Genomic DNA, 72,089 nt, shown 5'->3' with positions numbered 1-72,089 from the left:
ACCTTTGTTTGCCTAACAAAAAGAGGGAGGAGTATGTGGAGATGTTTCAAAGTAGCCACCTTGTGGACAATTTGGGAAGAAGAAATGTTAGAATTTTCCAAGATAAAGAGAGGTCCTTTATAGAAGTGAATGAATGTATCTTAACCAAAACTATCCATTGGCTGAAATCTTTGGCTTCTTTTAGCTCTTTTTCATTTGATGACATCTGGAGGAATTGGGCCATAGTTGCACATACTTCGGTTAGAAAAACCAAAGCCACTACAGTTTGGGTAACTCCCTCAAAAGGTTTTTTTTTAAACTGAATTTTGATGGAAGAAACTAGGGTAACCCATGACCGTTTGGCATTGGAGGAGTATTGAGGAATGAAAATGGCAACATCATATCCTTATTCTTAGGCCCGATAGGGATAGGGGACTCTACAAGATTTGAGATATTGACTACAATATAGGGAATTTAGATTGCTAATCAAATAGGAGTGGAGAACCTATGATTGAAGAGGATTCTAAGGTGATTGTGGGTTGGTTGTCAAATCTAGACTCAGTTGTTTAGAGTTATAGGGGTTTCATAAAAAAAGTTAAATGTTTAACAAGGCACAAAATTTAGATATAGTGGGTGGGTAGGGAGGCAAATGCCTTGGTTAATCATCCTGCTAAATAAGGGTCTATTAGGGACCATTTATTATGGGTAGGATTGTAATTTTATTTTTGATCTTTTGTAACGGTTAGGGGAGGCTGCATCTCGTGGCTCTCCAAAGGATTCTTGTAAAATCTTATTCCTCTTGTTTAATGAAATCATTTTCAATTATCAAAAAAAAATCTCATCTTTTCTTTTCAGTACAAACCTTTTCTTTTCTTTCTTTTTCTCTTATACAAATGTTATATCAAAACATATCTTATGCACTTTTCTACTTGGTATTAAAGCAAGTTTAAGATTTTTGAGCCATTCCATCATATAGCCCTAGACCAGCCAACTACATGATGAGGTAAAGTGTTGATCAAGGATTTCAGGAAAGCATAGTTTTTGGATTTTTTTTTTGTGAATTTCCAATCCCTTTTAGCTGGTCTAGGGTTTTGTACCAAAATCAGGAAGAACTAGAGAAAGGAGAAGAGTCTTGATTTAGTACTCTTCAATTTTGACTTAGGAAGTGGCACTTTGGTTTTTTACAATTTCTTGAGGTTTTTTAAAGAGGACAATTCAAGTTCCATTCTTTTTGAAGGCCTCTGGAGGGAGCGATAGTCTCTTCTCTTTCTTTTTTTGCTTCCATAGAGAAAGGAATCTTTGGAGGAAGGGATTTTTAAGGTACTAAGAAGGTGCTTGAGGTTTCTAAAGTAGATAAAACTCTTTCTTTTCATCTCAAATTGATTTCTTAATATGTTCTGGGAGTTATAGAGGGTTATGGAGTTGAAACAATTTTGTAGGTGAAATGAGATTAGCTAGAGGAGGAGGTGTTGGTGACCTTTTTGGGGTCTAAGACCATCACTATAGTCAAGTTGGATGGTACAAACTACATAGAATGGTCATAATCTACAAAGATGGCCATTGGAGCTCATAGAAAATTGGGGTATGTCATCGATTAAAAAAAGAAATATGAGACTAATTACTCTCAATGGGTACAAGAAAACTACATGGTGATGACTTGGTTATATAATTCTATGTTACTTCATATAAGTAAGAACTTTCTATGGGCTAATACAACTAAGGAAATTTAGGATGTAGTAGAAATTTATTCACAGAATGATAATGTTTCTAGAGCCTACTAGTTGAGGAACCAGGTGATTACTACTAGGCAGGGAGATAAATCTGTAGTAATTTATTTTTTTTGCCCTTAAAACCTTATAGAATGAGGTAGATCATTTGGAAACTGTGGTTTGGGAAAATTACAAAGATGTAGCAACTTATCAGAAGTTGGTAGAGAATAATAGGGTATTTTAGTTTCTAGTAGGACTTAACCCTGAATATGACATTGGATGACAACATATTCTTTTCCAAGACAATGTAACTCTCTCTCAAACATATACCTTTGTGTTTGGAGAGGAGAGTAAGAGGAATGCAATGATAAGGAACCCATGACTTGAGAAGTCAGTTATGGTTAACACAGTGGAACCTAAGATGAGTGGGGATAAGGGTGAAAATGAACAAAGGAAGGGGGACATGAAGGATTTGATTTGTGATTAATGTAAGAAACCTAAACATATTAGAGATACATGTTAGAAGCTTTTTTAGAGTCTATTGTAGTAGTTGTAGTGAGGGCCAAACTAGAGATATATGAGTAGTTTCTGAATCAAAGGGATATAGTTAGTTCAAGCTCATTATTAGGTGGACAACAAGGTGTAGGTAGATCAGGAAGTATCCATTTTACTTCATTTGCACATATAGTTAGTTCACATGCTACTATAAATTATGCATCCACTACAGGTAAGGGGGACCTCTTTGGATTATAGACTCAGGAGCATTAGAACATATGACCAATTTTTATCCCATCTTCTCCTCATACCACTTCTTCTTTGGTAGAGATAGAGTTTCCATAGATGATGGGTCATATATTCCCATTGTTGGGAAGGGTTTGTTAAGATAACCAATACCATTACCCTACCTTTTATTCTTTATCTTCCTAGATTGAGCACTAATCTTTTATCCTTAAGCTTGACAAAGAATTTGAACTGTGCAATGATTTTTTTTCTCCTAGTCATTATATTTTGCAAGATTTGGAATCAATGATGATGATTATGAGTGGTCATGAGGTGAATGAAATCTATCTTCTTAATGAGCTTCTCAGTCATTAGAGTCATCATGTCAGTGAGTCAGAGTCGGTGGGTCAAATTATACTTTGGCGGCATAATTGGTTAGGGCATTTGTCTTTTGCTTCTTTGTGTTTTTTTCTTGTTTCCAATATTATTTGAGTCTACTAGTTTGTCCAGCTTGGGGTGTAAGGCTTTCCAATTTGGAAAGCATTATAGATATTCTTTAAAGGAAGCAATAAAACATGTTCTTTCATTTTTGATATTGTTCATATTGATGTGTAGGGGCCATATCATATTTCTTTTATGGATGGCCATCGGTATTTTTTCTGTTTATGGATGATTATTCTCAATACTCTTGGATATATTTGATGAGATCCCATGATGAGGTACCTTCTTTGGTTCAATAGTTCCATTAGATGGTCTTGACACGGTTAGGGTACGAGTGAAAGTGTTTAGATTAGATAATGTTAGGGAATAATTTGAAAAAAAAAACCTAGAATCATGCCTGTTGGAGCATGGAGTAGTCCAACAGAGTAGTTGTGCATATACTCTACAACAGAATGGTGTAGCAAAAAGGAAGAACAAACATATTGTGGAATTAGCAAGAAACATGATGTTGATTTCCGTAGTTCCAATTCATTTTTGGGGTGATGCAGTTCTTATATCTATCTTTTTGATTAATCGGGTGCCTTATCTTTTTCTTAAGGGGGGATGTTCCATATTCCTTTAAGGGTTTTTGGATGTGTATGCTTTGTCCACGTTTTTTGTCTTCACAATTAGAAGGGGCATTGTTGTTATGATCCAGTTTCCAAGAGTCGATATGTTACTATGGATGTCACCCTTTTTGAGTCCCCATTTTTTTTCTTGGGGGTTCTTTTCAGGGGGAGTGTTTTGGGGAAGGAAGTGAGCAATCTATACTATTTCCTTTTCCAGCTCCTTTGTCCACTCTAATGTCTGACCCACCTACTCCACCCACTTCGCTACCTCTATTGCATCATGCCTCTTAGTATTTTACATGACAACATAGGGAGGTTGATTCCGTAGCAGAGGAATCTACATCACTCCCTATTGGCTCATAAGAGATTTCAGGTTCGACTGATATAGATACAGGTATGCCCATTGTTTCTTCTTATGGTTTAGTTCTTATTGATACCATTACCCATTGTTTCCCTATTGCACTCCAAAAAGGGAAAATGAAGTGTATTGCTTACAGTGGATTATTTCCTTCCTACCGGGCCTTCCTTTCTTCCCTTGATTCTATGTCTATACTTAGGATTGTTAGTTAGGCTCTCTCCAAACCTGAGTGGAAGACAACTATGCAGAAGGAAATGAAAGCATTAATTAAAAATCAAACAAGGGAGATTGTGGATCAACCTTATGGCAAGAAGACAGTTGGATGTAGATGGGTTTATAAGTGAAGCATAAGGCTGATGGAAGTATAGACAAATATAAGGCAAGGCTAGTTGCAAAAGGGTACATTAAGATTTATGACATAGATTATTTGGAGACTTTTGCACCAATGACTACGATTACCTCAATTTGAATTCTTCTCTCACTAGTAGTTACATATCATTGGCCTCCCTTCCAACTTGATGTGAAGAATGCTTTTCTTAATGGGGACTTGCAAGAGAAGGTATACGTGGATCTTCTAGTTGGTTTTTATAGTGATGTGGTTAAAGGAAATGTGTTTATATTAAAGAAATTTTTATATGGTTTGAAGCAATCACCCAGAACTTGGTTTGACAAGTTTAAAAGTGCATTTGTTGAATTTGGCTATATGCAAACTCAATATAACCAATAGTCTTTTTGGGAAAATGAGGGGATCACTAGTGCTAGTTTTGACAATGTATGTGGATGACATTGTAGTCATAGGAAATAATCTAAATGTTATTGATACCTTGAAGAAGAACCTACACAGAGAGTTTGTGATTAAGAATCTTGAGGAGTTGAAGTACTTTCTAGGGGAGTATGTTTTGGAATTACTACAAGAGACAAGAAAGGTTGGGGCAAAGGCATCTGATATGCCTATCAATCAAAACCACAGAATAAATGTTTCAGAAGGTGAGCTAGTGAAGGATGTTAGAAAGTATTAAAAATTAGTGGGTCGGTTGCTATACTATGTATGACACAATCAAAGATCTCTTATGCAATGAGTAGTGAGTCAATACATGCATAGATGCCATTTATAGGATACTTTCCTATTTGAAGGGACACACAAGTAGAGGCATATTGCTTACTGACCATAGATATTTGAAGTTAGAGGTTTACATAGATGTTAATTAGATAGGGTGCCTAGATGATAGGAAATCTATATCAGGAATTTGCACTCTTGTTAGAGGTAATCTAGTTTCATGGAAAAGTAAAAAACAATTAATTGTAGTAATGTCAAGTGTAAAATCTAAATATAAAGCCATGTCACATGGTGTTTTAGAGCTCCTCTAGGTTTGATCATTGTTAGGGGAGATTGGATTTGAGACCAAAGAACCTATAATGCTACAGTGTGACAATCAAGTAGCAATTGACATTGCCCACAACTAAGTTCAGCATGATAGGAAAAAACATATAGAAGTGGATAAACACTTTATAAGGGAAATGGTGACATCTAGAGAAATTTACTTATCATATGTTGCATCTGACTTGCAACTTGTTGATGTTCTTACAAAAGGTGTTGCAACAAACAAGCTGGAGCATGATCTACACAAGTTGGAAATGTTTGATTTTTATTTCCAATTTGAAGGGTGGTGTTGAGTTTTGGGCTGATATCATTTGCTTTTATTTACATAGCATAGTTAGAGAATTATTAGGCCCAAGGCCTATTAGTTTATGTTTAAGTTAAGAGTGCTTACTTAGTTTTTACAAGTAACCGACTTACTAAGGACATAGTTTTTATTTGTGAGTATATAAGCTAATCAAAGGGGCGACTAGACTTATTTTTGGTTTCTCCCATTCTTTTCAATTTTTCTCATCTTTTCTTCTCAGCACAAACATTCTCTTTTCTTTCTTTTTCTATTCTTAAACAGATTTTATATCAAAACAAATCTTCTGCACTTTTCTATTAGGTTCTTGAGATGAGATTATAATAGTAATACTACTTTTGATTTTGTTTTCACCCAAGAAAAATACACTTGACTGCCTTAGGATCAAATTTAGAATAGTTAGGCTTAAGTATTTGGACAAAATAGGTGCATCCAAAAGTTTTGAAAGAAAGTCCTTATCAGGATACAACAAGTTAAAATGAGCTTTCATGTTAAAGACTCGTGAACGAATCATATTAATGATATAAATTGTAGTGAGAATGACATCTCCCAACACATAGGAAAATTAGAGTTCAACATAATGCTTTTTGCAACTTTCAAGATGTGTCTATTTTTTTCTCTCAGTTACTCCATTTTGCTAGGGTGTATAGGGACAAGTGCTTTGATAAATAACCTCGTGCTCAAGGAGATATGAAGCCAAGGGTTTTGCAAAATACTCTTTGACATTTTCAAATATAAGATTTTTTTTTATTCTAATCTTATTAATGATATAAATTGTAATAAGAATGGCATCCCCCAACACATAGGAAAATTAGAATTCAACATAATGCTTTTTGCAACTTTCAAGATGTGTCTATTTTTTTCTCTCAGCTATTCCATTCTGCTATGGTGTATAGGGACAAGTGCTTTGATAAATAACCTCATGCTCAAGGAGATATGAAGCCAAGGGTTTTGCAAAATACTCTTTGGCATTTTCAAATATGAGATTTTTTATTATAATCCTATTAATGATATAAATTGTAGTGAGAATGACATCCCCCAACACATCGGAAAATTAGAGTTCAACATAATGCTTTTTGCAACTTTCAAGATGTATCTATTTTTTTCTTAGCTATTCCATTCTGCTAGGGTGTATAGGGACAAGTATTTTGATAAATAACCCCATGCTCAAAGAGATATGAAGCCAAGGGTTTTGCAAAATACCCTTTGACATTTTCAAGTATGAGATTTTTTATTCTAATCCCAAAATGAGTCAGAACCATATGATGAAAAGCATAGGTCAAAGTGTAAACCTCATCTCAATAGTGCTTAAGGTAAACTAACAAAAAATGAGAGTAGTAATCAACAAACAATAGAAAGTATTTGTATGTTTCCATAATAGTAATTTGATAAGGTCCTCAAATATCAAAATGCACAATTTCAAAATGAATAATACTTCTTTTATTACTCTATGAATAAGTTGATGTACAATTCTTTGCGAATACACGATTCTTACACTTCAAACTAGGCACTTGCATTGACTCAATCAAAATAGGAAACAAACTCTTTAAAGAACCAAAAGATAGATGACCTAATGGATTATGTTAGAAATAATCTAACTCACATACTTTAGCGCAAAAGACTTCCCAACTTCTTTATTCTTCCTATGTGGATATTCAAGTAAGTAGATACTATATGTTTCACAGCTAGTCCCAATCACCTTCATTGTCACCAGATTCTAGAAAACACAATAATTAGGGAAAAATGTTAGTGAACAGTTTTGATATTTAGTGATAGTATTGATTGGAACTAGACTAGTACTTAGCTTAGGAATATGTAGAGTTGAGATTAAAAAAATGGTAGTAGAGACTCTGATGTCTCCCTTTCTAGAAATAGGGACAAGAGAACCATCAACAATAGACACTTTGTCTCTACTAGAGGACAATCAATAAGTGTGAAATAAAAAAGATAAATTGGTCATATGATTAGAGGCTCCTGAATTTACAATGAAAATTATTACCTGGGATTAGAGGATGATAGGCCATAGTCCACGTACTTGGTTGAGCAAAAGCTAAAATGGAAGGTATAGGAGTAGAATGAAATTATCCAGAGATGCCCACTTCACTCTCTAATTGAGTCAAAGCAAATTTAACCGCAACCAATGCATCTAGAGCACTGGATCTGGTGTTGGGTGTGGATGCAACTCTTATAGTTACAGATGTATTGTCATTATCTTTCTTACTCTTAAGTCTTTTTGGAACCATCTGAGAATAAACCTTGCAACAAGTGTCCTTAGTATGTTTTGGCTTCTTATTGTAGTCACAAAACACATCCCTCTTTCCTTCCTTCTCATCACCTCCAGGTTTTGGTTTTATAGTTATTAAAATGATTCCATAGATGGAATTTGTTACATAACCTTCCTTTTACTTTTCTTGCTATTTACTCTCCCACTCAATTGTTTCAAGATGATTAATCTCATGCCATAAAGATTTTAGGGTGGAAAAATAAACTAACATAGATTTTTCCCTATTTAAAATTATTCATTTCATTTTTTAGTTCATAGACTTTAACAACATTAAGGGTTAAGATTATGTTTCTTTCATATTGTTCCAAATCTCTTTAGTAGTCTTTGCCCAAAGATAATTTCTACTGATATGGGGTTGCATGGAATTGCATAACCAAGCCATAATCAGATAATTCTCTTTGACCCATTTAGCAAGAGAAGGATCCTCCTCTGCTGGTTTCTTTGTCTCCCGTCACATACCCCAAATTTCCCCTTCCTCCAATGGCCATCATGGCCAATTGGGCATATTCCAAATAATTTGTTTTATCAAAATTTACTCTAGTAATTTGAAACAAATTGATGTCAATAGCATTTCTAGCTCCCACAAGTCCATTCCCAATTTCCCATATGATTGACTCATTTCTAATAATTTCCATACTAAAAGTTCAATGAAGAGTCACAAAATGGAAGAAAACCACACTATTCATCAACTCATTTTTTTCACAAAAAGTCACTTCAAGTTCTATCCAACAACACCCCAAACAAAAAATAATTCATAGACCTCTCTACGAACGTCAAGAAAAGAGAAATTGAAGTAAAAACAGTTTGCCACTTAGCCTATAAACACAGTCCAAGGAAAAACCCTAAACTCATCCCTAAATAAGTAAAAAAATTGACAATCGATCTTCCTAATGACTCTAGAGGATTGTCATCCAAAAAGAAGTATGAAATCAACCCAGGAAAAACTGGGTGCCACTTTCAATCACTGATTTAAGCCCTAAATCATAAATTGACCCGTTTTCTCTGATTCTTCCTAGTCACCAGGCAACTCTCGAAGATTTTTATACCTTGGACACCTCTTGCAATCTCTGATGACCTCCAAGAACTAGGAGATTCAAGTTGAAGCTTCTTACCCTAGAAAAATCTCATGTAGTCAGATGTAACCGATGAGGTTCAAACCTGTTTTAGCATAGAATAAACTAGAAAAGAAGAAAAGAAATAACAAAAGTGGAAAAGACGAGAACATAGTAGCAATAACAATAGTAAGGCAAGTGCTAACAACAACATAGTAGCAATCTAACATAAAAAAATAATAAGGGTAAAATACAAAAACCTCCCCTAAAGTTTCTAACAGTTATAAAAACCTCCCCTATAGTTTTATTTTAGCAGAAACCTCCCCTCTATTTTTGAAAAGTTCAACAAATACCTCCCTTCCGTCAATGATCAAGACGGAAAATGTTAAAGAGATTATATTTTTCAAAATACCCATTTTACACTTTTACGAATTATTGTGCATCTATTTTTACTAAAATAGCCTTGTCTCAAAGCCCGAACACTGTTCATCTTCTTCCTCAAGATGCACACTGTTCATCAACTGCTTCGCCATTAAAGTGTTCATGGAGTTTCGCACGAGAAATCTGTATGTAGTAGAAAAAGGTCATCCCTTCATCTTTGAAACCGTTACAAACCCTTCTCGTCAAACTAGAGTTTCCTGCCTCCTTGGGTTTTTCTTATCTCTTCTCACTTTGTTTCTTTTCAGGAGATGGAGATGATGAAGAGGTTTGGTGGACTTGCAATCTTTGCTCTCTGTCTTTTAGTTTTGTTGTGCATTTCTTTCAGCGCATTTTCCATGTTACACCCTCTCTCGATTTTGTTGTTCTTTTCAGAGCTTTCACAGAAATGGGCTATGGGTTATTTGTTTCCTTTCTGGTTCTCAAACTCTTCTTTAAACCTTCAGTTTCTCAAAATTCCAATACAAATAGGTTCCTTGTCTCTAATTTCTTCAACAAAATTAGTGTAAACTCTTCATCCATTTTCAACTTATCTACTCTAGTTTGTTCATGGAAACATGTCTTATGTGACAAAGAAGATAATGTTATTGGATTGTTGGCTTTTTGATTAGGTCTCATTGGTTTCGTCCCTGAAACTACCATTGGAAAACTCAACAAGCTTCAAACTTTGGATATGAGCAAGAACAATATCACCAGTTTGTCGTTTGATTTTGGGAATTTGGGGAATAGTCTCAGGGTCCTAACCTCTCGTGTAATCAGTTTTCTGGGATTATTCCTAGTAACATCGGCAACTTCGGTGTACTGGAAAGTCTCGACCTTTCTGCCAACAACTTCTCTAGTGAGATTCCTTCAGCAATTCTTAATTGTAGATCTCTAGTCTCCACAGACCTTTCATACAATCAACTCAATGGAACTATTCCAAATGGTTTCGGTACCACATTTCCCAAGCTCCGAAGCTTGAACCTTTCTGAAAATGAGATTCGTGGAAGGACCTTTGATTTTCTGGGGTTGCAGTCGATCACTCATCTTAATATTTCTGGGAACTTATTCCAGGGTTTCGTGGTGGTTGTGTTTCAGGAGCCACTGGAAGTTATTGACCTTAGTCGCAACCAGTTTCAAGGTCACATTGAAGGGATAGGATATCCATCACATGGACGCCCAAAGATTGCGGAATAAGGGGGCGAATTTCAAAAATTTTTCTCTCCCTTCAACTGGGAATCGAATTCCCTATTTAGAAAATCATATTTTCAATGATCATTCTTGAACCATAAACTGAACCAGATCTGAACCAAAAGGAGTAGGGAGGGATTATACCTGATACGGAGAAGTAATATCTCCCAATGGAGGTGTTCGCGCCCAAGGAATGATCCAAAATCTGCTCCCACTGAAGATGGCACAGTGCATGGTGGAGCAGAATCAGTAGTGTTTTTCCAAAAGAACTTGACCATTCGCAAGAATCAACTGGATGGCTTGTGAATACAACTCCTATCAAGATCAAATCTCGATTTCTCCCAAGAACTGGAGATCGAACTGCTGAAGGCGGCGGCTGTAGGAAGGAGGCGACAAGAGAGTATTTGCTGAGTGCAGAATTCTCTCTTCTTGTGATCTCAGCTCTGAAGACAAGGGTGTGCTGGTTGCATTGCTAAAGGCTGTCGCCCCTTCCTTCTTTTATAATCTCAAAGGGATCAGCTCCTAATCCCATTAGGAGTTGCTAACCCAAATCATATTTGGATTAGAAGTCCCTTTAAGTGATAAGGGATAAACCTTATCTTATCTGTAGATTAGATCAGCCATCTCCTAATCTAATTAGGAGGCTTCCAGATCTAAATCTTATTTAGATCTTGGACTCTCTAAGTGGATAGGATCCAGACCCAATCCTATCAGCTGATCCATCTCAGAATTAGCCCCTTTAAGTGACTAATCAAATTAGCCCAGTTCGAAATGGGCTTAAGGCCCATTTAAGGTTATGTATTCACTTAGCATTCCAAACTGCTGCCCAGTTGGGCCTCCTTGTATGGCGTGGGACCCAAACATTGATCTACACATCAGCCATATGGGTTCGGCCTAGCCTTTGTTACAAGGCCTGGCCGAATACACTGTTATGGACTGTGCACCCCTAAAAACCATCTCATGGTCTCTATGGGCCCAACACTTACCCTAAGTGGTCCTTGGGCCAAGCCACCTTATAACACCTAGGGACTGTGGGCAGATGCAAGATTAGCCATCAGGTATTATCCTCAATGGTCTTACACTTAACCTCTCAGCCCATAATGATCATACACTGCCCAACAAGAGAGGACCTCTCCCTCGGCTGCAAGGAACAGTGTTGCACTCTCTGCTTATATGGATCCTGGGAATTAAAACCTTTTGCAAATCATTTAGAAACCATAATATATATACTTTTATATCTCACATAAAATATATTTTGCAAACTAAATCTCAACGATTGAAATCGGCTGTCGGTAGTCTTGGTTTTCATCAGTGAGAGTGCATCCCCGATCATTATCTTTGTTCGACAAAGGGGCTGATTCTGTCACTATGATCACCCACTCAGATGAATTTTCAGACTATCCCAACATACTTAGGTTTTGACCCCCACTAAGGATCTCACTGATTGGTATATCAAAGACAGTCCAATCCGACACCTAGTGCAGTATCATAATCGAGTCTAGGGGTCGGGTGTAAATTTCCAGTTTTGCCCATCAATCTCCAAGGTCTAGGGCAATATTGAAAATCGGGTCCAGTTCAAAGATTCAATTAATCCTACACTGTATGTGCCTAGGGTCTCACCCTGGTAGCTGAGACAGGCCACCCCAACCGACTTGGTGGCACCACAGTGTCAGCCTTGTCAGGATAGGTCTCCTCAGACTGACCCACTAGCTGTGAACATTGTAAACTAACACGAGTCTCATTAAGTGTCCAGTTTAAGGGTATTACACAGAAACATACCAAGGGAACACGAATTAAATATGCACTTTTATTCATTTACAATAAACTCATAAAGTACATCATTTTGATTGAAGTTAAGGGCATACAAAACTGTTTAACACACATATCCCAGGTACATTTGAATTCTAGCTTCAATTGGTCTCGTTTGGTTTATCTTGAATTTTTTGCAAAATGAATTCAACGAAGTGTTCTTCCATAATTTGAAGTTTTGAACCAAGCCCAGAATCTCAAACACCTTAATCTCGCCGGAAATAGATTTTTTGAGTAGGAATTCCCCTAATTCGAAAAACTCTCAGCCCTAGAATACTTCAACTTGTCCAAAACTCATCTCGGAGGAAGAATTCCAAATGCAATCTCGCAATTGGGTAGCTTAACAGTGCTAGGCCTTTCCAAGAACCATCTCACTGGCCGAATTCCATTTATGCATACTAACAATCTCCAAGTTATAGACGTTTCAAAGAACAATCTGATTGGGGAGATCCCATTATCTGTGATTGAAAAACTACATCAGATGAAGAACTTCAACTTCTCTTATAACAACTTAACCCTCTGTGCTTCAAGCATTCTCTCATCTTTGTCTCTACCTCCGTCCCTCCAGTAACTGACAATGTCGTACAACCATCTCATAGGACTGATCGACTGGCTACTCTCTTTAAGCATCCCGAGCAATCTCTTCTCATTTCCCATCACAAACCTTAAGCTATAGATGAACCTGTTCAGCAGTCCTGTTCGACTGTGGAACCAAGTCAGATTATGGCGTTGTTGAGACGACTATTTTACTAAAAACATATGCACGATAATTCATAAAAGGATAAAATGGGTATTTTGAAAAAAATATCATCTCTTTAATGTTTTCTATCTTGGTCATTCACGGAAGGGAGGTATTTGTTGAGTTTTTTAAAAATAGTGGGAAGGTTTTTGGTAAAGTAAAACTATAAAGAAGGTTTTTATGATTGTTAGAAATTTCAGGGAAGGTTTTTGTATTTTACCCAGGCAAAAAAGCTCTCAACAACATTCCCAAAAAATCTATTCTCATGATAACGTGGCATTCCCAAAAAAGCTCTCGATGGCATAGGCCATTGGCCCCCAACAGCCAAAGTTTTTCCTTTAGAACCTATAAACCAAATTTAATTTAAAATAAATAGCTTCTGGTTTTTAAAATGTATTGTTAAATAATTATTATTGAAGGAACGCATGTTGGATTGTGTCAATATCAGGTTGAACCCTATCAGATCGGATTGACAGGAATATTGGAGGGTTGGGTTAGGGTTGAGGCAAACTCATATTCCTAAAAAAACATTCGAATGGAACGGAATCCATCCTGCCGTTCCATCTTGAAAAACACTCTGGATCTCCTCCCAACAAGTCCATCTCATTAGCCCTACCTCCGTCCTATAAGTGACGCATCACATGAAGCCACAACCTTTTTGAATAGCTGTTGCCTCAGACGGTCAAATTATTCAGGCAATGAAAAAGTCAATAAATTGTTGATTCGAGCGGTTGAACCGTTAACCCGTTGACCTATTCAATGGATTTTAACTGTTTTTTATTTTTTTATTTTTTTTAATTTTTCTATCAGAATGGGCCGTCCATTTGAATTGAACAGTCGGACCATCAATCCAAAACTGGTGGCTAAAACAATTCCGTTTTCGAGTCGTTTTTTAAAACGTTGTAAAACCATAAAAAATGGAGGATACAGTAGTTCGTAGATGGTTCTCCTCAGTCCTTATAACCCTGTCATTGGATCCTTCTACTTGTTTTTGTAGGGAATGCCACTACAACTAATTTCAACTGGAGACTTATCAATGGTGGGAACACGGCTCATGCGATCGCATGGGCGGGCGTATCACAGTACCTACTCTTTCATGGTCATCCTTATTCCACCACCGACGATTAAGGTGGTGTTTGGCAATTGGCATGGCTTCCATTTTAGCCATGGCTGTTGCATGAAATAGCCACATCAGCATTCTCTGAGAATTTGCGGACGAAAAACTGTGTTTCCAATTAATGGCAACACAACAGTCACCTATCACTTGTTACTGTTGCAACACTCTTCTAGCCGGTAGCCATCTAGAAAGCTACATTCAGTAGGAGTTGGTTGGGCACCAGGAATCCTCATAACTTCATCTTTATTATATATTAATTGTTGGTCATGAACAAAATTAAAAAGATATCCAGAACTCCAACCACCCATCAGGAAATGGATAATGGATTCAGACACATACTAATCTGTTCCTTGTAAACTTCAGTATATATATATTTACACGTGAATGTACATACCAAGCATAGTAAACATATTTATGAGCATTTGTAGCGGTTTACAGGTTGCCAGTGGAGAGAGAGAGAGAGAGAGTCTATAAATGACGCCCAGATGTAACAACTTATTCTGAGTTGTGATGTAGCACTAGCACACCCAAAATGGCAGTGGCTTGTTGTAGTAAACTGGTTGTCCTACTGGTCATGGTGATAATACTAAAAACGTTTAGTGTTCAAGCCCAAGAAGCATCCATAAAGGCAGAGCATCCCAAACAACCTCAGAAGTCAGAACGACGGAGGATTATCTGCAGGCCTAATACCGGGCTTCGACGACGACGGTCATCTACCTAGCTCTGGGGGTATTAGTGGGCGCCAGCTGCAAGATGATCCGCCGGGTTATGGACCAGGCTTTCGCCCTAGAGACCCAGGTGAGTCAGGCCATGGACCCTGGAGCGATGGTCATGGTGGACCAGACCACGGCCCGGGGCATGGACCAGATGGTCCTGGTCCTGGAAATGGTGGCGGCCCAGGGTTTGGCCCGGGTTTTGGAAGAGATGGACCATTCCCTGTCGGCCCTGGTGGTGGTTATATTTCACCTTAATGCTGTGTTTGGTATGAAGGAAAAGATAGGGAACCTTTCCCTTCCTTTCCCTATCTTTTTTTTCAAACCAAACATAACCTAAGTGCATGATTCTCCTTAGGACAATTGGCTCTTGGCTGATATTTCCTCGATCGTTCATTTAGTACTGGTGATGTTAATTAGCTGTTTATGTACTTGGGTGCTAAGAAGTAAGAATAATTCCCCTTCCTCCGATCTGTGGTTTCAATCTTTCAGATGGGGAGTTGGGAGTTTGGATGATAGTATATATATTATATTGATGCGCTATGTATGTGGATTAATTGGGCTTCTATAGCTAGTAATGACTTACAAGTTTATGTCTGAGATATGCAGTTTTATCTCATTTTGTTTTAATTTCAAGCTGAGGAAAACTCAGGCTCAGCAGGCTAGATTGAACATCTCACAATATGGTATGGGAGTAGGAGGTACCATTCACTCAAAGGTGAAACTTGAAAGGAATTGTTTTACGTTTATTCATTCACTCAAAGTGAAGGGCACAATGCATGGTTAATACTAGTTTTAATTTGGTCAAGGTTTTAGAAATCGATTTAGAATCGGAACCGTTTTGGCTATCAGTTTCTGGGTTAGCAGTTCAATCATCTGGTTTAAATGGATGGTTCATTCCAGCTTAAAAAAAAATAATAATTAGAATAAAAAATGGCCAAAAACTATTGTATGAGTCCAATGAATTAACAGTTTGACTGCCTGGGTTAATGGATCACTGACCAAATCAATGATTTTTGGCCAAAGACCAGGTTAAAGGTGAAATGGAATCAGTTGCTAAGAACCGTCCAATAACTAGGGGTGGAGCCATGGTGCCCCCTATGGCCCAAAAATCGCCACTATTTCATGTAAATTTTCCCCTCCTCCATTCTTCACTCCAATGGGCTGGCCCCCTCATGACCATTCATATTTGTCTCCCCCACCTTAGGTTTTGGTCTCCCCTCATGAAAATTTCCTAGCTCCACCTCTGCAATCAACGATGGTTCAAAAGCTGGTCTTGATATTTGAATTGGAAGATTGAAGCTAAGTCGTTATACAATATAAATACCAACTCAAAACCCCATCTGGATTTTCTTCAACTTCATGTATATATATATATAGGTAGTAGTCTAGCCTCCACTAGAAATATCCCGTGAGAACCGGTTCAGATCTGAATAGGAAAACCGGTATGGAATTATCTGGAGTAAATCCATATTCCATCTACTTACAGATTTGGATTTTGGATTGGTTTAGTTTAAAGGAGACAATTAATATATGTCAAAACAGTTAAGATATATGAGAGAAAAAGATACACGTCAAGATAGGATTGCGGAGGGGCACTGTGACTCATCAAATTAGCAGATAGCAGCCAGATTTACAAAATTCAGCAAATTGAAGTCCCGGACCCATCAAGGATTGGTAGGGTACGTACCCAGTGGTCTAGTCTTCCTTTCATTAATTTTTTTTTTTTTCTTGGTAGTGGTAGTTGTTAATTTATTGGGTTCAGTGTGGTAAGGTAATATGAAACAACGATACGGTACACAAGTATACATAATGAGCAATTCATTAAAGCCCATTCACGCAAAAATATCTTTTCTAAGTAACGATGCCTAACTGAAAATATATATAAATTTGCTAGTTAGGTTAGGTCATAGGTGGGTGTTCATAAATTTCACAGCAGACAAATTACTAGGTTTTTATTCAAAGCAAAAACCGGGCGTGCTTTAATTAATTGCTTAACTGTTGTTTAATTACTACTAGATAATATTTCCAAGAAAGGGAGGATGTTGGGCTTGTGAAGATGGACCCATCTGATTAACCACTTGTGGCACATCAGATGGAAGCCAGTGAAGAATCAATGAATCATCCATCTGCTGTGTCTGTGAAAGAATTAATGCTGCGATCCAATGTTATATTGCATACCAGCTGTTCCCTAAACATTGATTCGGGGCTCAAATCATCTTGCATGTGGGGGTGGGGACTGGGGACTGGGTAGTGGTGTCAATTGAATTGGATTTGGTCCATTCGATAGTCTCATGCGAATTTATTATAAATGGATCAGGTCCAATCTAATTTAATGAATATTTTGAATCATTTTAGATTGTGCACTGTAGATTTAATTCTAGTCCAAATCAAGTTCAGTGACACATATATTATTATCTTTTATCAGTGGATCAGATATTGGTTCAATCAAACCCAATTCAATATAGATTTGTTATAGATAGATTATGTCCAATCCAATTTAATAAATATTTTAGACCATTAAATCTGAACTGATCCAATTCAATATATTTTATTGGTCTGTTCAATCCAAAACTAGTCCTTTGACACCCACTGAAGGTCGTCATGGCCATGTCTAAATTGAATCAAGATCTGCCCGGACCATAGCCAATTGTTCAACTTTGGGCCCTAATTCGGGCTGGGGTTGGGCTCAGGATAGCCTTGGTCTAGATCTTCTGCATGGGGAGAAGTAGAACTGCCCCATTAAATAAGATAAGCCCTTAAACAAATGGTGCAGTGATTGGAGTTGGAAGGCATTCACAATTGATTGGACGCCATTTTATGGTTTCATTCCAAAATGGGATGATGGATGCTTGTAACTGCAGGGCTTAGGCCCATTTAAGTATTTTTCCCATTACATGCAGTGTCCCTCATGCAGATACTAATTAAAATCACTTCCCAACAGAGCAAAACCAACCACGCTCTGAAAGTCTCTAATCGCAATCATGGAGAGCTGCTTGCCTATAAGATATGGGAGAGGGTGGCGCGTAGCACTTCTCCATGCAACAACAACAACAACCAGAAAGATTAAAGAGAGAGAGCGCGAGCGAAAGGAGCGCGCTTACGATGGAGATCAAACTAATTACTGATAAAGTTTTGCTGCTGTGTACCATTTTCCTTGTGGCCTTCAGTCTGGAGTCACATGCAGGAAGGGATATTCCAAGCGTCGATGATGCTTATCATCCTCAGAATCTCTTCAATGGTTTTGGTGGTGGCGGTGGGTTTGGTTTTGGAGGTCCATTGTCTGGTTTTGGCGGTCCAGGTTTTGATCTTGGTCCAGGTTTTGGTGGTCCGGGTGTTGGTCCTCTAGGTCCAGGGGGTGGAGGTCCTGGAGGTCCAGGGGGTGGCTTTGGTGGCCCCGGGGGTGGAGGTCCTGGAGGTCCAGGAGATGGTTTTGGGGGTTCGGGAGGTGGTCCTGGAAGTCCAGGGAATGGCATTGGTGGCCCAGGGGGTGGAGGTCCAGGAGATGGTTTTGGGGGTCCGGGAGGTGGTTCTGGAGGTCCAGGAGATGGTTGTGGTGAAGGTGCAGGGGATGGTTTGGGTCCAGGCTTCCCTGGTAAGTCATCATCAGTAGCAGGAAAGAAAGGTGAGGGTGATGGTGGACTTGCTGGTAGGAAAACTCCATGATAAAGTTGCACTTGGTTAATATAGTGTTTGGGTTCCCTTAGTTTTCTTCTGGGTCGTCGTGTTTTAATTTCTAGTATTAATGTGATGAAGTCTTTTATCCGTCAATGTGTTGTAGAGGTGGTGGTTAATGCAGTATGTTTGGTAAGTGGTAATTGGTTTCTACTTCAATCATATCACGAATTATTATATTATATAATATGTATAAGTCGGTTTCATATATGTTGTCATTTGATGTCTTTTTAGGTGGTTTATTTTCGATTTTACTGACATTTTATTTTCAATGAAAATCGATATAAACTCCACCAAAAGATTACATCGATTTTATCAATCTAATTTCTTTAAAAACAAACATAACCTTAATGATTTTGTGGGTTATATATACTTTATGAGCAAGGATGCGTTGCAACAATAACTATACACGTGGCAAATACAAAATTGTAGAAATAGATGAAGATTGCAACCAAAAGGAATTAAAGGCTTAATTATACAAGTAGTAGTGAAACATTGTTAAAATTTCATCAAACAAATGTAAGGAACAGTAGCCGGTAGCTAGCTGTAGCTGATCGTCATGGCAATTTATTGGTAAGAGATCCAAGAACAGTGACGCGTGCTTCAATGATGCAAGTATCGTTCCGCAGGTAACACTTTGTTGGGTCCATGAATTTGCCAAGTGTCATGAACTTGGCCCAACCCCAATCCACCACTGAGGGACTGAACAAATGGCATACTGCAATAATAATACATCCCAACCAAATCATTATTATATATTCTTCTTTTAAATTAACCTGAAATGCTGAAATACTAAAATAATAATACATCTCAGCTGCTCTCTGAAGATATATTTTGTCAGCAGAAACCCAAGGCCAAAATATATATGAATTAATTCCCTTTATTTTATGGGTTCACTGATCACAATTATGTGTCTGATATGCTTTATTTGATGATAAACCAAAATATTAATTAATATGAGTGATAAGTGATGCATGAGCATGACCAGCCCAGATTCTGAAATTAATTGTATAAAGGAACCCTAGAAATTAAAATTGTTAAATCATGATCATGTTTTTTGTGGTTAATTAACTACATATATACATACAAGAGTACTACTTACTATATATTCATCATAAAAATCCTCTAGCTAAATGTAATTAATGAAGACTACCTTGGCGTTCACAATGTACATCACTGGCTTGGTCCTTCACACACAAAGCCAATTCTACGTAGAGTTTGGTGTCGGGAGGAAGGGTTGTAGAATCAGCCAACGCTATAAACAGAGAAATACTATTGCCTTTACCATCACGATTTCCTTTTGGATACATCTTAATTTTCCTGCATGCATGTATATAATACAAGTTTCTTAAAACGGTCCGATTCTTGGGTCAAACAGTACAATAGTTCGAATCAAAATGATGGCCTATTTTGACAAAAATATTAAAAAAATAAAAAATAGCCAATACTGTTGAACAGTTCGATCACCCGGATCAAAGGTTTATTAATTAAATCAATGTTTTTGGACAGAATAATGGTTTTGGGGTAAAACAGAATCAATCACCTAATCGGTTCCCAGTTTTTCTAGTTCAACCATCTGGTCTGATCCGGTTTTGAAAACCATATATATATATATATATATATATATATTGTTAGACAATCTTGTATGCCCTTAGCTTCAATCGGATTTGATGTACTTTTGTTATTTAGTAGAAATAAATTAAAATGCATGTTTGATTCATGTTGTTTGGTATAATTCTATGTAAAACCCTAAAACTGGACACTTATAGAAACTTGTGTTAGTTTTAAATGTTCACAGCCATTGGATAAGTCTGGGGAGATTTATCCTGCTAAGGTTGATACTGGTGTGCCACCAAGTGTTGGGATGGCTTGTTTCGGCCATCAGGGTAAGACCCAAGGCACATGCAGTATGGGATTGCTTGAACCCTTGAACCGGACCAGATTTCCAGCATTGCCCTAGACCTTGGAGACAGATGGGCAAAACTGGAAAGTTACACCTGACCCCTAGACTCGATTATGATACATCACTACGTGTCAGATTGGGCTGTCTTTGATGTGTCAATCAGTGAGATCCTTAGTGGGGGTCAAAACCTGGACATGTTGGGACAGTTTGAGAATTCATCTGAGTGAGTGGTCATAGTGACAGGATCAGCCCCTTTGTCGGACAATGGTAATGATCGGTAATGCACTCTCTCTGATGGAAACCAAACTGCCGGCAGTTGATTTCAATCGTTGGAATTTTGTTTTGCAAAATAAGATATATATATATATATATATATATAGTACGGTTTCAAAAAGATTTGCAAAAGGTTTTAATTCCCGGGATCCATGTGAGTAGAGAGTGCGGCACTGTTCCTTGCAGCCGAGAGAGAGGTCTTCTCTTGTCGAATAATGTTTGATCATTAAGGGCTGAGAGGTTAAGTGTAAGACCATTTAGGATAATACCTGATGGGCTAATCTTGCACCTGCCCACAGTCCCTGGGTTTTTATAAGATGGCTTGGCCCAGGGACCACTTAATGTAAGTCATGGGCCCATAGGGCCCATGGGTCACTGAGTCTTTCAGTGAATTCGGCTGGGCCGAACCCATTTGGCTGGTGTGTAGATCAATGCTTGGGTCCCACGCCATACAAAGAAGCCCAACTGGGTAGCAGGTTGGAAACTAGTTAAACACTGAACACTTAATGGGCCAAAAGCCCATTTCGAACTGGGCTGATATGATCACTAGTTCATAGGGAGAATCTGAGATTAGTGTTAGTAAAAGAATTGGGTCTTTGACCTTATCCACTCTAAGAGACCAAATTCAAATTAGATTTGAATCTGGTAACCTCCTGGTAAGATCAGGAATTAACTAACTTAATCTGCAGATAGGATTAAGATTAACCTCTATCCAAATACTGATTTGGATTGGGATAACTCCCAAAATATTGGGAGGTTTCTTAATCAAGAAGAAAGAGGAGAAAACCCTAGCAGAAATATCAGATTTCGAACTAGGGGGTTTGAATCTGGTAACCTCCTGATAAGATCAGGAGTTAACTAACTTAATCTGCAGATAGGATTAAGATTAACCTCTATCCAAATACTGATTTGGATTGGGATAACTCCCAAAATATTGGGAGGTTTCTTAATCAAGAAGAAAGAGGAGAAAACCCTAGCAGAAATATCAGATTTCGTACTAGGGGGTTTGAATCTGGTAACCTCCTGATAAGATCAGGAGTTAACTAACTTAATCTGCAGATAGGATTAAGATTAACCTCTATCCAAATACTGATTTGGATTGGGATAACTCCCAAAATATTGGGAGGGAGGAGAAAACCCTAGCAGTAATATCAAATTTTGAACTAAGGGGTTTGAGTAAGCAAGAAACACATCCTGCAATCTGAGATTTGATCTCTCACAGACTCTAGAGAGAAGAGACAATTCTGCCCTCTTCGTCCCTGGACTTCTCCTCCTTCAGCCGCCGCCACTACCTGTTGGAAGATTAGATCTTTGCAGCAATAGGAAGTCAAGAAAGCAGTTCTTGACAATAGTCTTGCAAGAAAGACACTAGGATTCGGTGTTCAAGGTTTCCAAAGGGTTCTTGTGAAGAATCCAGTGTGTAGGATGCACCCTGCTGGTTCCGTTCCATCCATAGCTGTGTCATCTTCAGCAGGAGCGGATCTTGGTTACTTCTTTGGGCGTGAACACCAACTTTGGGAGATATTATTTCTCCGGATCAGGTATAATCCTTCCTGTTTCCTTTTGGTTCAGATCTGGTTTGTTTATGGTTCAAGTAGGATCCTTGAATAATGTATTCTAAATTTAGGGAATATGATTCCCAGTTGGAAGAATGTAGGAAATTTTTTTGAAATTCACCCCATTCCGCACCTTTCTTGGCGTCCATTAGATGGATCCTACCATTCTTTCAATATATATAATTCAATCGTCTATATATGTTGATCGATGATGAAGATGAATATAATGCATGCATGCATATTAGTAGTACGTACGTACCATTTGTAATCCCCAGCTACGAAGGCATCAGATTCCAATCGTTCGGTGGTTGTCACCCCTGAAAAATTTTCAATCTTCCAGATGTGGGTACAAGTAACCGCTTCCTGATCAGACATGGACAAACACTCGCGCTTTGCCTCATTTTTTAGGATGAAAACCTCAGCTCCAAACACACAAGAGTCATTCACAAGGTATCCATTGTTTTGGTCCTTGAAGGATTTGAGGTCAATGAACCTGGCCATACCCCATTCTGTCTTCATTGCATGAAACCGCTTTACTCTCCTATCTGCATATTCATGGCAGTAGACTATACAGTTATGTCATTAATTCATCAACAATGTATTTTGTTCCTAGTGTCATTTTGGTCTCCAAGCTTTAAAGCGTGATAATTTAGTACTTAAACTTTTAAAACGTGCCAATATTATAGTATCATTAATTAATCGTTAAGTAATATATATGTGAAAAGACATGTCTTTCAAGTGTTATTTAATTTTCTTTATCAACTATCCAAATGCCCAAATCTGGTGCCGAATAATCTTCTCTTGAATGTTGAGCATCATTTTACCAACTTCAAGAGGAAGTTGGGAAGAATTATGCTATAGGCCTATACGTGAGACCACCATCAAATCAGTGATTTGCATCTCTGTTTCATCTTCTTGAGGAAGTTCGATATTTTCAAATATATAACGTCATCTTCTTTTTGCATATGGTGTCATATCATACACATAATTGATGGTCTATTAATGGCAGATACTAGATTGGCATGTTTTGAAAGTTCAGGTATTGAATTATTACATATTAAAATTCAAAACCAAAATGACATGATACTAATTAAAAATTTTTCACATGTATATATGTCTGTTATATATGTACCTTGGAACGTCAAATATTTGTCCTGAAATTGTTCAAACAGAAACAAATTGAAGATCACGTTCACCTCCCAACCCAGAGGAAGTGAACTGGTCTCTGCCAATACCAAGTATAGAGAGATATGATCGTTTCCATTTCCAATCTTATTCCCATCTGGATACACGGACAACCTCCTGCAGCAACAGATGAAATAAATAAATAATAATGAAGAGTTTCAGTTCTGAATCTATTCAATTGAGAATTGGTACACATGTGTGATCATGTACTGCACCAAGTTTGGTGGCAATCTCTCTCTCTCTCTATCTATTTGTTAACTCACAGTAGTAGAGAGGCAATAGAGAATCCAGATTAAACTCACCATTTGTAACCTCCTACTTCAAAAACGTCGGAGTCGAATCTCTCAATTGAAGCCTTTGAAAGTAATGAGAATGACTGGACCTTTAATGTATAGTGCGTTGGTGGAGCATCTCTAACTGTTCCATAATTAAACACCCAGGAAATGTTACAAAGTTTAGTCATAATTGAACACCCAGTTACAGATTATTAGTCATTAATTATTTTACTCAAATAAGAATAATAAAAAAAAAAAGAACTTGTCTGCAGCTTCTCAAACTCCTGGCCGGAAAATCTTAATTAATTTAGAGGTCAACATCGTGTAAGAAATGAAACCCACTAAAAAAAAACAATCAAATCAAAAGGTGAAAAAGAAGTTAAAAACGAGAGATATATATCCAAAGTGTGATGTAAGTAGTAATTAAAATAACATACAATTGGAGGGGTCGAAGTGAAGGGAACGGTCCTTTTGAGATTGAGAGAGCGCCATCTTCTACTCGTCTGATAAGGTTGATCGTGAGCAGCCCATTTTGGAGCCTTAGTAGTTAATAAAGAAGTTGGACGACGGACAGACATGAGACATAGAGAGAGAGAGAGTCACGGAGACATGGAAGCAGAGAGTGGACTGCAAGATACCAAGCGTGCGTATATATGAACAAAAGAAAGCATATTGAAGCATAAAGCAAGAGATTGGAACACCTTGTCCCTAAGGTCAGGTCACCTCATGGTGATGGTATAACTAATTAACTAAGCAAGGCATCACCGCATCACTACTTAGGGTGCTCACGGTTCGGTTAACCGAACGTGGGCTAATTTTTGAATCTCAACCAGGGTTACTGGTTTTTGGAAAATCAGTAATCGAAATCGAATCGAAGCCAATCGTTTAATTGGTTGATCAGTTTGGCTAATCGTTGGTGTAATTTGCCGATTTTTCGGTTTTTGTTATTTAAAATATTTATTATATAAAAATATAATAAAATACTAAAAATATATATAATATTATATTTTAAATAATAAATAATATATTATATATTATATATATGTATATATTTATATATACAATGTATATTTACTAATTTATAATGTATAGAAAATATAATATATAATATAAAAATATACATAGAATATATATAAATATATATATACTGGTCGGTTCGGTTAATCACTAGTTTTCTATTTTAGTTAACTAAAACCGAACTGATATCTTTGTTTTTTTTTTTTTTTAAATACTGAATCGAAACTGAACCAATTGATTTATTTAACCAAAATTTCGGTTCACTTTGGGTAGATTTGGTTTTCGGTTTTTTTTTTCTCACCCCTAGGCATCACACTACAGGAGGCGACAAGACAATATATGTTGAGTAATGTGGTAGATAGGGGGTGGAAAAGCTCAATTCGGCTTGTTTAAATTGAGTAGTGTGGAACTCCTGAAAACTATTAATTTAGTACCCGTCGTTAGCATTCCATCAATTATCTGCTACACGTGATATTGAGTGCAATTTGTGACATTTCAAAATTCTAGAATTATCCTTTGAGACTAAATAGAGCAACTATGAAAGACTAACCCCAAACCACACGATGAAAGATTAAACCAAGACCATGTAATTGAGAATCTCTGAACATTTGTGAGAAAGACCAAGGCAATGTGGTTGGATCAGAGGACTTATGGCTTTTGCCCACAATTTCTCAACGAAAAGGTAAGTCTAGAACATAAATACAACACTTCCAAGAGCCAGTTATGGACGTCCCAGGAGACTTCTATAGGGGACCCATCAACCAGATGGTTTATTTGGTTACCCCAGAACTTCCATCTAAGGTGCTTCACCTGCATCACTATCTTACTATTTACGTGGATCGTTGAGGCTAATAGTATCGCACTCAATGGTAACATCATGGATCTGCCCATTGTCATAAACTGAGTTTTGGTGCCATAAAGTCTCTTCCCGAAATGTACTATCTCATTCTTTCTTGTATCTAGGGGTGTTTACGGTTCGGTTAATTAAACCATAAATATATTTTGTAAACCGAATTGGTAGTATCGGTTTTTTCAATTCTTCAAACCGAAACCAAATCAGTACCATCGATTAATCGGTCCACCGGTTTTAGTTTTTGACCGGTTTGATTTCTTTGGTTTTTTATATTTATAATATATATTATATAAATATATGTATAATATTATGTTAGAAATAGTAAATGATATATAATATATTATAAATATTTTAAAAAATATATATATAATATAATATATTTATAAATAGATTATTATAAATATAATAAAAGTATATATTTATATATATAATGAATATATTTATATATAATATATAGAAAATATATAACATATATTAAAAATATACATATAAATATATATACCGGTCAATTTGATTAACCTCCGGTTTTTTGTAGGTTAACCAAAAACTGAACTAGTCCTTCAATTTTTCAAAAATTCGAAGCCAAAACCAAACCACTCGATTCGGTTAATCGCATTTTGCAGTTCAATTCGGTTTTTCAATTTTTCATGGACACCATCATCTCTCGATCAAAGAGGACAGCCAAAAAGAATTTAGCCGACGAGAGGTCCTAGTATATATCAACCTTACTGGACTGCCTCTAAACTCTTGGACCTTTTTCTCTTGAAGAACAACCATGATTTTATATCAACTTTATAGCGAAATTGATTGGTTGAATCATCAATCCCATCACTAAGGCATTGACCCATCAGATTCTTGCTCTAGTAATCGTGCAAGAACAACCATGTAATGTACTCTGATAAACACATGTAACCAAGTTTTGAGCATTTATTTTGGCATTGAAGAGAATCCACAACTTGAACCCCATTTTCGCCTAAACAAGAATGAAAATATCTCATTTTGATACTAGTAACCTCAAATTTTCCTACTCTTTTGTACACTAATTTGTGGGGTAACAATCTAATATTCTTTTGAGGCAAGGAAGAAGACAATGAACAATCCCCTTCTTACACAAAGTTATCGGTTTTCTGGGTAGCTGTTACATTTAATTCAGTGAAAGGAAGGGGACAATGAAGAGTCCCCCTTACCTAATGTATGATAGTTATTACCTTTAATTCAATGAATAGTCCCCTTCCTTTGATTGTCTTCATCGTTGTCTGCATTTGATTTTGCCATTGTTATTCTACAATTCTAGTCTAGAAATGAAAACATAAAAGTTATCTGTTTTTTGGTAGTTGAAAGGTTAAGTATGCGTGTCTCAGTGTGAAGCAATCTCTTCTGGGCCCAGGCTAGTTTAAGGTAGGGATGCAAAGGGATAGGATATTCGAATCCAATCCGACACTGTTAATGTTGGACCCTATCCGATCGGATCTGATAGGACTCGATCTGAATTCGAATCCTATAAGATCTTCGGATCTGATTTGATCCGACTTGTTTTCTTTAAAAACTAATAAATTATTAAAATAAAAAATAAAATATACCGACTTATATAAAAAACAAAATAAATATAAGTATTTTTTAATTATTTTCATCATATATATGTTTTTATAAAAAATAAATAATATAACAAATTTATAAAAATACAATATAAACAATATATTTATAAATAAATAAGAAAACATATATATATATATATGTATTATATATATATATATTTATTTATAAATATATATCACATCGGATCAGATCTTCTCGGATCGGATAGGGGTGATCCGAATCCGATCCGATTCCTGATAAGACCATAGAATCATAGGATCCGATCCAAAGATCTGACCAGGGTGATCCGAATTCGACCAAATAGGATCGGATGTCGGATCAAATCGAATCATGATACGATCCATTTGCATCCCTAGTTTAAGGATTTATTATAGTATAGATGGAGATGCTTGAGAATATGGGAATAACCAAATAAGAGGCATTGTTCAATATGATTGGTTGATAATAAAAATTAGATGATACTTGAAGGGAATTTTTGTCCCTTCACATGCCACTTAATACCCATAAACTATTTTGGACTAAAATGATAATTTTCGGGAGATCAAATACTGTAGTGGCATTTTTTAAAGTTCAGGTGCTAAAATAAACTAACCCCAAAGTACATGATACTAATATGAAATTTACCCTAAAATTAAATACGGATCAATGGAGCATTAGTGGAGGATCTAAACTCCAACAAGACTTGGTTCTGTACTTTTGTGTATGCCCCTCCAAATCGATTAGAATAAAAAATTGTTTGGTCTTGGCTAAAGAATATATCTAAAAATGTTGACCAATTTTGGTGTGTTTTGGGAAACTTTAATGCCCTTATAAGCAATGAAAATAAGTGGGGTGGTAGGGTAGTCTCGAACAGTCAAACAAAAGACTTTAATGAATTTATTGATTTCTATAACCTAATTGAGATGAATATGCATGATTTTCAATTTACATGGAGAAACCATAATGTAAAAGAGATGCTCAATTGGGTTTTTACTAATGATTCTTGGAGGAAGGACCGCCCGGATGCCTCTTACAAATTTCTTCTTTCTTGCCTTAGATTACTCTCCTTTTCTTCTTCAGACTGAACAAGTCTCAAACGTTGGCCCTAGGCCCTTCAGGTTTAAGGCTATGTTGCCTCGACTCAAGCCTTAAGAAAGTTATTCAGAAAGAGTGGAGAAATCAGTTTGGGGGACCCAAAACCACTCAATTTATTAAAAAAAGAAATATCCTAGTTCAAAATCCGAGAGACCGGAATGAACTAAAATTTGGCCATATTTTTCGATTATAAGAGAAAATTGTGAAGCAGTTGGGAGAAGTTCAACTGAGCTTAATGAATGATCTGCATAATGTTTCCATAATGAATATGGAAACTACTCTTTAGAGACATCTTAATTCAATCCTAGCTAGAGAGGAGACGTATTGGGCCCAAAAAGCAAGAGTAAATTAGATGAAATTGGGAGATATAAACAACAATTTCTTCCATACTACAATTACTATAAGAAAAAGTAAGAATAGATTTTCAAAAATTAAAAATGATGTTGGAGAATGGTTATGTGACCAGAGGAATATTACTGAAATTTTAGGTGAAAACTTTGAGAGTAGGTTTAAATCCAAAGTTACATAAGATGTTGAGGATTTTTTTATAGGTAATTAGCCCTTGTATTTCAAATGAGCAAAATATGCCCATCATTGGAGGAGTGACCGATGAAGAGATTAAGAACACGATTTTTGCTATGAAGGATATCAAGGCTCAGGGTCCTGATGGACTTAATGTACTACTTTTCAAAAAATATTGGTCTATAATTGGAAATTCCATTTATAGTGTGGTAAAATCCTTCTTCCACTCAGGGAAATGAACAAAATTGCTAACAAAACTTCCATCACCCTTATCCCAAAAAAATGACATCCCTGAAATGACTAATCATTATAGACACATTAGTTTGTGCAATGTCATCTACAAAATAATTTCTAAAATTCTTGTTAATAGAATAAAGCCATTTCTTGATGACGTTATCTCCCCTTTTCAGAGTGCATTTATTCCAAAATGGAAAATTACTGAGGAAGAAGAATGAATAAGAAGGGGATAATGACTTGTAAAATTGATATAGTACTTGAATGAGACTTTATTGGGAAGGTCCATAGAAAATTTGGGTTCCATAGTACCTGGGTTAATTGGGTTATGGAGTGTGTGTGTGTGTGTGTGTGTGTGTGTGTGTGTGTGTGTGTATATATATATATATAGTGTATTGATGCCAAGTTCCTTAATTCTTAAAGCAAATGATTAGGGTTCAAGTCTCTTAATTTACATGTTCTTTAAAATACATGCTTAATAATGTAATATGTACAATAAAGAATCATTAATTAACTCAAGTTAAGAGGTAGACTAATGGTAATTAACAAATATATGAAAATAAGAGGTTATGGGTTCAAGTCTTGCTAAGTACATTTTAAAATTTCTATTACTTAAGGACTCGGGGTGGTTTCACAAAACCGGGACCGGGTCACCGATTTTCTAGTTGAATCAAATGGTCAATCGTCTAGTCCAGTTTTCTCAACACTGGAAATCACTCATTCTCAGGGTATTAGGCAAGGTGGTCATTTTTCTCCATATATTTTTGTTTTGTGTGTAGAGGCTCTTACAAAGAATTTGTTGAGGAAGGCCTCTATTCCTAGGAGTCCTAATGTCTGTAGAGTTTCTAGACAAGGCCCATCCATCCCAATTTTATAATTTGCAAATGATTGTAATATATTTTCTAAAGAAAACATTCAAGCTTGCCTTATAATTAAAGATGTCTTGAACAAATTTGCTAAAGCCTCAGGACAAGCTCCAAACATGACTAAATTGACTTTACTATTCTTAAAAATATTCACCCAAGGTTAAAGAAAATCATGGAAGGAGTTCTCAAAATTCCTTTAGAAACAAAAATAATCACTGCTTAGGTACGCTAGTTTTTAGTAGTAGATACATAAAGGATACTTTTAAATTTTTGACTGAGAAAATGGAAGAAGAATTGCTTGTCCCTTGTAGTAAAGATAAGAAGGCCCTTCCTATAATGAGGTCCTTCAAATTTCCAAAAGGAGTACTTTAAGACTTAGATAAAAAGCAAAAATATTTCTTATGGACCAACAGTAAAGATAGGAATCCTCTTCACTTAGCCAATTGGGATTGGGTTTGCACCTCCAAACACTGGGATGGGCTGGTCCTAAAGAATTTAAATTGGATGAATGAAACCTATCTAGCAAAGTTAGGTTGGAAAATATTAAATGAAAAAGAAAACTTATGGGTCCAAAAAGGTATTCTCTCTTCAATAGATTTGATTAAGAAAGGTTTAGGATGGATAATTGGCAGTAGTAACTCCGCAAAGTTTTGGATGGATAGATGAACTGACGAGGAACCCTTTTACAAATTAATTGATAATGTTGTGCTTAATAATATTGATCTCGGGTAAGTGAAGGTCTTTGAGCAAGTGTAGGTCAAAGTGTAGGTCTTTGACCCTCCCTGGAGATTAAGAATGATCATTGAAGGTTGTAGGTCTTTGATCGATAAGATTGATGGAAAAGTAGTTTATCACCACACCTATTGGGAAGGTAATTGTATAGCTGATTAGCTTGCTAATTTTGCTCATTCAAATCTTTTCCCTCCATTCCCAATTGTTTAAGAGTTATTTCTATTCGGGTTTTTGTTCTTGATGCAAGTAATGGGCCTAGTTAGCGACTTTTGCTTCTGATGAAGTGGACATCACCCTTTCGTCTTCTAGCTTACTGAACTGTTCTATTTTTTTTTCAGTAGAGCTCCAACCTCCTTGTGCTCAAGCATCTCTCAATGACTGAACCTGATAGTTCTAATCGTAAGGAGGACAAAAAGAAAAGAGCTTAGCTATCCTGTAAATGTGGTGTCTATGGAATGGTTTTAACTAACAAGGCAATGAATGCTTTTGGTGTTCTTCATAAGGTTAGAAACCCATGGAGCACAATGAAATATGATGTCAATTGGATTAAAGGGTAAAATATTTTGTGGATTATTTTTAATGATGTTGATGGTATAAAGTTTATTATGGAAAAGGGTCCTTGGTTGATCAATGGGTTTCCTTTGTTGTTAAAAAAGTGGAGTAAAAATATAATCCCAAGAGGATTATATATTGATCATCATCTTTATATTTGGATAAGAATCCAAGGTGTCCAGGTGGAGTTATGGTATCATAGATTTGTTGAAGAGCTATGTAGAAACATTAATCTGGTACAGTTGATAATTTGAATATCAATCTGTATAAGGATAGAGATAGGTTGATCTAGGGGAAACCCTTAAGAATCTAGGTAAATCTTAACATTTGGAAACTCATCCCTTTAAGTGCAAGTGGTTTAAATGAAATAGATAAAAATACGTGGTTTTCCTTGATTAATTAAAGGTTACCCATGTTTTGTGAAAAGCATGGTTTCTTAGGTCATGTTGCAAAATCGTGAGATTTTAAGAAGGGTGATGATATTGAAGAACTAATCATAAAACCAAATAAACAAGTAATGAAAGAGAAAACGGGTCAAGGGGATATGAACCATGGTTGTGGTTTCCAACTGAAAGGGTAGATGCAAAGTTCTTCAATGGAAAGGACAAGAACAAAGGAGGCAAAGTTGATCTAGATGCAAAGTTCCCAACTTTTAGTAGCAGACATAGAAAGTTAGGTTGAAAAATATTGAATGAAAAGAAAAACTTATGGGTCCAAGTCATAAGCAAGAAATATTTGTTGAAAGAAAACTTTTAGATACTAAACCAAAGAAGAATCTTTCATGGGCCTAGAAAGGTATACTCTCTTCAAGAGATTTGATTAAGAGATGTTAAGGATGGATAATTGGCAATGGTAACTCCACAAAGTTTTGGACAGATAGATGGATTGACGAAGAACCCTTTTACAAATTAGTTGATAATGTTGTGCTTAATAATATTGATTTCTGAGTAAGTAAAGTTATTGACCTATATAACAAAATTTGGAAGGAATATTTAATTAAAAGTTTAGTTCCTTTGTCAGCTTAGGAGAAAAAAAAACTATATTTATTCCTTCTTGTGAGCAAGAGGATAAGCTCATTTGGAGACCTAATCCAAATGGGAATTTCTCAATTAAATTCACCTATAATGAGGCTTGTTTGATGCATGAGAATCCTACTAGAGTGACAAAGGAGATAAATAATGTATGGAGTTTGAATACTGCTCCTAAGATTAAAATTTTCTTGTACCTTCTTAATGATAAACTTATTTCCAAGAAATCTCTTCGGGATAGAGGATTTGATATTGATGACAATTGTAGTTATTGTGGCGAAGAGGAGGACATTAGTCATACATTTACAAAATGCCACTTAACAAACATGGCTTATCACAAGAGACTCCTTTCTTGTTCCTTTGGAGAATAACAGTTTGATTCTTGAACAGTGATCTCTAGATAGTATCATTATAAGAGGTCCAATAAAGATTATTAAAAGAAAACTTTTCTATTTTATTATAGCACATTTGGAAGAATCGCAATGATAAGGTTTTTAACAACAAGGATATCCCCCCCCCCCTCCCAATTATCATTGATAGAGCTCGGAGCTCTTTTCTTGATTTAGTTTCTAGCTTTGAATTTGATCCAAAGATTGAAAATAACAAGCAGTGTATCTCGATCTGATGGATAAGTCCAAATATGCATGAAATCAAAATAAACATTGATGCTTCATGCATCAACAATCATTGCTCTATTGCTTGTGTGGATAGAAATCATCTTGGCCAGATTTTGAACTTCAAAGCTTATAAAATTGGTTGCACAACTATTAATATTGCTAAAGCTTGGGCTGCTTGGGAAGCTCACAATCTTTTCCAAAACTTCAATAACAAAATCATCATCATAGAAGGGGATTTTAAATTGGTTATCAATAGCTTGAAGAATCGCGTGGACCCTCCCTTGAGATTAAAAATGATCATTGAAGGTTGCAAGTCTTTGATCAACAGCATTGATGGCAATGTAGTTTATTGCCATACCTATCAGGAAGGTAATTGTGTAGCTAATTAGCTTGCTAATTTTACTCATTTAGATGCTATATCTTTTCCCACCATTCCCAGTTGTTTAAGAGTTATTTCTTGTTTGGGCTTTTGCTCTCGATGCAAGCAGAGCGCCTAGTAAGCAACTTTTGCTCCTAGTGAAGTAGATATCATCCTTTCGTCTTCTAGCTTACTGAATTGTTCTATTTTTTCAATAGAGCTCCAACCTCCTTGTGCTCAAGCATGTCTTAATGACTAAATCTGATAGTTCTGATCGTGAGGAGGACAAAAAGAAGAAAGCTTGGCTATCCTACGAATGTGGTATCTATGGAATGGTTTTAACTGACAATGTAATGAATGCTTTTGGTGTTTTTCAAAAGGTCAAAAACCTGTGGAGCACAATGAAATATGATGTTGATCGGATTGAAGGATCAAATATTTTGTGGATTGTTTTTAATGATGTTGATGATATAAAGCGCATTATGAAAAAGGGTCTTTGGCTGATCAATGGGCTTCCTTTGTTGCTAAAAAAATGGAGTAAAAATATAATCCAAAGAGGATTGTTTATTGATCATCTTGATATTTGAATGAGAATCCAAGATGTCCTGATGGAGTTACAGTTTCATAGATTTGTTGAAGAGCTATACAGAAGCATTAATCTGGTGACGGTTGATCATTTGAATGTCAAGCTATATAAGGACAAAGATAAGCTAAGTTAGGGGAAGCCCTTAAGAATCCGGATAAGTCTTAACATCTGGGAACCCATCCCTTTAAGTGCAAGTGGTTTAAATGAAATAGACAAAAAATATGTGATTTTCCTTGATTTATGAAAGGTAAACCAAATTTTGTGAAAAGTGTGGTTTCTTATGTCATAAAGCAAAATCTTGTGATTTTAAGAAGGATGGTGATATTGAATAACTAATAAAAATACTAAAGAAACAAGTAATGAAGAAGGAAATGGGTCAGGGGGATACCATCCATCGTTGAGGTTCCCAAATGAAATGCTAGATGCAAAGTTCTTCATTAGAAAGGACAATAACAAAGGAGGGAAAGGTGACTTAGTAATAAGAGGAAAACAAAAGCAGAACCATAGTGACTCACTCTTACCATGAGAGATGAATGAAACTATTCCTCCATGGTAGTTAGAAAAGTAGGTAGTGAGAAAACAAGCAGAACATAGATGGTTAAATGCCATAGGAGGTTTTGGTGCAAACCAAGGAGGTTCAATCTCCAACCCAAGAGCAACTTTGGAGGTTCTGATTTCGTTGATCAAGGTAGGGTGGTTCTCAGAACCATAGTGACTCACTCTTACCATGAGAGATGAATGAAACTATTCCTCCATGGTAGTTAGAAAAGTAGGTAGTGAGAAAACAAGCAGAACATAGATGGTTAAATGCCATAGGAGGTTTTGGTGCAAACCAAGGAGGTTCAATCTCCAACCCAAGAGCAACTTTGGAGGTTCTGATTTCGTTGATCAAGGTAGGGTGGTTCTCAGAAAACCAGGGTGATTTTGGAAATCAAACACTTGTTCCTTCTCATAAAAATATTTTGTTTTGAGTGAAAATTTCAAAACAAGCAACAAAAAATCAATTTAGTCTTACTTCTTGTAGTTGAAAAGGAAAAGACCAAAAAGCAAAAAAATTATCAAGCTATAGACCTCCTTTGAGTCGATAGTAAAAGAGGTGGACTGCCAGGTAATATAAGGTCAATTATCAAATGGAAAAGCTTGAAGGAGGCTTTCTTTTGGGGAAGAGGAGAAATACCAAAAAGAGGTTGAAACCCTATAAAAAACAAGTATCAATGTGGGCCCAATTAGCTTGTAAAGGGACAAAAAATTGGGGTGGAACCAAAACTTGTTGGGTCAAACAGACAAGAAGAGGGTGGTCAATTTCTGGCCGTTGAGACAATAACGCCACAAGTGTGCGGTGCAACCTATGGTGAAGGCCTGGAATGTTGGAAAAAGGTGGCCCATGCAAGGAGATAAAACTAAATCGATTGAAACAGTCTATACCAAATGAAGTTGATCCAAATCAAAGCATGGTAAAGGATCTAAGCGAAGATGAGGTTAGTGATTTATTTTTCATTGATTCTAGTCAAAGAATACATAGCACTTTTTTATATTATTGGCCTACTATTAAAAACTTTCTACTTGTATAGCTTAGTTTCACATGATTTTACTCAAACTTATAACTACAAAAAAATTGTTTAAAATAAACAAATACTTTCCTGAAAAAAATAAGCATCTTAAAAGAAACTCAAGGGGAGAATTTCCCATACGTGATTTCAGGGGTATTGGAAACTATAGATGTCCTATACTCTTCATACCTTGTAGAAGAAGCAGTATTGTGAAAATAGGAAAATCCTTGGTAAATATGCAAAGAGATACATTTCTAGATTGGGTGTAGAGATACAAAAGAAGACACTAGAATTGCAAACTCATACCTTGATGTCAACATTGAAGATTTAATCATGTTACCAAAATGCAGTCTTTGGACAAGATTTTTCTTTTGATCTTTGGTTGTGGAAAACAAAATTGAGTACAAAAGTGTTTTGAATATTTGGCAAAAGACTTGTTTTTAATAACATAATAAAATAATTTAAAGCCAAAGCACATTAATCTATCAACAGTGACATTTAGATTTGCATTGTATGCTACAATCCCAACTTGCTTTAAATTTATATCAAGCTGGAATTTTGAGTTCACCAAACTGCAATGGTTAATTCTACAACCACAATTAAATAGAATGGGTTAGATTTGTTAGCCCAAATTCCAATTGGGGAATCCAACACTAGCCCCAAAAGTAGCTAAGGTTGCCTAGCTAGTCTGGCTCTATTTCATCCCCAAGGCCCAAGCCCAAGAAGTAGACCATGAAAGTGTTGGTCTACTTTCAACCCCTCAACTGGGTCCAGGAGTCAGGGAACATAAATCTGGCATGGCCAAGTGGAGAGAAAGATGATCTTCATTCTCCATTTGCATTCATGTTAGCATTTGGATATAGATACAATTTTACAACTACTTGACCTATATGGAGAAAAATATTTACTAATGATAACTACGTACCTTCAGATTAAGGGGGTGTTTGATAAAACCAACCATGATGGCAACCCCCCCCCCCCCCCAAAATGATCAAGACATCTAAGTAGAAATATAAAATTATTTTGGGCAGCATTTTATCTTGAAGCCAAAAGAAGACATTAAATCAAATAGAATAATAGAAGAGGACGATAGGCCAAAACCCAGAAACATTTAATCATGCATAGACTCAACCAAACCCATAGGGCATATGCAATTCTTTGTTGAACCTCTATTCTAACTTCGCCTGATTGTGACTAGAAAAGTTGGTATGTACAACTATAAGCTCTATGAGGCTTGGGAAGTTGAAGTTCTTTTTAGGTTCAGTATCCATTCTCCACGGCCTAATTGTAGAAGCAGAGCCCGTGCCCAATAACTACTTGAGTCTTAAGTTAGATCCAAAACAAACCCATTATTGCCAAGTTTAATATTCACCACTCAAAAAGTATATACTTGTTCTAAATATCGATACTCCTTTTAGTGGTTTTTTCTTTATTTTTTTCACCAATTGGTTTAGGGGAGCCAGTTTAGGTCTTCGTCACATCCTAAACCGGTCAGAGCACCGATACACCCACTATAGGGGCATATCGGTGGGGTGCTGGAATAATACATATCTGTCGTTATGGGCGAATATGTGTCAATACTTTGATCCTTGACTCCAAGTAATAGGACATAGGAGTGCAACTTTGTGTGGTAAAATCAAATACTTGATGTCCTAATTGCGAAGTCTATACTAATTTTCTCGTTGACTAAAAGTAATTAATCATACAAAGATGAAGAACACCTCCTCTTTTGTCTCTTAAGTAAAGCCATCATTGGACTCCAAAAGTTTGATACCCAATTAGACTCCAAAAGTAAATCAAATACTTGATGTCCTTATTAGTGCTTATTAAGATCTTAACTCATAAGTTATCTAATAATATTATTAAAACTATCAATTAATATTTTTATATTTAAATTTCTTATTTTTATTAGCGTTTATTAAGTTAGATTTTTAAGTGGAATTGAAACACATTTTTAATATTTAATAGTTTTGCTAATATTTATTTTTAGTGAAAATTTAGTGGATTTTTAAATTAATAATTTTTTGATTGTTAACCTCAACCTATATATATTATTTGATTTATATCATGGTTTTAAGAACTAGACTGGACTGGAAAAATCGGGAACTGGTCAGGTGGGTGATTCCTTTTTACCCTAGAACTGATTGAACCATCCAACTATTTTGGTTGTTTTCACTTTTTTAAAATTTTTATATTTTTTGTCAGAACAGGTCATTCATTCGGTTCAATTGGTTGAATCATTCAACCTAAGAACTGGACCTCTAATTGGCTCGTTGTTCGGTTCAGTTTTAAAAACCTTGATTTATATTATTACTATTCTCTCTCTCTCTCCTCTCTCTTTCTTAAATGTAATAATAACATGTATTAAAATAAGAGGCCTTCAAAAACCCAAAGATCTCTTTCTAATAGTGTGCAACTTTATTAATTTACTAGTAGTGACTCGTGCGATGCACAAGAACATCTAAAAGATTTAATAATTTTATTAACTATTAATTAATATTAAATTAATTATCAAAATTTGTTTTAATTAACTAAAAGTATTCAAAGTTATTGTTAATATCTAAAATTTTAATAATTGTATTTTCATTTAATGTTGATTTAGAGAAAATAATTATTGTTAATTTAATATGAACAAATATTTTTTAATAAGTTTAGTTTTATTAATAATTTATAGTAATTGTTATTATTTTTAATATTTTTAAATGAAATTTTGATTAACTTTAAATAAATAAAAATAATTACAAAAGCTAACATTTTTATTAATTTCACTAATAATTAACAATTATATAGGAATGACAACGGGGTGGGTTCAGGGCGGGGCACCCCATCCATGTCTTTGCCCCATAGACAAGACACTCTACCCGTCCCTAGTCTCAAGCGGGTTCAAGGCAAGGCAAACACTCCTTAATGTCGAGTGAATTCAAGGGCTAGGCCAAGCCTTGGGCCAGGTTAGGTCGCGGACCGGGCCAAGCTTTGAGAGGTCCATTTAAAAAAAATGAAAAGGATGTTTAAATTTTTATTTCATATGATTTTTTATGTATACAATTGTTTATATATATAATTAGACCTATTCATGGGCTAGGTAGCATGATGGCTCGGCCCGGCCTGACCTGTTATTTTTTAGGCTTGGGCAAAATTTCAAGCTTGTGGGCTCGAGCTTGGGCTTTCTCAAATAATCTCGGCCCAATACTATTATATATATGTTTCTTAAATTATTAATAAATACCAATTTACTATTAAGAAATATAAATAGTTTATTAATTTATTAAATTTTTACTAAAATAATATTATTAGTTTATAAAAATATACTAAAATAAGACATTTTGTGTACAAATTGGGCATCCGACTCGGGCTTGAGCTTTGGGCTTTGTATAAGGGTTGGGCTCGGGCTTAAGATCTTGGCCAATGGTCAAGCCGGGCTCGAGCTCGGGCTTGCACATGTTTGGTTGATAAAGAAGCCCATGTTAATTATAAAACTATGATTTTTTACAAATTAAAATTTTAATTTAATTACTGTATAGTATAGAAAATAAAAAAAAACATTTCTATATATAATATAAAATTTGTTATTTAAATATTATATAACAATATTTACCATATATGTATATAGCTTCCAAGTTGAGCTTATCAAGGGTTGTTTAACTTGGGCCCTATCTGCTAAACTCATCATTGGACTCCGAAAGTTTGATACCTAATTAGACTTCAGATCTGATTATCCCTGATTATGTGTGAGCATGGTGCATATATTAGCTAAACCTAACTCAAAAGAAAATAGTTTCTTGAACTTGCAAATTTATAGATCTAATTGGGTTTGGTTAAGTTATAAACGATTTGTTATTTTTTATTATTAATTATTAAAATATTGTTATTATTAAATTACCGTATTTATTTAAAATATAGTAATTTCTTGAAATTATCATATTTTCAGAAAAATGCTAATTTCTTGGCTAAAACTAATTAAATATAATTTTCTGGTAATTAAATATAAATTTTTGGTAATTAAATGTAATTTTCTACTATTTATAGCTTAAATTATAATTATTGTTAATTATAGTTTAAAAATAATTATTGTTAATTATATTAATATTAATAATTAAAATACAATATTTTTTCATTATTATTCAGTATTTTTTGCATTAAAATACATTTTTGGTTGTTTTTACTTTTTCAAAATTTTATTTCTTTTTTGTTAGAATGGGTTGTCCGTTTGGTTCAAACGGTTAGACAATTCGACCCAAGAACTAGTTCGTTGTTTAGTTCAGGTTTAAATACTTTGATTTATATTATTACTATTCTCTCTCTCTCTCTCTCTCTCTTAAACGTAATAATAACATGCATTAAAATAAGAGGCTTTGGAAAACCCAAAGGTTTCTCTTTTATAGTGTGTAGCTTTATTAATCTAATCAAAATAAGCAATGATTAATGTTTTATATTTTTAAAACAAAAGAAAATAAGAAAAATGAAAAGAAAAAGATAAATAGCTTCTCTTAAAGGAGAGACAAGTTGACATGGACCGTCCAATTTTAATATATATATATATATATAATCAAGATAATCAATGATTATTGCTTTATATTTTGAAAAAGAAAAGAAAATAAAAAATACAAAAAATGGAGAAAATAGATAAATAGCTTCTCTCAAAGGAGAGACATGCTGACATGGACCGTCCAAATTTTATTATATACTAGCAGGGACCCGTGCAATGCACGGGATTTGTTAAGCAAAAGCAAAATAATAGAAACACGTAATAGTATACAATTATTTTTATTCTTTTTACTTTTTAAATAATTAATAATTAATTATATTTTCAATATAATTAAAAAGTATAATTAATAGTATTTTATATTAATAAGGGTATTTACTGAAAAAAATTAAGAGTATAATTAATAGTATTTTATTAATAAAAATACCAAAATTTATTAAAAAATACCTAGGGTAGATATTATTGAAAATATTGAAAATTAGTTGTATTTTTTATTAACTATGGTATTTATTTAGTTATTTAATTTATTTTTACTGAAAGTAAATGCAAATTAATCTTGTAGTGACTAATATGCAAAAATAAATGTTGAAAATATTGGCAATTATTGAAAAATACTTATATGAAAAAATTACTGAATAATAATGAAAACGCACAAAAAATTAATTAAAAATCCAAAAATTCTGAAAAGCCTAAAGCTTAATTAAAATACTAAAATTAATGTAAAAATTAAATTAATTGTATTTTATAGCAAAAAATACTGAATAATAATGAAAAACGTATTTTAATTATTAATAGTAACATAAGTAACGATAATTATTTTTAAACTATAATTAACAGTAATTATAATTTAAGCTATAAATTGTAGAAAATTACATTTAATTACCAAGAAATTAGTAGTTTTTTTGTTTTAATAGCTAACTATATTTTAATTACATTTAATTATTTTTAAACTATATTTTAAGTAAATACAATAATTTAATAGCCAATAATATTTTAATAATTAATAATAAAAAGTAACAAATCGTTTATAACTTAACCTAACCTGATTAGATCTATAAATTTGCAAGCTCAAGCAATTATTTTCTTTTGAGTTACGTCTAGTTGGGATATGCACCATGCCCCTACATTATCAAGGATAATTAGATTCGAAGTCTAATTGAGTATCCAAACTTTTGGAGTCCAAAGATGGCTTTAGTGGATAGGATTTAAGCTAAAAAACCCTTAATAAGCTCAACTTGGAAGTTATATGCATATATGGTAAATATTATTATATAATATTTAAATAACAAATTTTATATTAATATATACAGAAATGTTATATAATTTTTTATACTAGACTAGAATTAAATAAAAATTTTAATTTATAAAAAAATATAATTTTATAATTAGCACGGGCCTCTTTATCAACAGAAAATGTGCAAACCCGAGCCCGACCATCGGGCCTAAATCTTGAGCCCAAGCCTAGCCCTTATATAAAGCCTGAAGCTTGAGCCTGAGCCCGAAGCCCGATCTATACACAAAATGTCTTATTTTTAGTATACTTTTATAAACTAATATTATATTAATTTAGTAATAATTTAAAAATTTTGTAAACTAATTTATATTTCCTAATAGTAAATTGATATTTATAATATATAACATATGTACTTTTTTATATATGTAATAGTATCGGACTGGGCTCGGGCTTATTTGAGAAGCCTGAGCTCGAGCCCATGGGCAAGCCGTCAGGCTACCCAACCCATGAATAGGTTTAATTGTATATATAAACAATTATATACATGAAAAATCATATGAAATAAAAATTTAAACATCTTTTTCAATTTGTTTTTTTTTTTTTTTCATAAATGGACCTCTCATAGCTTGGCCTAGTCCGCGACCTGCCCTGGCTCAAGGCTCGACCCATGGATCAGCCCGGCCCACGGCACGACACAAGCTCGTGCCAGACTAACCTCCCAAATTATCCTAGAGTAGGGAGGCACGGCCCAGGATGTCCTGTGGGCTAGCACGACACATCCCACGCTTTGTGTGGGCCGCATGTGGGTCATTTCGTGTTGGCCTAGCACGACCCGATTTACACCTCTACTTGAACTTGCTCAATACTAGAGACAAGGCGGGGAAATTCAAGGATTTCCCATCCTTGAAGAGGAGTGGGGTGCCTTGCCCCTGAACTTGCCCGACATTGAGGAGTGCTTGCCTTGCCTTGAACCCACCTGACATTGGGGATGGGGTGGGGATGGGGTAGAGTGTCTTGACTCTAAGGCAAGGATTGGGATGGGGTGCCCCATGGTGAACCCACTCCGTTGTCATTCCTATATAATTGTTAATTATTAGTGAAATTATTAAAAATGTTAACTTTTGTAATTATTTTTATTTATTTAAAGTTAATCAAAATTTCATTTAAAAATAATAACAATTATTAAAATTACTATAAATTATTAATAAAACTAAATTTATTAAAAAATACGTGTTCATATTAAATTTACAATAAATGAAAAATACAACTATTAAAATTTTAGATATTAAAATAACTTTGGATGCTTTTAGTTAGTTAACAACAAATTTTGATTATTATTTTAATATTAATTAATAGTAAATAAAATTATTAAATCTTTTGGATGCAGCTAGTAACTAAATAAATACCATAGTTAATAAAAAAATGCAGCTAATTTTCAATATTTTTCAATAATTTCTGGCTTGGATATTTTTTTTAATAATTTTGGTGTTTTTTAATAATAAAGTACTATTATTTGTACCTTTTAATTATTTTCAGTAAATATCCTTATTAATATAAAATATTTTTTAATTATTTTTAGTATTTTAATTGTTAATGAAACATGTTTTACATTTTAAAATTTCATTAATTTTTATCATTTTTAATTAGTTCATTATGCACAATAAAGGTCCCAACTCATAAAAATTATTAATTAAAAATGCATTAATACAAAGTTATCTAATAATATTATTAAAACTATCAATTAATATTTTTTGTAATTAATGTTGGTATTTTTTCATTATTATTCAGTAATTTTTACAATAAAATACTTTTAATAAAATGAGTTCTGCATTTTAAATTTTCATTAATTTTTATCATTTTTAATGAGTTTATTATGCACAATAAAGGTTTCAACTCATATAAAACTATCAATTAATATTTTTATATTTAATTTTTTTGTTTCTATTAGTGTTTATTAAGTTTGATTTTTAAGTAGAATTGAAACATATTTTTAATATTTACTAAGTTTTGTTAATATTTATTTTTAGTGAAAGTTTAGTAGATTTTTAAATTAATAAATTTTTGATTGTTTAACCTAAACCTATTTATATTATTACTATTATCTCTTTTAAATGTAATAATAACATACATTAAAATAAGAGACCTTGAAAAACCCAAAAGTTTTTTTCTTAAATGTCTTTTTTAAATATAATAATAACATGAATTAAAATAAAAGGCCTTAGAAAATTAAAAAATCTCTCTAATAACGTGCAACTTTATTGATTACTATTTTATATTTTTAAAATAAAAGAAAATAAGAAAAACTAAATAACAAATAACTTCTTCAAGAAGTAAAGACATGCTGAACAAACCGAAAAATTGAAAGACGGTGCTATACTTTTGTTCTCTAGTGCTCTCTTCTCACGAACAAAAGATGCCACGTACACAAATAGCTGTTTCATGTGTGTCTTACAAACCATCTTACACCACAAATCTGCAATATTATGTACGGGACAGTTGCGGGACCCACTTGAAATGACACAGTGGCGTAAAATTGTGGTGTAAGATGATTCGTAAAGCATACAAGGAAAAATGTAGTACGTGTGTTTAGCATTGCTTTCTTCCGAAATCCTCCCATCTTCCCTCTGAAGAATCCAATTCTTTTCTCCCAGTCCCAGTCCCAGTCCCAGTCCCCGAGATTCTTGAACCAGCTCCAGAGTCCAGCCTCCACATCTACAGCGGATCGACAATCACTGCTAGCACTGGGTACTCTAACTTCTATTTATTTTCTCTCTTATTATTAGTGGTCTTATTATTTTGGTCTCTGGAAACCCTTGATTTTCTTCATTTTCAATTTCAAGCTCTGGTTGTGGTATTTCGACGTTGATTTGATTTCTTGATGCCTCACAGAGATGGATGATAGCTGTGCGGTCTGTGCCGAACAGCTCGAATGGGTGGCCTATGGACCTTGTGGCCTCCGAGAGGTCTGTTCGACTTGCGTCGCTCGCCTACGGTTCATCTGCGACGATCGTCGTTGCTGTCTTTGCAAGACGGAGTCCAAAATTGTCTTCGTCACCAAGGTTACGGGGTTTGACCTTTACTGTTTTCATGTCTGCAAGTGTTCATGTGAAGATATTAGTGTACTTATTGGTATATCTTTTGTGTTTTGTGGCCTCATGCAAGTTGCGAGGATTATTATTGTTTATATAGTTGTTTCTTTTTACATTTGAATTTTAGGCTCCTGGTGTCTTTTGGATTCAACCGGTAATTGTTGGTTTTACGTTAGATCCATTTCTTGGTTTCTTGGAATACTACCACGTCGTTTGAATTGGTGATTTTAGTGGGGATAAGTGGATCTTTGTTTTTTGTATGTACTAGTATCAGTGCTGTCAACATTGTTGTTTAGAATTTGTAGCTTTTTATCTGTTGTCGTTGTTGTTTAGAATGTGTGGCTTGTTGTCTGTTTTTCAGGCTTTAGGAGACTATACAAGGATAATAAACGATTTTTCAGTCTTCTCATCTGATTCAACAGAGGGTCAAGTCAGATCATTCTGGTACCATGAGGACACACAAGCCTACTTTGACGATATAGACCACTACAAGATGATCAAAGCAATGTGTAGGCTTTCATGCAGTGTATGTGACAAGATGGAGGATCGAGGGAACAATGGCTCGAAGAGAAGGGGGAAGTTCAAGAGCATTGAGCAATTGAAGGGCCATTTATACCACCGGCATAGATTATTCATGTGCAGTTTGTGTTTGGAAGGAAGGAAGGTAAGATCGCTTTACTTGAGAAACCCACAATGGCTGTTGACTTGTTTGTATTTCTTGTCTTAAATCTCTATCGGGAAGGTTCATTTTAGATGCAAGAGCAATGAGTGCTTTATGTTGCTCCATATGTATTCCTTTTTTCTTTCTCTGGTTTCCTTTTTTCGCATCACATGTAAAAGGAAACCCACCGTAACTGGATGCAGATGTTCCAGATTAATGGATAAAGTTTCCTGTCAATCAAACATCATTGCACAGAAAATAAGGTGGTAGTGTTGCAAACATGTCTTGTTGGGATAATTATAAACCCCCATACAAAAAAAAAAAACCACATGCGCACGCAGAAAGCATTTCTTTTCCTAGCCAAATGGAGCTTTTTTATTTGTCAGCTGTGAAATACAAGGAAACATGTAGCAGTGGAACATGAATGCTAAGGTTTTCGTGCATTTTATATGCTTAGGAGTGTATAGTCAGCTGAATAGAGTGCATTGATTTTGTTTTTTGGAGAACTGTATGTGAATGCTTAATAACTGAAACTTGGCAGCTTGTTAACTAGTCTTTGGACCATGACCTGTAGTACAACTTAGGTAATGGTTGAAAATTGTTCAATGTGATTAAATGTGATGGGACTATTACTGGATGAACTATACATTTATAACAGATTCTTCCTTTTATTCCATTATTCTTTGGAGGGCTCCAATAGAAAAGTTTGGTTTGGTAGAGTGGCATTAAGGTTTCTTGTTCTAAAGGCCAAGGTGGGCAGTCCACTCCTATAAATAATGGATAAAGCTTTGTTTAAGCAAAATGTTGGATCTGGTATCTATCAGAAAAAAAAAAAAAGGTTTGATCTGGCTCATTTTGTTAAGGAGTCAGAAATTTCTATTTTATGTTGGTTTATAAAGCTATATTTTATCTCATTACTGATGGCAGTTTGGATTTGAAGAAATTTGGTGGGAGATTTTTTATTTTTATTTTTTATTTTGGTCACATCCAATACTTACTACTAGTGTTTGGAGAGGATTCTCAAAAATTTCTTGGATTTAAACAATTTGGCATCATTTAAAGTTATAAAAGGTGATTGGTATTGGAATGGCTGCTGAGATAGTGGGCCAATCACAATCTTACTTGTGCTGGAATTTGCTATATAATACCATATTTTAACCAAAGTAGTTAGGTCACCATCCCTTTGTGTGGGGATTGTTGGGCATTATCATTGCCTCATTGGAAGATTGGCATTTCTCCCCTCCTAGATCCCCTAGCAGAATAGGCATTAAGCATCATCACTAAATCTTGTCTTGAAGGCTAAGAGGGCACTGATTGCAAGTCCAAAAGGAATTCTGCAACTCTTGAGGTAGGAATGTTCAATTCCAAACAGAGTGGGAAAAAATCCTAAATTCATAGTTTTCAAGGCACCAAGCCAAGGGCCACAAGGCTAGGTGACAGGGGGAGCATTGTCACCTAGGCACCCACCTAGATGTTGCCTGAGTGATATTTTTTTACCCCTAAATCCCAGGGCAATCCCCTATGTTCCATAGCAACGAGGTTCAGAAATGATCTTTTACTAATTAAGAATGTTTTGAGAATAGAGTAGGGGAGCGAACCCCATTAGAATTTAGAAATACAAATCTAACATTCCAACTATCACAACCCTCAAAAGAGAAGGCATTCTCCATATGCTCGAGTAGGGCACCACTTCCCTTCTACATCTTTATCCCCTATGAAATGTAAGTCCATTACAGACACATAAGTTAAAAGTTATTTCTAAGCAAAATACAAAAATGAATGCTCTTTATCCACTCACTTCATCATGAAATCTACTATGGTGTTCAACTGCAGCCCGTTAGAGGTTTTAGTGGAACTCATGTACTGTTGGAACTTATTAAACTACTTTTTTTTTATTACACCGGACTTTGTAAAAATTCCATAGATCCCTCTTGGGGGATAGCTGGTTTGGTAGTAGACAAAATTGTAAGACATTGTTTTACTCCCATCCCCTCCCAAAAAAAAAGGAAAAAAAAACTTGTTTTTATGTCTTGGGTACTGCCTCTGCTAGTCTTCATCTTTTGAGGGTAGATAACAAACTGTAACCACAGACCTAGGGTCTTGAAATACCAATTTTGGTGTTATAGGAAATGCAATATCATAGTGTTAAACAAGGGTAAGGGAATATCTTCTTTGATCTATTGGTAACCAAATTGGTCATCTCATTAACCAAGAAAAAAGAGAACAAATTGGTTATCTTCCTGAAGTATACACCAAATCTCTGTTTGTAGTCCTGGACTTCCATTTATGGACATTTGAAAATCTTATTTATATATCTACATTTTAGATTCTCTATTTTGCTTATTTCCCAGTCAGAACTGGAGTTTCTGTTTTCTTCTCTAATCGGGACTTAGGGCCACTACATTGAAATATTTAACCATTTTTTCATTTTGGAAGCATGTTTTCTCTTTTCCTTTTTTTTGGGTTTAATTTATGTATGTGATGGTCTCACCAATATTACTTGGGATTTTGCATCAGATATTTAGTTGTGAACAAAAGCTATATACAAGAGCACAGTTAAATTGACATATAAACACAGGCAACTCAGAGGTTGATGGTAGTGAGAGTGAAAGAGGTGCCTTCATGGGGCATCCAAGGTGTGGATTCTGTAGATCTCCATTTTATGGAGATAATGAGCTCTACCCACACATGTCTACTGAACATTACACCTGTCACATATGCCAACGGTAACCTCAGCTTTCTGTTAGTGTGAAGTAAAGTTTGGCGGTTTTGCAATTCAAAGTAGCTTAAGCTTGTATTGAACCATTTTATTCTGTTAAATGCAGGCAGTATCCGGGACAATATGAATACTACAAAGATTATGATGATTTGGAGGCATGATATTATAAATTGTATCACGTTATGATTTCTATCTTTCTCAGGATTTTGTTGATTTCAATTGTCTCTTTTGCAGATTCATTTCCGCCGAGAGCATTTCCTATGTGAAGATGGAGCCTGCCTTGCTAAAAAATTTGTTGTTTTCCCATCTGAATCTGAATTGAAGGTATTGGTTTTGATGAACCTGAGTATAGTAAATAAGTTCTTTATTATGACATCTTTATAATGCAAACCATGGATATCTTGAATGTCATATGGATCTTACTTCTAGATAGGTCATATGTTACTCCCCTCAACATATCCTAGTATTTCTGATCATTCTTTGTGTTGCTATAGAGGCACGAAGCTATTGAACATGGGGGACACATGTCTCGTTCTCAACGGAATGCTGCGCTTAGGGTACGTGAAAAATCCTTCTGATTTATGCCTGTGGTAAGGTGTTCTAATTCTGTGACACATCTTTCATTATTTGGTAGGGATGGTAGGAAATAGTGAGTATCCTTTAGGCATTTTTTACTGTGTTCATCTCACATGGTCGTCACATTTTGTTTGTTGATGTTATTATGATTGTAAAACCTTGTAGTTTTTCTTTTTGTGTACCCAGATACCAACTAGCTTTCGACATCGCCGAAATAGTGAACAAGATTATCGTCGTGGAAGGGGACAAGGACGAGGATGTGGACAGGGATTTCATCCTGATTCTTCAGATGATCAACTCTCACGGGCTATTCAAAGCAATTTTGAAATTGTAAATGCAGATAGCTAAGTCCATGGCCTATCTTCTGGCGGACAAGATATCTGTGATCACAGAGAGACGAGTGAAATGGATACTGTCACTGAACCCTTTGAATCATTAGCTTCCACAGTGTCTGAGCCATCTTCAAGATACTTGCAGGCATTAAGCCAAGGCTCTAGGAAAGCAGCTCTGGAAGAATCCTCCTTTCCTCCACTTTCCATGGCACCAGGAAGCAGTCAGCAGAAACTCAAACATGATTCTGAAGGATTGGCTAATACTGCCACAATGGCTGCACGCCTTTGTCACTGCCGTAATGGAGCTGGCTGTTCTCAATTCACCCCAGCCTAGGTCAGCAATAAGTCGTGGATCTGCACCATCATCATCTAGCAGTTCTACCCAGTCTGGATCTATAACAAATTTTGTTCATGCATCATCATCATCAAGTCCTTCAAGCTCTACCCAGAGTAAGCAGGTGATAGCTAATGGGACGGTAGCGCCCAGTTATGCAAGTTTCACTCAGGCTAGGCCTGCAACAGCTCATGGACTTTTATCAAGTAGTTCTCCTAGTTCTTCATGGAAATCAAGTAGCATTTCTAGGGTCAACCATTCTGCTTCAGCTCCTAATCTTGTAGAGACAGCATCTTTGGACTCCACTATTTCTGATTTTCCTCCTGTTTCTGCAACACAAAATTCAAAGTTTACCTCCAATGACCAATCTTTGCTTAATGCAGAAGATGTTCACAATGCCAACAAGACTTTGGTTGAAAGGATCCGTGCTACTTTAGAATTCAATGATAGTAAATATGCTGCTTTCAAAGAGATATCTGCAGAGTATCGTCAAGGTATAATTAACACAGCTGAATATCTCTGTTACACCCAGCAGTTTGGCTTGTCACATCTTGTTCCTGAGCTAGCTGGGCTCTGTCCTGATGCCCGGAAGCAGAGAGAGTTAGTTGAGACCTACAATGCCAATTCATTGGGCAGTATACGAGAAAATGGTTGGGGCAAAAGCAAATCAAGCAATATTCGTTTAAAAGATGGTAACGGAACCAATAAGCATAAGGGGAAGTCCATAGATGATGCTGACAGTAGCTCAAAGGATAACTTGGCAGATAGCATTATAAGCACTGTAAGGAAGCTTCAGTTAAATAATAAGCCTTCAGACGAGTTAGAGGTATTATCAGAGGATGGATACCGTGCTTCCAGGGGAAGATCAGTGGCGTCAGTGCTTGATATTCAGGCAGGATATAGTTCTACCAATTTGCAACTTGCTGAGCCAATAAACCAGAATGATTCCAAGTCAGCTACTGGTGGTTTCAACCAGAACTTGAGTGATAGTGGAGGCAGCAAGCAACGGAAGAAAACTTCAAATTTCCATAGGGGTCCGTCTTGGTGATGGCTCTGTAGCATCACTTTTGGACCTTAAAAATTCTGATAGTAAACCTGAACAAGAGGAAGAAACAACAGAAAATAGCAAGAGCTTGCCAGTTCGTGGTGTATGGAGGAATGGTGGAGGTCAGAAACTGGTGACAATGACTCGGAGAGACCGAGGAAGGTGACAAGTGGGTTTTTTCTTCTTTTGATTGGTGGCTGGGATTGATGTTCATATATACATTTTTTTGTTTTACTTTTTTTCCTCACAACTCATGTTTAGTTTTGAGTGCAGTTTTCATGCAATCCAGTTTACGAGGTTCGCAGCAAGCTACAACTTGAAGGGTATAGAACTATAGATCACATGAAATAAAGAGGAGACAAAATGTAAATGTAGAGGGGGGTTTTAGGATTTCCCTTCAGGAGTCCAATACTTTTTTTTTTTTTTTTTTATGTTTTGGTATTTGTACTTCGATATGAACGGGGCAATGTTATATACTGTTAATACTTGAGAAGAGTTGATGTTTAATTTGAAATTATCAACTGCCCAATGTGATATACTGTTAATACTTGATCAGAGTTTGATATGAAGTAGGCAATGTTATATACTGCATTCCTGGATGTTCGAAAATAAAATGAGAACTGAGAACATTTTCGGTTTGATGTGGAAAATTGAAGAAAAAATGATACTTCTTTTGGAAACCAAAAAAGCTTGGGCTCATTTTCGGTTTCAAGAAATTAGTAATATTTTTGAAAATATGATAATTTCCAAAAATTACTGTATTTTAAATAAATACAGTAATTAAATAAAAATCAAAGTTTTATAATTAAATACAAATTTTAATTTGTAAAACATCATAGTTTTATAATTAACATGGGCCTCTTTATTAATAGAAAATGTGTAAGCTCGAGCCTGAGTCCGAGCCCAATTCAACCATTGGGCCTAGATCTTGAGCCCGAGCTCAACCTTTATATAAAACCTGAAGCTCGAGCTCGAGTTTGTCCGATCTATACACAAAATGTCTTATTGTCAGTATACTTTTGTAAATTGATATTATATTAATTTATTAATAGTTTAATAAATTAATAAATTAATTTATATTTCTTAATAGTAAATTGATATTTTGTTAATAATTTAATAAGCATATATATATATATATATATATACATATTATATAACATAAATACTTTTTATATATGTAATAGTATCAAGCCTAGGCCAAGCTTATTTTAGAAAGCTTGAGCTTGAGCCATGAGCCTGAAATTTTGTCCAAGCTTGAAAACTAACGGATTAGGCTGGGCTGGGCTGTCGGGCTACCCAGCCCATGAATATGTCTAATTTTATATATAAACAATTGTATACATAAAAAAAACATATGAAATAAAAAATTTAAACATCTTTTTTTTTTCAATTTTTTTATTTTTAAATGGACTTCTCATAGCTTGGCCCAGTCCACAGCCTGGCCTAGCCCAAGGCTCGACCCATGGACCATCCCAGCCCATGATACGACATTGGCCCGTGCAGGCCCAGGCCATGGGCCATGTCGAAATGACCCCCCCAAATTATCACAAGGGAGGGAGGCATGGCCCGTGAAGCTATGTGGGCCAGCATGGCACGGTCTGCACTTTTCCTAGGAGGAGGCATAACCTAGGATGCCTCGTTGGCTAGTACGGCACAGCCTGCACAAAGTGCAGGCGACATGTGGATCGTGTCATGCTAGCCCAACACAACCCGATTTACACCTCTACTCGAACCTGCCCAATATTGGGGAGAGGCGGGGAAATTCGAGGATTCCCCATCATTGATGAGGAGTGGGGTGCCTTGCCCCTGAACTCGCTTGACATTGAGAAGTGGTTGCCTTGCCTTGAACCCGCCTGACACTAGGGACGAGGCGGGGATGGGGTAGAGTGGCTTGACTATGGGGCAGGGACAGGGATGGGGTGCCCTGCCTTGAACCCACCTCATTGCCATTCCTATATAATTATTAATTATTAATGAAATTAAAAAAATGTTAGATTTTGAAATTATTTTTATTTATTTGAAACTAATCAAAATTTCATTTAAAAATAATAAAAATAATAACAATTTTTAAAATTACTATAAATTATTAATGAAACTAAATTTATTAAAAATATTTATTCATATTAAATTAACAATGTTTATTTTCTGTAAATCAACATTAAATAAAAAATACAATACTTTTAGTTAATTAACAACAAGTTTTAATTATTAATTAATAGTGATGGTGCACGATTTGGTTGCTCTTAGCTGGACTGAATCTTGGGTGTCGGTTGCTTAGGTAGCTAGTCGAATTGCAAGACAAGTAGGATTAGAGAACTTGGGGTGCCTAACCCGACATGGTCACTCCAATGCTTAAGTTAGTATTTGTTGTAAGCAAGTTGAAAGTTTGAAAATTGGAGAGCTAGAATGCACTAAATTGTGCGTACTTGGGTTTGAGGGGCTAGTGCCCTTATATAGATGAGATGCCATGGATCTCACAAAACACCTCTGAGATCCTCGGCCCGCATCGTTAGGAGTCCGTTCTGCCCTAGGAGGTGGATTATGTGATAGACGATAAGGCCTATCGTGTCCCTCCGATCCGAGCGGGATGGGGATAAGACCTATGGTTGTGTGGCATGATCCAGAAGAGCTCGGAGACAGTTGACATGCTTCTAGAAGTCCGCTACGTGTCTCCTTGATTGGTTGGGCCATACCAAGCTACTCGGACCTCGGTCCTTGCCGAGGTGGCCTGGCTCACTGAAGTGACAGGGAATGCTGATGTGGTAGAAAAACGCATAGTCATAGTCTAGTCATCAGGTCGCATCCACATGTCCACTATTTAGTAAGTCGGGCCAAGTCACCCCTCATCGAAAAGTAAATAAAATTATTAAATCTTTCATATTATCCCCACTAGTATATTTATAAACTATAAATCCACAAATCAATTCAACTTACCAACTACCTGATTGATATAACATGGATGTTATTTCCCTTGCTTCTCACATGCAATTTGGTGATACTATGATTGAAGGTGATGTTTAAATTATGATCAACAAAAAATAAATAAATAAATAAAAATGTCTGAGAAGAGTAAATCATAAATTTCCTAAAAAAATAATCTGATACCCTTTTTTCTGAGTATCGGTTGCCATAAAAACTGATACATGTTTTTTATAATATTGATACTTTGAACCGATGTTCTAAAAAATGACTTAATATTGGAATTATTCTGGTCACTGATTTCTAGGTTGATGATTCAATCATTCGGTTCGAATAAACGATCTATTTTAACAAAAAAATAAAAATAATAACCAAAACTGTTGAACTGATCAATGAAAGGGTTTTTGACCAAGGACTAAATTTGAGATAAGATAGAATCGATTGCCTGAAAAATTCTCGAGCAAAACGGACCGACCATCCGAACGGCGGTTCGAAAACCATGCTTTGAGCCTCAGATTTATATTACAATCACTCCCCACTTCCCAATCTTCGTGCCTCGTAATTTCGGACCTAAATGAAGTAGGTTCAATATAGGATCTATCTGGTGGTGGGTGTTCATGCTCACATGGGAAAGACGATTTCAAGTTACTGGGGGCCCAGATTACAGCTAATTAGCGAAATTGGTGCCATATGCTCTTTCTATATCTAACTAAATTCTATTTTCTTTTTTATATATATATATAACAAAGCAGTGAACAGTGGAAAGGAATAATAAACACCTAACTCAACATACCCACGTATATCCCTGTAATGCTGCGGTAAGATACGATACCATATACCCATCTACCAACTAATCAATTATATACCTTTTTTTTTTTTTAAAACCTGATTTTACTTTTTCTTTAAAGCATGAAGCGCCATCATTGGAGAATTCTTAGGAGTGGAGTCCAACATCAGATGAACCTAACTACCACTATCACAATTTATACAACAATAACAACTAAATCCAAAAGAAAGCCAAAAAACAGAGCAAGTTGTCTTTGTAACTTATAAAGAGCAAATAACTCCTAACGTTGAAGTTTGAACGAGGCGAGGTCCTATTCGATTATCGTCACCACTCACCAACCGCGGTCTACGGACACGTGTAGGTCGCCCAACCTCTCGGGAGCCCTGTTGATGTTGGTGTTGAGCACTTGCTTGTGATGAGGTGGCCATTAAGCCCGTTGTTGGTTACCACGTCATCACGGTAGTCGAGCCGTTGATGTTTGCAAATCGCAAGCTTTCTCGGTCTCGGCTTGAGCTCAGCAGCTGTTCGTTGAAATTCTTGAACCACTAACCAGTAACCAGCTCTTTAGTCTTTGCTTTCCTACTCTCGGTTTGAGCTCAGCAGTCTTGGGATATGACATATTGAAATGGTTGGGTTGGTGGCCAAACCAAACCCCGTTGATTGTTTTTCTCCCTATTCTCTCCCCGTATTGACCTTACTTAAACACTGACTTGGGATCGGTTGAGACGTTACAGCAAGGGAGGACGTCGACCAAAATACCTCCGTCGAACGAAGACTTTTCATCTTAATACCGATAGTACATGTTGGTTATATGAATAATCTATGGGATTAGAGAAGAAAAGACGACGTACGTTGAAGATCGATCACTCTTTCCAGTGCTGCACAGTTTTTCGGTCAGAGTGGCGTAGTAAATAAGGGCAACTAATTAAATCTTTTTGCAATCAATTAGTTACAGAATAACCCAATTTAATAATGGCTTCTTATTTTCAATATATTGATCGTATGATGAAAAGGACATAAGGAAAACGAAGAAAAGAAAAGAATGTCCAAGCAAGCAATTTATAAGCCATTCCAAATGTGCAAGCATCGATCAATCAACTAATGAATTATTAATTTGTGGATATGAAAAATAAAGCAAAATGTGTGTCCCCGCCCCACAGGGATTCCATCCTCGCTTCGTATATGTCTATATATTAATATTTTTAAAAATGTGGTTGAATATGTTTGAATATTTTCTAATACGAATTGTAAATGTTAATTATTTTATTTTTATTCTTTTAAATAAAATAAAAAATAAAAACAAAATGGTTAGCATTATAAAGAATCATGGGGAATGGGGATCGCCGTGGAGATGGGGATGGGGATAACCTTGTCCCCGTTAGCGAGGGCAGGGACGGAGACGGGGATGGGGAGAGGCTCCCCGTCCCCACCCGCCCCATTGCCATTCCTAGGCAAGGGTAGATATTCCCATTGTGCAGAGATATAAGGTCTTATGCAATGGAGTAAGCATAGGATTCCCTACAAATAAAAACTTTTTACATACCGCAAACACAGGAATCTATATCTGCATATTGGGAACATTCTCCATGAATTTAACATACATGTACGGAAATATTCTCAATATACTGGATTCTATGTTGGTGTTTGGCATTGATGCCATTGTTTCATAGCCGTTTTCTAAGAAAACGGTGTTGTTTAGATGAGGATCTGTTATACCGTTTTATGAGAAAACGACTCTTTTTATTTGTTTGGCATCTATGCTGCCATATAGAATTGATCCACATTATCTGATAGCTCATTTTTGTTGAGTTCCTTTTTATGGATCCACATTATCCAATGGTTCACATGATGCCACATTGGTGCCAGGTCATGACACAATTGACAGCAATGGTTTCAAAAACAAGAAAACGCCAATGTTGACGTTTTCTCAGACCACACCTTCCTGAATTTCAAGGCGTGGTTATTTTCAAAGAAGATGGTCCCAAACAAGCCTGTAATTCTTGGGGCACCGAAATCCATGCCAAACACCACCTATATAAACAAAGTTTCTGCTTGCAAAAGATCTAAGCTTGTCTAAATCTAGTACTTGCACCGCTAAGTATCACAATCATGGGTGAACACACCATTGTTCTAATTGTTCTAGGAGATCATTAGATCCCACGTCCCCCATTCAATCTGGTTCTGCTGACCACAGGATGATGATGGTTACAAAATCCTACAGCGGCACATTGGCAACATCTTGTATTTTATATTATTATTCATGGGAAGACGTTTTTCATGTACAACCATATCAGCAAATCCGGAGTTCTGAACTCTTCAACACCAATCTCGTGTCCCCTCCCTCCACCTTACTTTTAAGGCTGGACTCTTTCCCCAACTCTTTGCTACAACCAGCTAGAGACTAGCGGTAAACTAGTTGGCACCTTCAATAATAGTAGGGCCATGTTTGCGAGTGTGTAAGTTAAAATAAATATTAATTGAATAAGTGTTTATTCGAATAAGTATTTATTTGCATTTAGTATCTAAAATTTTAAGTGCTTATTTTTTAAAATAATCATTTATTTTATATTGGGCATTTGGTAGTATTTTTCTCTAATAAGCACTTAAATAAACATTTGTGATTATTTTGTCCTTCATTTTTTTTCAAGTTTTCAAAATGTACCATTTGAAAGCACTTTTATTGAATTATTTTTATAAAAATACTTTTGTGAAAACATTTTTATGAAAGTACTTTTATAAAAATACTTTTATGAAAGCACTTTCATAAAAGTGCTTTAGTAAAAATATTTTTATAAAAGTGCTTTCATAAAAGTACTTTCTCGTAAAAGTACTTTTATAAATGCACTTTTATAGAAGTGCTTTTGTAAAAGTATTTTCATAAAAGTACTTTTATAAATGTGCTTTAATAATACTTATAAAGTTCAGCTAGGGAAAATTTCATAAGTAGTATTTTAAAATTCAAATAGGGATAATTTTGAAAGAAAAAAAGTTGAATAAGTGCTTATTGTATAAACACTTGAAAAAATTGGAAATTTAGGTTTAAAAAATGAGCATTTATTTTTAAAATAAACACTCATTTCAAGCTTATTTCCCAAATACCAATAAGTGCTTAATAATTCAAATAAATACTTATTTTAAGTAAACACTTATTTTAAGCAATGTCAAACGTAGCCTAAATACATATTAAAAAAATACATTATTCAATAATAGATGAGACAGCTGTATTTTTGGCTAGACATATTAAGGATACGATCATGGAAACAGCCTCCGGTGTAACTAGGGTTTAAATCTTGGAATTTAAGGACACCATCTATTTAATATAAATATGTAAATCCATAACCTTATGCCTTTTTTTTTCTTTCACATTTATCAGATTTGGACATTCGATGTATTAAATAGATTTAGACAAACCATAACCTCATGCATTGGGACAGGACTCAGGTTATGAGTTTAGACCCCCTGTTTCATGTTTGGAGCAATGGATCCCACTGTCACATTTTTGGTCTTTCTTCTAATATTTAGGGATACAAATGGAGAGGTTTTTGTAAATTCTAGGCTCTATCATACCCTATTTGTAATTAAGTTATAAAATCCCAAAAACCCATGTCTGCCCTAAAATACATGTTTTAAGAAAAAAAGAAAAACTCGTTTCAATCAAAGCGGAAACCCAATAAGTAGGCTAGAAATTGCCATTCCTAATTCGCTAACAATATTAGATGAATGGATAAAATATCTATATGGCTTTTTAACCATTAGATATTGTTTTATTTGGTGGTGGAGATTCAACTACCAAGAAATGCAAGGTCCGATTGTCGGTATTATTGCTGACACCCACGTGTTTAATTCATCATTTTCCACTGAAATTATCTGCTGAGAAAAAAAGATAATCTTCTGTAGACACAGCCACACTGCATAGTGCATGTGGGCCTGCCTCCTTTAATCCGCACCACCTGTTTGTTTTTTACAGAGAATGAAAGAAAAATAAATAAAACAATAAAAAAATCGAAGTGTGGGTGGAGGGCTAAATGGTAAATTGAACTGGTTGGGCTTACATTTCGTAACTTGCCACCTGTCCATTCTTCATTCATCAGGCTTCAGACCCCATGCCATCACCGAACCAAAAACCAGCGGCACCACACCACTTGAAATATTAAAAATCATATGACAACTGGCAAAGGTAAGTTATAAGTGTCATATACTATCTAATAGACCTGTTCATGGGCCCAGCCTGGCCCGGCTTGGTCATCTAATTAGGCCTGCGGGTCTGATCTCGGGTCTAATACAGTAAATTCGATTGTATTTTGGGCCAGGCTCGGAATTTGTCAAAAAAGCCTAATCCGATTTCAATTCAGTCTGATTCAGCATTATATATTATATAAAATATATAAATAATATAATATTTATTGAAATATATATATATATATATATATATATTTATAATTTAATATATACATTTTTAAAAATTTTCTTTATAATTTCTCTCTCTCTATTCAATCACTTCAATAATAGTAATGGTATGGGCTAAATTTCGAGCTCGGGCCTAGGCCTAAGCTTCGGGCTTTTTATGAGAACTGGGCTCGGGTCCAAATTATAGACGTGATAGTTGGACCAAGCTTGGGCTTGAACCTTAAAAAAATCTATTAATATAGAATAAAAGCCTGTCCCAAACCCTGCCCGGCCTGGCTCGGCCCTTGAAGAGGTTTACTATCTATCTCTGACATATCCTAACCTATTTTGACAAAGGATCTGGCTCTTGACAGAACGCGCCTCACACCGACCTCGCAGTCACATGGGATCCTTTTCATATTTCTGATTCTTTGGTAGGTTAATGGGCCCACTCCGGCACTCCCATCTACGTGCCCAATTGTCGCCCGGATCACTCAAAAGTAAAACTCAACCAATAAACATACCCAACGAAATGTCGGCCGATCTAATGACCAATGTAACCTTTATTTTTGACCAAGGCTTCCCTAACATTTGGGGCTTTTATAGAAATTTCACTCATTGATTCTAAGTCTCTAATCGAATCGAAGAAGGCAAAAAGCTGAACCCAGTTGCAGTTGCAACCCTAGAAGCCGTAGGAGCCAAGCAAAAGCCAAAATTGGGTTAGCCGTAGAAGCCGATGACCGGTTGGGGTTGGTAGATTACCTGCCATTTCCGGTAAAACTATCGATTGATTTCATTTTCAATACCTAATTCCAAGCCTACCGCCTACCATCACGATGACGATGGTTCGTCGGAGACGGAGTGTCACTTCGCCCACCGACTCAGGCAAATCCTAGCCGTTGGTTTTCCTGTCATCGAACGGCACAATTTTGTCGGTGTAATGAACAACGACCATTGGATCTGGATCCCACCTATCATAAGGGAATCTCGTCTAAACTCCGAAAACACGCATCGGGCCCGCTCGTCTATAAATAAGGACTCGAAAGCTGAAGGTAGTCGTCGCCTTGAGCTTCGCAGAAGAAGCAAAGATCTGAAGCAGCAAAATCTCTGGGGTTACTCCACTCTCTGTCGAGGTATCACATGCTTCCTCTTCTCTTTTGGTCTTTCTTGTTAGATGTTCATCGATTTTTAGTTGAAATGCCGTGTTTTCCTCTGTTGTCTTTCTGGATCTTCGTCGTTTTATCTCAAATCTTGTGTTTTTAACTTGGTTAGAGTTTCTTTTTGAGCTGAAATTCAAAGGATCTATTTAAGGAAACCCTTGGTTTTCTACGTATTTGCTTTGGTTTCTTGAAAAATAATCTCTGAAATTGTCTTCTTTGTGGAAGTTCATCACAGATCTGAGCATATTCATTTTTGTTCCCCTGCTTCCCTAACAGCTACTAATAGTTGTTTTGTGGGAGTTCGTTTACTGGTACTGGTTTGTGACTACAACGTTAGGGTCTTGTTGAAATTGCTTTGTATGGTCGAAGATCTAGTTGCTTCTGTGTGAATTTAGATATAAAGATGCATTCTACCAGGTCGAAACAGAGTATTGTGGAACGTGCTGCTGTGGTTCTGTTCTTGAAAGTGAGATAATCCATGTTTGGTTTATTGCATTTCCAAGTCGATCTGAAGCAAATTTAGTTCAAACTCGACCTTCCCTTGCTGTCTCTCTATGGGTCGAAACGTTGTTTTCGGATACTTGTCTTCTTCTAGAGTTCATTTTAACCAATTGACGTACAGATTCCCTAGAAAATGCCTTGTCCTTGTTTTAGCGGTTCTTCAACATTACCTCAAATCTCCGGAAATGCGTACTTGTGTATAGATCTGATGATCTCTCCCCGATTAGTTTTTAAGTGTCACAAATCCTATATTTTCGTTCAGAAGTGTTGTACGAAAAATTAGTAGCTTAAACCCCCTCTTATCTTGGTAGCTGTTTCTTTCCCCTTCTTTGTTCGGAAATCAATTGTCGGTTTCATCCCTAGATTTGCTCTCAAGAAAATGATTTTCTCCTTTGAAACGGCTTTGATATGATTTCCTGCCGGATTTTACAAGCTTCAGTTGGGCACTTGTTTACTGGGTTGCCTCTTCAGGCATGATATGGACATCTTCTCTTTTCTTCACTTATTTGGGCTACACATATTCTTTTTCTGATATTCTCCTCTTTTGTTGCTACTATATTCTTGGTGATTGAAATAACTTTGCGAGATCTGCGATCTCGTGAAGATTTGATTTTCCTTTTGAAATTGAATTGATACTTTTGTTCTAGTGCTCTTGCGTGCAAATTGATATATCTTGCTTCTTTGCATCTTGTGCTTGCAGCTTTGAGAAATGGAGACCTTTCTATTCACATCCGAATCTGTGAACGAGGGCCACCCAGACAAGCTTTGCGATCAGATCTCTGATGCGGTGCTCGACGCCTGCCTTGAACAGGACCCGGACAGTAAGGTGGCCTGTGAAACCTGCACCAAGACTAACATGGTTATGGTCTTTGGCGAGATCACTACCAAGGCCAATGTAGACTATGAGAAGATTGTGCGACACACTTGCCGCTCAATTGGGTTCGTATCTGATGATGTGGGTCTTGATGCCGACAACTGCAAGGTCTTGGTCAACATCGAGCAGCAGAGCCCCGATATTGCCCAGGGCGTCCACGGCCATCTCACCAAGCGCCCTGAGGAGATTGGTGCTGGTGACCAGGGCCACATGTTTGGCTATGCCACCGATGAGACCCCTGAGCTGATGCCACTTAGCCACGTCCTTGCCACGAAGCTCGGTGCCCGACTCACAGAGGTGCGGAAGAACGGCACTTGCCCTTGGCTGAGACCAGATGGCAAGACCCAGGTCACTGTTGAGTACCACAATGAGAATGGCGCCATGGTTCCCATCCGCGTCCACACTGTCCTCATCTCTACCCAGCACGATGAAACAGTTACAAATGATGAGATTGCAGCTGACCTCAAGGAGCATGTTATCAAGCCAGTCATCCCTGAGAAGTACCTCGATGAAAAGACCATCTTCCACCTCAACCCATCAGGTCGTTTCGTCATTGGTGGACCACATGGTGACGCTGGTCTCACCGGAAGGAAGATTATCATCGACACCTATGGTGGCTGGGGAGCCCACGGTGGTGGTGCCTTCTCTGGAAAGGACCCAACCAAGGTGGACAGAAGTGGAGCTTACGTTGTGAGGCAGGCTGCCAAGAGCATTGTGGCCAGTGGGCTTGCTCGTCGGTGCATTGTGCAGGTCTCCTATGCCATTGGTGTTCCCGAGCCATTGTCCGTCTTTGTTGACACATATGGAACCGGAAAGATTCCTGACAAGGAGATCCTTGAGATTGTGAAGGAGAATTTCGACTTCAGGCCGGGAATGATTGCCATCAACCTGGACCTCAAGAGAGGTGGCAATGGTAGGTTCTTGAAGACGGCTGCTTACGGTCACTTCGGTAGGGACGACCCCGATTTCACATGGGAGGTGGTGAAGCCCCTCAAATGGGAGAAGACCCAAGCTTAATTGAAATTGATTGGCGGCCTATGAATCTGGATCCTTCGCTCTCCGGTCTGTGCTCGGCAGCTAGTAGGTGATTAATTGCTAGCCTGCTGCTCTCTAACTAATAGGGACTGCGGAACTGTTGTTTTCCTTCACTATGATGATTATTATGTTACGCTCTGTTTGTTCCTCTTATTTTCCTTTCTTATTTGTTTCGTTTTGTTTTGTTTTGTTATCCGTCTTGGTGCTGAGAGAAATGTGATTTTTGGAAAAGAAAAAGAAGGGAAGAAGGGAACTATACCTTCTTTCATCCCTCTTCATAAATTAAAATGGCATTTATCTATATGCTTTCCGCATATGAAATGATGTGACACATGTATAATAAAATTTGTCTCCTCTGCCTTAGTTTAATTTGGAAAGAGTATTGATGTTGCGGATCTGGGCCCTCACTCGTTGAAATTTGGTTCCTAATTGGTGATGGAGGGTACCTGAGGAGAAGGATAAGAATCCTCGAGGATCTTGTTCGATGGGAACACTTTGATGCTTAAGTTGGAGTTCTGTAAGAAAATGGACACTATGGAAGAAGTTAAGAATGTAGAAAGCGTAGAGATCGAGATTATCTTGGCCCCTTGGGGGTTGTGGTCCTTTTATAATGGGCCTCTACCAAATCAGGTGCAACCGCCACTACTAGATTGAGTGCAACCGTCACTGTCCTCTTGTGACAACCACTGTTTTTGGGGTTGAGGTGGCAGGCACGGGCTGTCTCTATAGGATGTGTCCTCTTGTGATAGCCATTGTTTTTGGGGTTAAGGTGGTAGGCATGGGCCGTCTCTGCAGAATGTGTACCTGTCGGGTATGAGACATTTCAGAGGTGGCAGTGCGACGTTGCCTGCCAAGATGTGGCGGTTCAACATAGGCTTAGCCTTGCCTACGCTTGGCAGGCTTACGTTAGGGACATGACTGTCATTTTTGCCTGTAAGATTTTTGGGAGAACTGATGTCATCTTCAGGCATACCACCAAAAGCTTAATGTACTCTTTGAGGAGGGGTGGTTTACATCCTTGGGTGCCTAACCTTGGCACTCCTAGACCTTCATCCCCTTGCGGGGCGGCCCTGGTTAACAGTTAGCTTGGCTACCAGGGTTCCTCATGGGTGCACACTTGCTCATGGGGACAGTGTTAGATCGGCACTGCGCTATCGACTCTCAAGGGAGGCTTGGCATGTGGGCTTGGCTCAAGCATGACCCTTCACCACGCCAGCCCCTTGCCCAAGTTGAGTGAGCTATCCCATTGCCTCTAGTGCACGGGTGTGTTTCGGCCCAAGCGGTTGCCTACCATCATGGCACCCAGGTGCCTGTCATCATCGGCATACAGGAGACCCTTCACATCGAGGCCAAGTCACCTCATCGGCGCATGGTCGCCTTGCATTATGGTTGTCCCCCTTTAGCACGTAAGTGGCGCCTCCCATGGACCGGTTTGAGCCAGGAGAGTGCCTCGGCCATTGGACTTGAGGTCATGATCCAGTGCTATTGACTTTGGTGAACTACCCCCGTGACAAAGAGGCAGGGGTGCAGCCTCCAGGTTCGGCAGGTGTTGTTAGAGAGATTTTTTGGACCTTCGGACTATCTTGAGCCGAGTTGCATTTTGCCGAGCTTTTTGATGCCGAGGTACTGGTGATGGGCCGAGTTGCTATCTACCTGAGGCGCATCCCCAACAGAGGAGCCAAGGGCACCGGCTTGTGGTGCCCCTACTTCGGGACACCCAAGTCCGATCAGGGTGTTCCCTTGGGAAAGGCATAGAGCTCATCGGGAAGAGAGGAGTTTGGGATCTCCCACACTTGGTGGGAGTCAAGGTTGGCTAGACGCTAGTCCCCGACGAGTCGCTTAACCCGCCGAGCGGCCAATGCTGCACTCGACGGGTTCCTCCCATCGAGTCATTGTTGTGCTGTTAGGCTACACTGTTCATCGAGCCAAGTCACACACATGTGTCCCTATGCTACGAGGTCGGGCCAAATCACCCTCCATCAATTGCCCCCCACTCCCCGTGGCGGGGGTGTTGACCCAGCACGGGGAGTTCATGGTGCGTCGAGTGGATTTGGTTCGACACTTATGCCACTCTGTCGGGCAACCCGTTGGCCAGACCGGTCTGGTGCTCGGCCCACTTGGAAGGAAAAAACCCGGGCTGCGTACAATTCACGCGCGGACGTCACGCGATCTGGAATTCGCGGATGCCAAAAAACGCGTTATACTGATTTCACCTCGAAAGCCTCGCAGTCAGTTTTCTTGAGAACCGTCAGATTGCTTCGATCTTGACCATTGGTGCCCGGGCCTAGTGGCTATAAATAGTGGGGGTCCCTGATCATTTTTTTCCGCCACTAAGTATCCTTCGTCTAGTTTGAGCTCGCGTCTGGAGTCTTCAGCTCGAGTCTTCTAACTTGTCCAGTTCTAGTTCGGTTCCGTTTTTCCTCGGTGAGTCCTTGAGCCTCCCTTTCTCCTTTTTTAATTCATTCCATTCAATGTCTAGCGGGGATAGTCTCTTAAACGAGTCCGAGGTGGGTACCTCAGATCAGGGTGACCCCGCTGTTGCTCAGCCTTCCCACGAGGCACGGGTGACCTCGGATAGGCTGGCGTCCACCTCCCACCGAGATCGGGTGCCAGATCAGTTCGGTCCGTCCACTATGATGCTGGAGAGACTTCAGCACCTCATCCAACACTTCAACCTACCTCAGGAATACTCATATAGTCTTCCTACCGGCAACTTCCCTTGTGAGCACGGTCTAGATGAGATAATGATCTTTAGGGAGCAACTCATCGGCGGGCTTCGTCTCCCTCTTCACCCCCTTATCCCCAAGGTGTTGAGACACTTTAACGTCACATTGGACCAGCTCCACCCAAATTCTTTCGAAATGTGGTCGGGACTATCTCCCTTTGTTTCGAATACAACCTTCCCTTAGATATAGATATCCTTTGTTTTATTTTGTCAATAAAGAAGAGCGCCTTGGGCGTTCTCCCCGAGCACAGGCGGACCTACTATCTGTCCCCTCGCCCGAGTTTCAAATTGTTACATAAATTCCCAAGCAAGGTCCCGGCCTGGAAGCGGGACTACTTTGTAGTCCGGAGCAGCACGGGGTGGCCCTTCCTTACTAGCTGGAGGGTGGCTACTCAAGACCCCGGCATTACTCTCGACGGGAAGACGAGGGAAACACTCCACTCATGGGCTTAGGTCGGGTTTGATCACAAAGATTACATTGCCGAAGAGAAGCTCATTTAGGCCGGTTTGAGCCCGGGTAGGTCTATTTTTACCTTAGCGTCTCGCTTAATCAGCTAAATATTTTTGAGCTTACTGACGCCGAGCTCTATTGCAGGTCCCATGGAGGAAGAGAGGATTACCGGTTAGAGGCTCCTTCGCCAAATGAAGAAGAGGAAGAAGCGAGCCGCCAAGAAGGCACGCATAGAGCCCCCAAGTACCCCCGTCCCTAAGCCCGACCTCCCACAAGTTCCTTCTTTGGGGCCTGGGCTCCCATAGGTTCCCATCTCTGAGCCCGAGCTCCCTAATGCTTCTCCAGTGATAGATTTGGAGGGGGACTTACCATCTCAGGAGCCTAAGGTGGCGGCAGAGCCAGTCGCTGAGCTAGCTGGGGCTGCTGTCGAAGTTCCTAATCCTGCTGAAGCTGCTGTTGAGGCTTTCGAAGAATCGACTCATCATGTTGCTGAGATGGCAGTGTCCAGCTCGGGGAGCCAGGAGGAGGAGGAGAGCATCCTGATCCCCCAGTGTAGCCTCCAAAAAAGTAAAGGGGCTGTCTACCCTACAGAGGTTACAGACTAGGCCGATCTCACCCCTGGTCAGCTTGGGGCCCGCACTGCAACCCACGCTATGGTGGTGAGTTTACACTCTAAGAATCAACATTTTTCCATTCTTTCGTTCCTTTCTCTTTGGTATTGACTGACCTCCTTTTGCCAGGTGAACACCGCTGTGCACTCGTTGACCCTTTAGTCTGACAGATACCTGAAGCGGGCTTTGGCTGCTGAGGAGTCATCTCGCGCAGCTCATACTGATATGAGGGCAGCTTGGTTTAAGATCCATCAGTTTGAAGGTGATGATGTAGCTCAGAAGAGCTTCATTGAAGTTCTACTATCAGAGAAGGAGGAGCTAGCCCGTGAGAGGGACAGGCTGAAGGCGGGCTCAGAGCAGGCCAGGAGGCCTTAAAGCTTGAGGTGGAGAGCCTCAAGGCGGGTCAAGAGGCTTTGCAGCTCGAGGTGCATAAACTTAAGGAAGCCAAGGGGGCCCTGGAGCACGAGGTGGAGTTCCTCAAAGCTGATATTAAGGAGAAGACCGAGATCTCCAATCAAGCTCTCGGGGAGATGAAGGTCCAGGCCGTCATCGACTACGTCAAATCATCTAGGTTTGACGACGTGATGTCGCAGGTCTACCGTAGGGGGTTTAAGCTCAGCAGGTGGTTGATAAGGCATACATACCCCGGCCTTGACACAAGTGCCATCACCACCCGGAGGATCACAGACGACATGGCCCACCAGGCCATGGATGACCCAGACTCCGAAGAGGAGGGCGACGATGAGGAGGCTGGTGTTACCGACCTGGCTGACACCCCCAAAGAGGCTCCGAGTGAAGTCGACAAGCCTTCGAAGTAGTTGTGTGCTCCTTGTACTCTGGGCCTGCGAGCTCAGATTTACTTTCTCTTTTTCTTGATCCTTTGTACCGAGGTTTTTGTAATGAAAGCATATATTATGTAATGAGAGTACATATTTTGTACTTAGTTTTACTTTCTCTTTTTCTTTACTGTTGTCACCCCGAACCGTTTCCCTGTACTTAGTAAGGGTGACCATAAGATTTTACAACGTATGCCGAGGTGGACATAGTAAGGTGCGTGCCCGACCTGTCTACTTGGCTACTTAGGTTGGTGTTTACCCCTAGCAACGTATATCGAGTTAGGCTAAACATCAGAGAGTTCGTACCCGAGATGCCTTTTGTCCTTGGCATACTAAGCCTATGTTGGTGAGACAGTTAAGTCATGCATAGCGCCGTGGTCTTTAGTTAGCTCGGCGCGTTGGCCCTTAGGCTAGAGGGAGGGACTCGTGATCCATTCTCCTAAAGTCTGCCCCTGCCGAGGGGGTGACTGAGTCTCATGTTGCCGAAGTCATCACTAGCTCGGCGAATTGTCCCTTAGGCTCTAGGAGTGACTCGTGGTCTACTCAGTTCAGTGATTTATGGGTAATATTGTCTTAGGTTGACAATATTCCATGCCCGAGGTACTTGTCTCCCTTCTAGGGTCTCGAGCTCGTACGTTCCTTCCCCGAGCACTCGCTTGACTCGGTAGGGTCCTTCCCAGTTCGGCCCTAGCTTGCCAACACTGGGCTCAGGTACCATAACTTTATGGAGTACCAGGTCGCCGACGCGGAGGTTCTGCTTCTTGACCCTGGCGTTAAAGTACCAAGCTACCTTCTACTGGTAGGCCGCGGTCTTGATGTATGCGAGGTCCCTTACTTCATCAAGTAGGTCAAGGTTAGTCCGTAGCTCGTCCTCGTTTGCCTTGTCATCATACGCTTCCAGCCATAGTGAAGGGATTTCGATCTCAGTTGGGATGACTGCTTCGGTGCCATAGGTAAGGTTGAAGGGGGTTTCGCCTGTGGTGGTCCTCTCTGTAGTTCGGTAAGCCCATAGAACGCTGGGCAGCTCGTCCACCCATAGTCCTTTAGCTTGGTCTAGGCGTGCCTTTAACCCGTGGAGAATAGTTCTATTCGTGACCTCTACTTGACCGTTTGCTTGAGGGTGTGCGACTGAAGTGAAGTTTTGTTGGATTCTCATGTCTTGACACCAGTTTTGGAATTTAATGTCCTCGAACTGCTTGCCATTGTCAGAAATTAATACCCGAGGTAACCCGAAGCAGCACACTATGTTCTTCCAAAAGAAGTTCTGGATGTTTCGGGTTGTGATCGCTACGAGAGGCTCAGCTTCTACTCACTTGGTAAAGTAGTCTACTGCTACCACCAGGAACTTCCTCTGGCCTGTCGCCATTGGAAGTGGTCCAAGTATGTCGATACCCCACTGTGCGAAAGGCCACAGGCTGGTGAGATACTTGAGGTTGACAACATGCTGATTGTGGATGTTGGCATGTTTCTAGCATTTGTCACACTTTTTGACGAATTCAACAACGCTTGCTTTCATTGTTGGCTAGTAGTACCCCTGTCGTAGCGCTTTTTGGGTGAGGGCTCTGCCCCCCAAGTGTCCGCCGCACAGACCCTCATGAGTGTCGCAGAGTACAAGTTCGGCTTCGGAGGGTCGCAAGCAGCACATGTAGGGGAGCGTGTAGGATCTTCAGTACAGCCATTCGTCTATCATGACATATTTGGCCGCTTGCTGCTCTACCCTTTTGGTGGCATTGCGATCCGCAGGGAGGGTCCCGTGTAGCAGGAAGCTCACGAGCGGGTCAATCTAGCTTAGCTCTGCTCGAACGACAGGTACGACCTCCTCTGCCCCCCCCCCCCCTGAGAATGCTAGGCCGAGGCATGTCCTCTATATACACGGTCCTCATGGTGTTATCACTGGTGCTGACCAACCGGGACAAGGCGTCGGCCTCAGCATTCTTTGACCTCGGGATTTGTCTGATGAAGTGTGACTGGAAGTTGAGCAGGGCTTCTCTTACTTTGGCTAAGTAGGCAATCATAGTCGGTTCACGAGCTTTGTACTCACTTGTAACTTGGTTGACCATGAGCTGGGAGTCGCTGCAGATGATGATATGTTTGGCTTTTACTTCTTTGGCCAGGGCTAGCTCGGCTATCAACACTTCGTACTCCGCTTCATTGTTGGATGCCGCGAACTCGAAGTGTAGTGTGCACTCCAATTTTGTGCCACTTGGGCCGTGTAGAACTATTCCGGCTCCGTTGCCTTGCTAGTTCGAGGAGCCATCTACGTGAAGGATCCAGGGCTCCTCATCGTAGTTCGCGCTTGGCCTAACTAGGAGAGATGCCGCACTGGCCGCTACCTCACGGTTCTCTAACTCAATCGGCTTGGGAGCTTTGGGTTCGCCCAAACTGGGGGCCTCGTGCTCAACCGACCTGGGGACTTGGGAGCTGAAAGTGCACTCCGCGATGAAGTCTACTAAGGCTTGGGCCTTAATAGCAGTTCGTGGCTTGTATTGGAGGTTGTACTCGCTGAGCTCTATGGCCCACTTCGTCAGTCAACAAGAGACCTCGGGCTTGAGTAGAACTTGCCTCAGAGGTTTGTTGCTGAGGACGACAATAGTGTGAGCTTGAAAGTATGGATGGAACTTTCGGGCTGCAATGGCCAGTGCAAAGGCCAATTTTTCTATCTCCGGATATCTCGTCTCTGCTCCTTGCAACACTTTACTAACATAGTAGATAGGTCGTTGGACCCGATCTACTTCTTTTATTAGTACCGAACTGACCACTTCGTCACTTGCCACGAGGTACAACTCTAAAACATCGCCCTCTTCAGGCGGGTTAAAACCGATATACTAGCGAGGTACTTTTTTAGCTCGTCAAACGCGAGCTGACAATCTTGGGTCCATTCAAACCCTTTGCTTTTAATTGCCTTAAAGAAGGGCAGGCTGCGGTCTGTTGATTTGGACATGAAGCGTCTAAGAGCGGCTATTTGGCCATTAAGCCTCTGAACCTCCATCTTTTGGGGTGGCCTCATGTCTAGGATAGCCTTTATTTTATCCGGGTTGGCTTCAATGCCACACTGGTTAACAATTTACCCCAGGAACTTACCGAGGTGACACCAAAGACACACTTATTCGGGTTCAATTTCGTGTTAAATCTACGTAGAATTTCAAAAACCGTATGCAAGTCTTGTATTAAATCGTGTGAAAGACGACCATGTCATCTACATAACACAAATTTTCGGCCAATCAGCGGCTTAAAAAATTTATTTACAAGTCTTTGAAAGGTTGCCCCGACATTCTTTAGCCCAAAGGGCATGACCTTGTAGTAGTATATGACGATCTCGGTTATGAAGGCAGTCTTTTCTTCGTGGTCCATCCTGATCTGGTTGTATCCCGAGTAGGCATCTAGGAAACTCAACAACTCATGTCCTGAGGTCGCATCCACTAGTCGGTCGATCCTGGGGAATGGGAAGCAATTCTTTGGGCAAGCTCGGTTCAGGTCGGTATAGTCGACGCACATGTGCCATTTACCATTAGCCTTTTTTACCAAAACGGGGTTGGCCACCCAGCTCGGGTAATGGATTTCTCTTATGAAATCAGCTACGAGGAGCTTCCCGACCTCTTCGTCGACCGCTTTTCATTGCTCAGGGGCTAAGTTGCGTTTCTCTTATATAACAGGCCTAACTACATGGTCAGTATTAAGTATGTGAGTTATGATGCTAGGGTCAATGCCGGGCATTTCTTCCGCAGACCATGCAAAAACATCTAAATTCTGAAGTAGGAAACTTACTAGTCGGGATCGCAGGGGTTCCTGGACTGAAGCGCCGATCTGAAGTGTCCGAGTTGGGTCCTCTATTGAAGTCGGGACGACAACCGTTTCTTCCGTGGACGTAGCTCGTTCCTCGCTTTGCTCTACGGGCCGTTCCAGTTCGAGATCGTCGACCACCTTGGTTTCCCTTTGAGGGCGGCGACATAGCACTTGTGAGACTCAAGCTGGTCGTCTCGCGCTACCCCCACTCTCAAGTATATAGGGAACTTCATCGCCAGATAATAAGTAGAGACCACCAATTACAGGGCGTGGGTGATCGGCCGACCTATTATCGCATTGTACGGGGAGGGAGTTGCGACCACCAAGAACTCGTGGTTGAGCCTCACTATGCTGGGCCATGTGTTGACCTCCACAGGTAAAGTTATTCTTCCCAGGGGTCTGACTTCTTCTCTGCTGAAACCTACCAATGGGGTGTTCACGGGCTTCAGGTCGGCTTCTTGCAGTTGGAGCTTGTCGAACGCGACCTTGAAGAGGATGTCCGCCGAGCTGCCAGAATCAACCAAGACACGCCTGACTTCGAAATCGTTGATCTTCACCTTCACTACAAGTGCATCGTCGTGGGGGTAGTGGACCCCGTGTGCATCATTTTCTATGAAGAGGATCAGGTCTTCTATCCTCGACTGCTTTGGCGGGTTCTGCTCTTCTCTGGCGGCTTCGCGAGCTGATGTCCGGGCTGCAACCGAGGTGCAGCCCCCAACGATCGAACCTCCGACTATCACATGGATAGTCCCTCGGACTGGTCTCTCTTCCGAGGGCTACCTTTGTGCCTACTCCGCCAGTTTGCCGCTAGATTCGGGAGCGTCCTTAGTCTGCTCCCCCAACCGACCTGCCTTAGTATTATTATTATTATTATTATTATTATTATTATTATTATTATTATTATTATTATTATTATTATTGTACAAAATTTCTCAAATATCTACGACAGATGAGCTCCTCTATCTCGTCTTGGAGATTTTTACAATTTTCGGTGCTATGACCGTGATCTTTATGAAAGCTACAAAATAAATTCTTTTTTCTTTCAATGGGGTTCCCTCTTAGACGGGGTGGCCACTTTACATATGGGGCATCCTTGATTGCCATCAGGATTTCAGCTCGCTTTGCATTCAATGGTGTATAGTCAGTCTGGTCTGCCGTGGGAGCTCGGAACGGCCGACCTGGCCTTGTTCCCCGAGCTAGGTCCTTCCTCTTCCAGCTGTCTTCCTGGCTTGAGGGTTCGCCTTCCCTCTTCCTCTTCTTGGGCATGCTTTCGCCCTTCTGGTTGATCTCCTCCTCTGTTTCTATGAACTTGTCTGCAAGCTTAAGGAACTCGGCTATGGTTGTAGGCTGGTTGACAACCATGTGCCACCTGAACTCCTTGTGTGTCACGCCTCTTTTGGCTGCTGCGAGTCGCACCACGAGGTCTAGGCGCGGTATTTGCATACATGTGTCGTTAAACCGCTTGATATAGCCCCGGATGGATTCTCCTTCCTTTTGGATTATACCGAGGAGGCTCTCCTCAGTTCGCGGGCACCACTTGTTGGTGACAAAGTGGGAGGTAAAAGATTGTGTGAACTACGCCCAACTCTTTATCGACCCGGGAGCAAGGTTTCGGTACCACGTGTGGGCCACTCCTTTGAAGGTAGTGGAGAAGGTCACACACATGTAGGATTCACTAATTCTCTCCAGGTGCATCTGGGACTGAAAGGCCTCAACGTGATCATTTGGGTCGAACGACCCATCATACTTTTCGAGAGGGGGGAGCTTGAAGTCCTTGGGCATTGGAACAACAAGGAGTTCAGGAGATAGGGGGGACGAAACAGAAAGGAGGGTAGCCTTTGCTTCACCTGAGCTTACCTCCTCCTTACCTTTGAGCTCGGGCAGGTCGCACGTAGCGGTCGGCCCATACAACTTTTCTCACAAGAGTAGGCTTTTGCAGTTTTAACCATTTAAAACTGGGCTTTACAGGTGGGCCGAATTAACTCCTGTAATTGAACATCAGATTTGGAACGACACGTGTGAGAAAAATGGATTGAAAAACAATCCCCTTCAAAACCTAGATTCGGTCCAAACAGTTTTGGTCCAATCTAGTTCGAAATGGTCTAAAACTGATTTTCAATTCAAGAATTAATTCATGAAAGATCTGAAATTAATAATTTTGATTTTCAGCAATTACAAATCAACTATGGACTATTCACACCACCTGCAAAACAGAGGTTAATCACTAGGGTTGCAGTTTCACAAACTGCAAATCGCAGAAAGCGATTTCTCCATTTG

General features: G+C 38.1%; 2 protein-coding genes and 2 pseudogenes across 4 annotated transcripts; 3 read left to right on the top strand and 1 right to left on the bottom strand.

Annotated features, from left to right (window-relative positions):
- The first annotated feature begins 9,659 nt into the window (after positions 1-9,659).
- On the top strand, positions 9,660-12,821 carry LOC148861130 (putative LRR receptor-like serine/threonine-protein kinase At2g24230 pseudogene; annotated as a pseudogene).
- A 6,110-nt stretch (positions 12,822-18,931) lies between these two features.
- On the bottom strand, positions 18,932-24,311 carry LOC148861129 (ubiquitin C-terminal hydrolase 12-like). Of its 2 annotated transcripts, XM_088985381.1 has the most exons (6): positions 24,124-24,311; positions 23,714-23,828; positions 23,359-23,528; positions 22,486-22,771; positions 19,648-19,814; positions 18,932-19,212 (listed from the first exon to the last, which is right to left on the bottom strand). In XM_088985381.1, the coding sequence occupies exons 1-6, from the start codon at positions 24,176-24,178 to the stop codon at positions 19,052-19,054; spliced, it is 954 nt and encodes a 317-aa protein (XP_088841507.1). In that variant the 5' UTR covers positions 24,179-24,311; the 3' UTR covers positions 18,932-19,051. The 2 variants fall into 2 exon arrangements, with proteins under 2 accessions (XP_088841507.1, XP_088841508.1); XM_088985382.1 differs by lacking the exon at positions 19,648-19,814 and having other exon boundaries at positions 24,124-24,289.
- Positions 24,312-43,632: 19,321 nt separating this feature from the next.
- Positions 43,633-50,258, top strand: LOC148861128 (uncharacterized; annotated as a pseudogene). The gene is made up of 9 exons (XR_016112887.1): positions 43,633-43,733; positions 43,878-44,047; positions 44,439-44,741; positions 47,256-47,464; positions 47,564-47,612; positions 47,692-47,781; positions 47,952-48,014; positions 48,220-49,906; positions 50,018-50,258. The product of XR_016112887.1 is annotated as an uncharacterized LOC148861128 (transcript).
- An 8,639-nt stretch (positions 50,259-58,897) lies between these two features.
- On the top strand, positions 58,898-61,707 carry LOC148861127 (S-adenosylmethionine synthase 2). The gene is made up of 2 exons (XM_088984383.1): positions 58,898-58,969; positions 60,198-61,707. Exon 2 carries the CDS (start codon positions 60,207-60,209, stop codon positions 61,386-61,388), a length of 1,182 nt encoding a protein of 393 aa, XP_088840509.1. The 5' UTR covers positions 58,898-58,969; positions 60,198-60,206; the 3' UTR covers positions 61,389-61,707.
- The last annotated feature ends 10,382 nt before the right edge of the window (positions 61,708-72,089 follow it).

This window comes from Nelumbo lutea, chromosome 4 (genome assembly GCF_056320005.1).
Source record: "Nelumbo lutea isolate HS-2025 chromosome 4, American lotus-T2T, whole genome shotgun sequence".
Classification (NCBI taxonomy): domain Eukaryota; kingdom Viridiplantae; phylum Streptophyta; class Magnoliopsida; order Proteales; family Nelumbonaceae; genus Nelumbo; species Nelumbo lutea.
Note: the sequence above shows the minus strand (reverse complement) of the source record. Positions and strands in the feature narration are given on the sequence as shown.

Bases quoted from the DNA above. Each gene is read 5' to 3' on its own strand.
- LOC148861129 (XM_088985381.1), bottom strand. From the start codon at position 24,178: ATGGCGCTCTCTCAATCTCAAAAGGACCGTTCCCTTCACTTCGACCCC. The intron at 22,772-23,358 runs GTACATATATAA...ATGAATATGCAG, and splicing joins CAAATATTTGACGTTCCAAG to ATAGGAGAGTAAAGCGGTTT. The intron at 19,815-22,485 runs GTACGTACGTAC...ACATGCATGCAG, and splicing joins GTAGCTGGGGATTACAAATG to GAAAATTAAGATGTATCCAA.
- LOC148861127 (XM_088984383.1), top strand. From the start codon at position 60,207: ATGGAGACCTTTCTATTCACATCCGAATCTGTGAACGAGGGCCACCCA.